The following is a 62,394-nucleotide window of genomic DNA, read 5'->3' as shown; positions in this document are numbered from 1 at the left end:
TTTGGAGGCGCCGTGGAGGCAGAGCTCTCCCCCCTCCTCTGAGTCTGACTTGCGCTGCTGCTCGGGTGGCTTGTGTGGGCTGGGCCGGCCATCGTGGGGAGTGGGCGGGGCTCTGGCTCAGGAATTGTGACCTCCAGTGCAGGGACAGAAAGAGAAGCTGACAGGCTCCCCGTCCCTGCACTGGCGACTCGAGAGGGGTGGGAGGGGAAGCCGGCTGGCATCGCTGCTTCCCCTCCCTCTGCCGGCTCAGAGGAGAAGGGGCAGCCCGCAGGGATAAGAAGGGGAGCAGGTGGACGGGCGCCTTTGCCACTTCCCTTCCCGCTTAGCCAGCAGCCCAGTGGCGTAACTAGGCAAACTGGAGCCCTGGGCAAAACCTGAGTTTGATGCCCCCCAGGCGCGTGCCCAATGCAACGCGCACCCCCCTTGTTGCTATGCCCAGTGGCGTATCTAGGCAAACTGGAGTTTGGCGCCCCCCATGGGCAGCCACCCTCCCCCCACTGTGACCAAGCAATGATTTTTTACACCAGGTTGTTTCAAAGTCACCATCACATTATAGAACATGCCCCAACTCACAAATCTGAACACAGCAATAAGCCATGCCACGCAGCAGAAATAATTTTTTGAAAACATTTTCAAAATGCTTTCAAAATGTTTTATTACTGCTATGAAAACATTTTATGGTGTTGTTGTATCCAGTACCCCCCCAATTGGGGAAACAGCATCACTTCTCAATGTTTCTCAAAGGAGAATCTGGGCTCCCCCCTATTTTAAACAAGTGATGCTGGAATCCACCCCCAAACAGCATCATTTCAATGGTGTTTAAACTAGGGGAGCCCGATTCTCCTTTTAAATCTACCTCAAAGGAGAATCTGGGGTTCACCACCTAAAACAATATTGGAAGTGATAAGTTTAAACTGGGGACCTCCTTGTGATTCTCCTCTTTAATCTCCAAGGTGTCAAAGGCATGGGATTTAAAAGGAAAATCTGGGGAAATTTGGGAGGTGCCTGCTGGCAGGGGTGCAATTGTTAAGCTAGCAGCACCAAACTTCTCAGTGTATCTTTAGGAGACTTCCCACGATAAATGATAACAAATTCACTCAGGTTTGGTGAAGTTTGGTTCAGGGGTCCAAAGTTAGGACCCTCAAAGGTGTAGCCCCCATCTTCTGTTAGCTCCCATTGGAAACAATGTATGATGGGGCACCCCCTTTGGGAGTCCATAGCTTTGGACCCCCTGGACCAAACTTCACAAAACCTGGGTAGTATCAGTAAAAGAGTCTCCTGATGATACCTCCCAGGTTTGGTGAAGTTTGGTTCAGGGGGTCCAAAGTTATGGACCCTCAAAGGTGTAGCCTCATCTCCTATTAGCTCCCATTGGAAACAATGGGGGATGGGGTCCATAACTTTGGACTCCCTGTCCATAACTTTGGCCAATGGGTGGGACGCTCCCTGAACCCAATGGGTGGGACCATAACTTTGGACTCCCTGAACCAAACCATAACTTTGGACTCCCTGAACCAAACCTCACCAAACCTGGATGACAGCATCAGGAGAGTATCCCAAAACATCCCTGAAATTTTGGTGCTTCTAGCCAGGGGTAGGGAACCTGCGGCTCTCCAGATGTTCAGGAACTACAATTCCCATCAGCCCCTTTCAGCATGGCCAATTGGCCATGCTGGCAGGGGCTGATGGGAATTGTAGTTCCTGAACATCTGGAGAGCCGCAGGTTCCCTACCCCTGTGCTAGCCTAAAAACTGCACCCTCTGCAGGCCAAAAATGGAAAAACACTGAAAATACAAAAAATCCCACAAACAAACCAACTGCCCACTTTGCCCAATGGGAGGAACGCCTCTGCAGCAGCCCGCTGGGAGAAGAAGGGAAGTGGGTGGAAGGTTAGGGTTAATGTCCCCATTAGTGGTATGCCACTGGTTGGTCCAAGTGGAAGGTGTTGCAGGGATTTCTTTCGCCAGATCCGGCCTGTGTCGTTTGTAAATTATGCAGTAGTAGGTTGAAAATTACGCACATTCATCGGTTGGCTTTTGCACCTACGGTAACTGGTAAGTATCAGAAAAAGTTTGGACAAGATGCCAAGAGAGAATGAATCTCTTTTGGTGGCTTGGAGCTTCCCCGACTGTTTTGCCCATCGTTTTATGCACTTGCTGGGTAAACCGGACTGGGTAAAAGCCATGTCCAGATAATTTTAAATAGCTCCTCATGAATTCAAATGAAACAAAACCACCTTGATACTGTAGAATAGATCATGCCTTAGTCTATCTGCAGCAACATAAAAATCAGGTAAGGGATACAGTTGCTCAAAAACCTGGTTGCAGAGCATGGATCCTCAGGATGTTTGCAATGGGTCACCCCAAACTCACCATCAAATCATATATCGTACATGGACACAGGCTGTGTCATAAAAGTAATAGATAAATAATTTTGTGGCAACACCTTAGTTTAAAAACATCTTCTGAGCCATGGATCCTTGTAGGGGTGAGCCCGCGAACCCAGCAGAACCGTAGAAAGAGCGCTTGGAATGCCGGTGCCGGCTACGGCCTTCTGGGCGCATACGCTCCCCCAACCCCCGCTCCCCCGTGAGTCACGGGTCATGAACTGCCTGACTCGCGGTCACCAGGTGTCACCATAGCGGGACCAAAGGGCTCTTTGCCCCTCAGGTGAGGATTTTCAGACCCAGACGCTGGATGCTTCCTCCCAAGACGTAGGGGCAGCGCCCGGCTAGTGAGATCATGCATCACATGATGATCTCCTGTTCTCTCCGGGCCTTCCCGCCTGCCCGACCCCTTGGTACACTTCCCCAGTGAAAACTCCTAATAAAAGGTGCGAGGGGCGAAGCACACGGCAGAGTTGCTATAGATCACGGGATCCCGCTGGCTAGTTTGCTACTGGCTCTCTCCACCAGATGAAATCTCCAAAGGCCTCTCGCCTCTCTTCCTTGGGGCCTCGTGGGCAAGACTACAAGCTGCGTGCCGAACCGGAAATCCTCAACCTCCACCCTGCATACCGTCACGCTGGAAAAGGGCTTTCGGGTACCGACCGGGTCCGGCTGGATCGGGCGCATGGCCTCGGACTCCACGCTTCGGCACCGCACCGGGTCTGGCTGGATCGGGCGATCCCTCGACCTCAAGCATTCTAGGACACTCTCTTCATCTGATCTAACCACCGGTAAGTATGGGAGCTTGCAAAGCATGGCTTATGACAGAGCACGATAGTGAGCTGGAAGGCTTAAATCTAAAAGCCGCAGAGTCCCAGTAGCGAGAAGGGATCTGCGCGAATTGGTTGAGGAGATTGATAGGCAATGTCCATGGTACCCAGAGAGGGGGACATTCAATCTTAAGGACTGGGAAAACATCGGGCGCACTCTGCACAGAGAGACTCACGCTACTGGCAGGTCATGCTACCGAATGGAGACAATGCTATGTCGCCATCAGCCTGCAGGTCCATACTTTCTCTGCTATGGATCTCCCTCCCTTTAATTTCTTTCACACCTACAATTTCAAGTCTGAATTTTCTCTATCCACTAAAACAGGGATGCCTGTCCTCCTCCCTTTTCACTTGCTTCCCTCTCCCCTGTTCCCAAACCCTCCCACTCGTACTCTCGCTGCCCTGCCGTCAGCCTCCTTTCACTCCTGCCCACCTTCTGCCCTGCTTCCCCCTCCAAGCTTCCGAAGCCACCAACACCTCCGTCAATGCTACCACATGAAGTTTCAAAACTCCAGTAGAGCGTATTAACAACGATCTGCTGAGGAAGGGAAACCCTGACGGAAGACAATGTCGACCTCCCAGCTGTGTGCCCCGCCCACTTCAAGCACTCACCACGTGGGAGAGGATGGCGCCATCCATGAAGTTGTCGAGTATCGCCCCATAAGTTAGAACGCTTTCAATTGAGCTCCGCAAGGCCATACGGGGCATGGGAATCACCTGTTCCTATGTGAGAGGCCACGTTGGAGGCTAAGGGCGGAATCACGTAATGGTTCCGGAGGTGACTGGAAAACCACTTTTCCATTATTGCTCTTGAACCCCGCGCAGGAAGGTTGTCTGGGAGAGTTTCAGTACCGCCACCAATGCATAAGCCAGGGAGCAGCCTCTCATGGTGCTCTATCAAGCCAAGCAGTTTCATGGCTGCGAAGCTCTCTTCCCTTCCACAATGCGCAGATCGCCCTGCCGGAGGCCACCCTTAATTCCCATCTGGACTGTTTCTACAAGGTGTTCTTGAGAGAAACGCTTCTGACAGCTAACCCAGAGTTTTCTCCATAACGTCCTGCAGAAGCCTCAGTAGGTTTCATGCTGAAGCCACCCTGAACAGGCTCCAGGAGGCTCCTGCAGAGACAAGGTTTCATACAACGTGAGTGTAGCCCAGCACGAAGCTCCTCATGTGCTTTGTTGGTGAGAATCTCCACCGAGTGCTTTCCAGGGAAGGGTCACTGCTTTGTGAAGAACCCCGGCACTGGCCAACATGCTTAATGCTTGCCAGGATATCGGATCTTCCACCCATCAGGCTAGTGCCTCCTAGTCATGTGGCAGAGACCTTCAAATGCCTGGAGACAGCCCTGATGAGTGCTTCAAATGCGGCAAAGGCATACTTCCTGAGGGACTAGGTTGCCCTGTCTGAAGCTTACAACTCTGACTTGAGGATCCTCCCCCTGAAAGGGCGAAGACCCCTGAGAAAGCTCCCAGGACCAGATGCCCCCAGTGTCGGGAGGGTTTTCACTGAGGCAGCTGGGAAAGTGCCCGTCGGGAAACTCTTACCCGGGCCTCTTCCCAGCCCAGGACCAAGGAGGAGAATACTGAATTGATCCCAGGAACCGAGGCCTGCGCCCAAACCACCTCCTTCCCGTGGCATCTCTCTCACCTGCACCAAACCTCTCTCCCTCAAGTTCCCCCATGAGATCCTCGTTGCTCCAACCCAGTACAGCGATCCCATTCCCCCGGAAGCCGTCGGATTAGTCTTGCCCAAAGCCTCCGCCGCTGAGCAGGGGTTGTTTGTCGTTCCGGGGGTCATTGACTCCACACACCAGGTAGCCGTTCAGTATCAGGTGTGTTATCCCAGGGAATTAAGTTCCCAGCGGGACCAGCTGCGCATTGTTTATCCTCCTGCCTCACGCGCTGCCAAGCTTGGCCAATAAAGGTCACTGTGCCCTCTAGTAGTCATCGAGGCGCGTGAGAGACCACCGTGGCGGCCATGCAGATCATCGGTAGCTCCTTCCCGCCTGCACCTGGGAGAGTTTCACTACAGAAGCGTGTCCGTTCTATGGGACTTCCCAGGGACACTGGCGCCGACTTAACCATCAGGAGTATAAGCTCAGTGTCTCTAATCAGTGGCCAAACAGAGGCTTGTTCATGCATCTGGGGGGTGGGGGGAAAGCAGACCGCTACACGAAGCGTCCGCCCGCTCACGGTCCTAGAGTCTGGGACTCTGTTTCAGCTCATGAAACCTGTCCCATCGCCTTTGGGACAATCCTAATGCTAACTTGTGGGGAAGGGATTTGATGAGCCATTTGTTGCACCACCACCTTAGTCTGGGATGGATAGTCTAAATTCCCAACTGCTTCCCCCCCCATATGGATCACCAAGACCGCCGTTGGAATGTAGCCAACAACTAGCTGCCCAGAAGAAGAACAGATAGCAGCCAATCACGTGGAGATCTCCGCCTCCCAACCCCACACTAAAAGTTCCCGGCCCCAACCCCAAAAAACTCCTGCCTCAGAGGCTCCCTCCTCTCTTCTTCCTTCCCTTTCTTGGCTTTCCCAACCAACGTGCTGGAGGTGGGCTTCATCATTGGCTAATTGGCCCTCCCTGGATTAAAAAACTGGGCGCATCCTGGAAATGCTGGCACTGCTGACAGGTCTGTTAAAAAGGGGCTGCCACCATCATGTCTCTAGCCTCACAGTCCGGCTTGGGTTATGGCAGCCTAGCGCCTGGCAATCATTATCAATTCACTGTTTGTGTTAGGCGCTTAGGCTAAATGTCCCTATAAGGAGTGGTTTCAAGGGGCGGCATTTCCTGAAGATACTGTGGGAGCGAATCCCAATTTCTAGGCGCCATGTTTGTTTTTTAACCCTTGTGGTCAATGGGGTAAATACATTCACCCCAAAATGGAACTTCCCCCAGCTTTTTGTCCCAAAGAGCATACCCCCAAGTGTGTGGTTGTCCTGCTTTCCCATGGATCCTCTTCTTGTTTAGCGCACCTCCTGCGTCCTTTTTTCCTTCCACTTAAGTATGCACAACCCACAATTCCTTCACGGCCCACTTCAGTCAGGCCAATCAGCTTTGACGTGATTTTGATGACGTCAAGCAGCCAACTCCCCATAGGAGTTGTTCTGCCCTTTCAGGCTCCTGTATCCAAGTTTCTCCAAATAAATACCAGTAAGGTGAATAGGTGGCCCCCTTGGGGTGGCTCCCCCCTTTTGGGTCAGATCTCATCCAGCTGGGACTACATCAACAGCACCCGCTTAAACTTAAACCTGTTCTCCATGTAGAGGCACTTCTTGGGCAACCAGAGCCTCTCCCACACGCTTCAGGTCCACTACACACTCAGCCAGCTTAAGACTAAGCTATGGGCCCTGCCCCCCCTATAACTCCCAGGGAAGGGGGTATGCTTCAATCCTTCTCCCAAGTAGTCCCCTGTGGATTCCCAGTCTCGCCATGTCCTGCCAACCCATGGAATGGCAACACCAGAAGGAAACCAACCCAACTGCAGATGGAGCGGATCTCCCTGGAAGACCTTAACTCACTTGCCTTCAATGGAACTAATCACAGCTAGAACGGTCCGAGGATCCGGATGACCTGGGGGGACGTCAAAGCAAATCTAATTCAGTCGAAGCTCGGGAGTTAAGCTGCAACAGGCTAGGCTGCCCTGAGACACTCGAGTGATCTCTGTAAAGGCTATCTTTATGACATCACTGCCAACTCCCTAGTCACCACCATCTGCCTTGCTTTACCAAGCCTCCTGCCGGTGCACACTCTGTCACCCCCCTCTTGGAGCTCAATCAAGCCAACATCTGGGAGTGCCTCATGTCAGCCAAGCCAACTTCTCTGTATCCTTCTGCCTGGGCCAGTATTTGGGGGTGGGAAGTTTGCATGGGCTCCTGCCTGCTTCCCATCTGCAAAGCCCCTAAAATTCCTGGAGGAATCGGGCCTGAGCCCCTTCAAGGAATGCCTCTGCCTATCAGGTACTCCATGAGCACCAACTGGGGATCCATGTTCAAACCCTCTGCGCAAGCGCTCTCTCTCTCATCACCCAAACTGTCAGCTTAACCATCAGTCCAACACTTGCTCCCGTATTGTTGAATGTATGGGACATGAAGCAGTTTTTCCTGCCCAGTCACCTGCTCAGCCAAATAAATGTCCTGAAATCATGTAGAGGACATCCCCCCATATACAGGGAACATCCTTCTCCCTAAAGGTTCTGGACTTCATGGGAGAGAAACCCCAATCCACAACCCCAGCCTCTCCACCGGGACTCCCTGCTGTTCTAGTCAGCTCACCATCAGTTCTGCCTCAGGTCTCCTCCTCGGGAGCCTGGGAACGCTGTAGTCAGCTCCACTCTTTCCCCCCCTGATCTTCCTATTTATGCGGTTGTTTCTCTCCAAAGCTTCTAGTATAGTCCCTCGCAACCTCCCTGGTGGGAGTCCCAGGACTCCGCCACCTACAAATGCTAAGACTAGTTGGGTCGCTCGCCTGCTCCCTTGCAAGTCCATTAATTCCACCTCCACTGCTCTGGATGTTCTGGCCTCCGAGCAACTGGGCAGAACTTGGCCAAGCTACCAGATAATCGTGTGTCAATTGAGCACATGCACACTGCATCACCACCACAGGTTGTGAAAATGTACATATTATGTGCTGTTTTAATCCCCCTGATAACTCCCATTTGATTCATAAGGAAAGTGCGTGAGTTGCAAGATGTTGTATCTAATCTGAAATACATGTGCTGCCTCATTAGTGGTCAACCCTTTGGAGTTGGCTGCCAGGGGGATGGTTTAAGCTTGTTGTACAATTTTTTTATTGGTTTAACTATATGCTCTGCTGTTTTCGGATTTTGCCCTTTGTTCACGTGTGTATCTGCCTTTGCCTGTAATGCTTGTAAGAAACCCTTTGACTTTTCCCCTCTAATGTCAAGAACCAGGTCCCTATATTGCAGAAACAGCTCAGCCAGCTTGAGTTGAGTTCCTTGGGAGGCAATCATCCCCCTAAATTGCCCCAACTGACTCCGGGCTTCCTTCCTAAACAAGTAGAAACTGGGAGATGTAGGGGTGAGTCTACGAACCCAGTGTGAATCTGTAGAAAGAGCGCTTATATGCCGGTGCCGGCCACTGCCTTCTGGGCGCACACGCTCCCTCAACCCCCGCTCCCCCCTGAGTCATGGGTCATGAACCTGCCTGACTCGCGGTCACCAGGTGTCCCATACAAAGGGACAAAAGGGCTCTTGCCCTCAGGTGAGGATTAGACCCAGACGCGGATGCTTCCTCCCGCACGTAGCAGCCCAATGAGATCATGCATCACATGATGATCTCCCATTCTCCCGCTCTCCTGACCTCCCGCTCTCCCGCCTGCCCGACCCCTTTACACGCTCTCAGTGGGAGTTCCTAACAAAAGGTGCGAAAGCACACTCCAGTAGAGCTGCCAGAATTAATGGGATCTGGTGATCCTGCTACTGGCTCTCTCCACCAGATGAAATCTCCGCGTCTCGTCTCTTCCTTGGGGCCTCGTGGGCAAGACTACAGATCCTCATGGACTCCAGATTTTTGCATTGGGTCAGCCAAAACTCACAATTGAATCACATATGTACTACCAAAATCTCAGATTCACAATTTTATGGCAACACCAAGGTGCATGTCATGACCCCACAGAGCCTTTGTTTATTTCCCCTTTAGTTTCCCCACAGTTAGTATGGGTTTAGCTATGTTTTGTACAGTATTCAGTGGGAGGGAACCGAATTTAGTTCTGTCCCTTTAAGAAGCCCTAGGGCTGGTGTTCTACGGCAGTTATTACCCAGCAACCTGTCTGATTTGGCAGTTAGGGGCCAACGGAAGTTGGGTGACTGCACCGGGTAAATGCCAGTTAACGGAAGTTTGGTGACATGTTAAAGTTAGACAGTCCAAGATGTTATAGGCTCACAGTATTTAAGTTAAACAGTCAAAGATGTTATAGATTCACAGTATTTAAGTTAAACAGTTATAGATGTTATAGTCTCACAGTATTTACAATAAATTCCAGACTCCAGAAAGTTTCTGCAACAAAGTAACCTTTATTTAGTTAGACCCGGGAGGGGAGTCAGGGTCTGTCACCATTGTTAAGCAATTAAAGCCGGCACAACTCACACCTGAGCTAAAGCAGCCCTACATTTTGCTTTGGCACGGGTGCAGGGCACCTAGCTAACCACCTGGGGAGCAGAACAGCCCAACTTTGAATGTTTCCAGTTTCCAAAAGGCCGAATTGAAAGTTTCAGTCGGTGAGAAGCAAGGCAGGGAGCCTTTGCATTTAAAGCAAACAAAGAAAGTCTGCCTCAAGAACAGTAAGAGATTGGTTCCTATAAGCCTCCCAAAGAAGCTGGGTATAGGAAAGTTGAAGTCTTCTTTGCTAGGAGCAACTAGCAGAAGAGAGAGAGATTGGTTCTTATAAGCCCCAAAGTGCTGGGCATAGGAAAGTTGGTAAAGTCTTCTTTGCTAGGAGCACTGGCAGAAGAGAGAGATTGCCCCATAAGTTCCAAAGAAGTTGGGCATAGGAAAGCCAAAGTCTTCTTGGTTAGAAGCACCGGCAACGTAAGTAAAAGAGAAGAAACTCACTCAGAGCCAACAAGCTCTATTTCACAAAGCAATGCTAGAAATAAAAAGCCCACTACCAAATAAAGTTAGCATCTTTGCAACATCAGGGTGAATGTATTGTGTTCTAAAAATGCTCTAAGCATGCAGCAAGACCTCCCAGCAAGTTATCCACCTGGAAAATGCCTTGTACAATAAGAGGTACATAAGAAGTTGTTGTATGAGACCTTACAACAACGGTAACCTTTATGGAAAGCACAGCTCAGAGATAATGCATTTCCCTCCTAGAGCTGAAGAATACATCAGAAGCTCCTTGGAATATCAAGACAAAGATGGAGTATAATCGTGAGAGAAAAGGCAAACTTTTTTAACAACATTATGTGTGGTTTATCCAGCAAGTTTCAGGGATTGCAAGCAAGTCAACAATCAGAGATCCAGCACGCCAAAGAAGAAATAATCCACCAAACCAACTGTAGACACTGCATCCCCACGTAGAGGAATAGGAAGAGGAATGTCACCTCACATTCCTGCAAGAAAGGTTGTTACACCTGAAGCGCTAAGCAAGTGTGGTAAAAAAATCTGCACCTAAAACCCCTGTCTCTCCACACATCCCACAGAACAAGAAGCACTAAGTCAGCCTCAAATTATAGCAGTGCCTCTTGTCAAGCCCCAAGAGTGGTCATGGAAATGAAGATCCCAGTTAAAACTGATGCAGCGGGCGGGTTGCAAAACAAGTGGTAGATTTCTTAAAATGAAAAGAAGAAATCCTCGAAGAACAAAGCTCACTCTGAGAGCCCAGGAAGCTGCCTGCCAGGTACAGTTAAAAGCCCAGGAAGTAAGTAGAAGCAGCCTTGACAACACTAAAACAAAGAGCAAAGGTAGAAAAGCTTACAACGAGAGCTCAAGTTTTGGAGCAAGGCCCTTTAAAGAGAGTTTATTTACCTTCCGCCTTGAGGAAATCAGAGGAAGAAGAATTTATGATGAAGGTATCTTCCTATTTAATCCAACAGTCATCCAACTTTGGAGAAGTGACTGCTGATTCGGAAGAATTCAGGAGTGACAGAACATCTGGCAGCTGCAGAATCAGCAGGCAGAACCACGTCCCAGATGTCCAGAGAGCAGCAATCCATGGTCCAGTGCCACCTCACAGCATAGCATGGGACAGGCACCAGTAGTGGTGAGTCAGCAGACAGTACCACAAAAGGAGCTGCCCCAAGCAAATCGCTAGCAAAGTCAGTTAGCAAATGAACAGAAATGTCGAGGGGAGGAAAACCTTTACAAAACCCAGCTGGGATGCCCAATTTCGACTCTACAGTTTTTAGACAGGAGCAGAAGTCTCCTGAAGACACAGTTGTACCTGGAGTTTCAGCTTCACAGTTATACTCTACCCCGTGATCATCAGGCAAGCAACAACTCCATTATGCAACCTGACATCCCAAATTTGTCAGATGTTTTGAAAGTTACCCTTTCCAGAAATCCTAGAAGAGATTTAGCTGACAGAGGCATTCAGAAGTTTTCTGATAAGCCAGAAGACTACTTACTTTGGAAAATTACATCTCAAAGAGCTTCCAAAGACCTGAAACTAGATGCGTCGAGGAAGAGCTGACCTTGCTTATAGCTTGCTAGGGAACAACATCGACAGCTTAAATAAGAAGAGTCTATGCAGCACATGTAAGAAACCCTCACATGGTTTTAGAACGAAAGCATGGAGTAGATTAGACGAAAGATATGGAGCATCTTCAGAAATAGAAGCTTCACTTTCACAAAGGCTTAAAACTTTTCCCAAACTTGCAATGAAAGATTGCAAGAAACTGTGGGATTTGACAGATCTGCTTTCAGAGATGGAGTCTGCAAAAGAAAACCCTCGAGCTGCCAGGACTTGTGCATGTTTGGACCGGCATTTGACTCAAAGAAGAGAAGTTATCGTATTAAGTTGCCCTTCCCCCTGAAAGAGCAATAGTAAAGAAGTTTTTAATTACAAAGAGAACCATCAGCAAAGGTATCCACCATATTCATATCTTGTAAGATTTATATCAAGAATGGCTAAAGAAAGAAATGATCCTCAAACAGGATTCCCTTCTTTGTACCAAGGTGTTAGAGAAGAGAAGAAGTCGCGTTCCAAGAGCTTCTAAAGTTAAAACTCAAGTTATGGTTAGGAAGACAGAGACAAATACAAACTCAGTTAAACCCTCAAGCAAGCCATTGGAAACAATGTGTCCAATTCATAAAAAATGCACAACCTCAATGACTGCAAAGAGTTCAGAGAAATGCCTTAAGAAGAGCTCCTGTCCCACATAAAGCAACAGAAACTAGGTTTAAATGTTGCTCTTTCAAGAACCGCCATATGGCCAACGAATGCAAAAGAAAGGTAAAGTGCCAAGAATGCGCCAGTGAACAGCATTGTTCAGCATTACATCGCACAAACCAATTTCAGTTACCACAAAGAAAGAGAATCAAAGAGTGCGTGTAACATCCCTGAGAAACCATATCACAACCAAAGGAGGACAGAACGGCAACAGCTTATTACGTGCACCACCATGTGCTACATGGAACAAAGATAATGCATACAAGCCATCCGACATTTGTCTCGCAGATATTTACTCAAAAGCTTCACCGCATCAAGCCTAACGCATGTATGTGGTATTAGACGCACAAAGCTGCATACCTTCATTAGCCACTCCAGAGTTTTTTGAGATGTTTAACATACACTCAGAAGAGATAGAATATGTCATGACCACATGTAGTGGAAATGACATAATGACAGGAAGAACAGCAATCAGGATTTGTTCTAGAATCTAAACTGCTGGGACATATAATTTAAACTACCTACTCTCCTTGAGCCGTCAAATATATTCCTAAAGACCTAAAGACAAATCCCAACAAGAAGCATCGCCACGCATCACAAGCACCTGGAGTCCATAGCAGACAAGATACCAGGAGCTTGACCCAATGCTAAGATTCTCCTGCCGCCAAGCTATCGCACACAGATTGTCCAGAGGTGTTCGTAGTCACATGCTGTTAAAGGTCCCCCAGGAATGCTATCATTTGCTCAGAGGTTAGGGCTGGGGTGGACCGTCTTGTTCAGTTTGTTTGAACCACAAAAGAATACCTGAATCGATGCACACAACCTTCTGCATGGGGCTTTATGCCAAAGGGATCTAATTCAATGCAGATGTTAACTGCCCAAATCACATCACAGATCCAGAAGATGAGCTCATAGTAAACAGTTGGCACTTCGAGAGGTGTTCCAGACATGTCACAGAATCGAATGTTGTTCTGGACAAGTTCGAGAAAATAACAGGTCAACACAAACAGGAAGTAAAAATGAAAATATCCTCTCTCAGAAACACACAAGAATTTCTAAAGCAGGAAGACTGTAAATGGTTTTTTTCAATCCACCACATGCGTCCGCTATGGGAGGAGCATGGTAGAGAAATGTGATAGGGATATTAAAGCGACTCCTGGCTGCTATAGCTTTTAAATGTTAAAGGCAACTTCACACACATGAAGTCTGAAGGCTACATTGATGGCAGAAGTAGTCTTTATAGTCAATAGTCGGTCCCTAACACCAATTTCATCGGACCCAGAAAATCCAAGCACCTAACACCAGCAAATCCAACTTTTAAAACTCTAGAGTGGACCTATTATAACTATAGCCTCAGATTTAAAAGGAGGCTGACTACAAACAATGGCAACAGGTGCAGTCTTTGGCTAATGCATTCTGGAAGAGATGGAAGAGAAAAATATTTGCCACAAGTTACAAAAAAGAAGCAAAATGGAAGAACCCCAAACCAGATCTTCAAGTAGGAGACGTATCTTGATGAAGAAAAAAGAACCTCCAATGGAGGTTCTAAGCCATTAGACATTGTGGTAGAAGTAGTTCCAGGAGGGGACCCACAAAGTGTGTAAGGTTAAAATAAAAGACAACCAAAGCAACAGGTGAAGAAGAGACTTTGCTGAAAACTGATAAGCCACAGTTCAGCTTTCCAGGAGCAAGGCAGAGTTGGCTGCCTTCCTTTACATGATGCGGCAGCTCAACTCAACAAACATACTCTAGAAATAACTCTGAATGCTTCAGACCCCACAGTGTGGCAACAGACAAACATGAAAGGAGAGACTCCTCTCTTTGTAAAGGTGGATAAATGTCTTGTGGAAAACATCCATTTTCTGCTACTTAATGACTTTAACCCCTGATTTTAAGAATGAAGATGGTAGATTCTTCTTTATTCAGAGTTCCTGAACGTTGAACTTCAGTGAACCACAAGCAGTTTGAATTCTGCAATCAAGATTGTTAGTTTATAGTTAGTATAGAAGTTTATAGTTATAGCGTGGTTAGAAGTTTACAGAAGTTAGTGTTATTAGTTGATATTATGCTAGGGATAGATAGTTATTAAGAGTAGTACAGTAAGAATAGTTAAGTATAGTTAATGGAAGTTGATAAAGGTAAAACTTCCAGAGGAAGTTTTAGGCGGGAGTGTCATGCCCCCACAGAGCCTTTGTTTATTTCCCCTTTAGTTTCCCCCCAGTTAGTATGGGTTTAGCTATGTTTTGTACATAGTATTCAGTGGGAGTGGGAACCGAATTTAGTTCTGTCCCTTTAAGCAGTTCTTAGGCTGGTGTTCTACGTAAAGTTATTACCCAGCAACCTGTCTGATTTGGCAGTTAGGGGCCAACGGAAGCTGGGTGACTGCAACAGTTAGGTGCCAACGGAAGCTGGGTGACAGCAACAAGTTAGACAGTCCAAGATGTTATAGGCTCACAGTATTTAAGTTAAACAGTCAAAGATGTTATAGATTCACAGTATTTAAGTTAAACAGTTATAGATGTTATAGTCTCACAGTATTTACAATAAATTCCAGACTCCAGAAAGTTTCTGCAACAAAGTAACCTTTATTTAGTTAGACCCGGGAGGAGTCAGGGTCTGTCAACATTGTTACAATTAAAGCTTTAAGTATTGAACTGTTAACTGAGTCAGTGAGTCTTACATTCTGCTTTGGCCGGGTGCAGGGCACCTAGATAACCACCTGGGGAGAAGAACAGTGCAAAAACATGGTTCCAAACAATGCATCCTCATAGAACCTCAGGATTTTTGTGTTAGGTCACCCCCAAACACACCATAAATCATATCAAGTCTGTGGGCACAGCTTGTACTACAAAAATCACAGATCCACAATTTGGTGGCAACATAGCACAAAAACATGATTCCAAACTATGGATCCTTGGGGTTTTTGCACTGGTCCACCCCAAACATATAACCAAATTACGTATCATGACTATGGCCACAGCTTGTACCACAACATTCATACATGGATTCTTAGGCTTCTTAAGTTTGGTCACCCTGAAATCACCATCAATTCACACATCATGAACGAACCACAAAAAACCATAGTGCAGTGCCAACGTACAAACACTGCATTAATTATTTTGATCCTTTTGGGTCCTCATAATGGTTAAATGGACTCCCATCAAAATACGTTATAAGATCACACCAGTGTCCATGGAATGATTAAAAAAAATGCCCTATCTGAAATGGTTCTGCATTAGTATGAACAGTGTGTTTAAATGAGAAATCACAGTCATGTCCACATTTTCCATTGAAAAGAATTGTTTCTGAGATTTCTCAGGCTGCCAACCTGTAAAAATATCCAAGGCAGAGAGTGTGATAGTCTTATCTGTGAATATCAACTCACTAGATGAAGACCACCAAATTAATTATCCAGGTAGCCTTAATTCAGCCAAAAACAACTTCGGGGAAAAAGTTGGTTGCTTTTGGTTCTTTGGTAAGTATGTATGAAAGTTTAGCTGCAAGTTTTCATGCCAACAGAATTTGTCAATTCAAACTTCTAAGTCAGAGATCTCCAATATGGTGTCCATGGGTGCCATGGTGCCTGCTGATACCTTTCCAGGTGCCTGCTAAGTGTTTTTAGAAAGTGGGCAGGATCAGATGGCAAATTATTCCCAGAATGGCTTCTGATTGATCGTTGTACATTTGACTGGTTGTACAGATTTTTTAAAAAGACATTCCTTTGGTACCAGCTGCAACCAACAGTACAAGGATCTTCACTGGATGCCTGTAGCTAAGATATGGAACCAGTTTTCTTGTTGGCTTCACTTTCCTCAGCAGCCATTCAGTGGCAGCCATTCTGTGGTTGTACCTACCATGCAGTGTCAGAATTGCAAAGGTGCCCACAGGCTCAGAACGGTGGAAGATGCCTGTTCTAGATTCTGTGTTCTTGGAAATCTAGTGTGGTGTAGTGCTTGGAGTGTTGAATTAGGATCTAAGAGACTCAGCTTCGAATCCCCACTCTGCAATGGAAGCTCTCTGAGTGACCTTGGGCCACTCACACACACTCAGCCAAATCCTATCCTACTTGGCAGGGTTGTTGTGAGCATAAAATAGAGAATAAGAGAATGATGTTATTCCCCTTTGCTTACATTGGAAATGAGATGGCATGCAAATGCAGTGAATAAACAAAGTTAGTTTTGGGTACTGGTGAAACCTGATCCAGAAGGCAAATCCATTCACATCCTCCCATTTACATGTAGAATTTGGAGTCTGGGCCTTTCCCCCCATCAAACTGGAGAACATATAATTGATGATCACAGTGTTGCTTCACTGCATGTATGTAATGTGTAGCTTGATGAGATACTTTGAGAGGAAACAATTGCTGTCGAAAAGGGTTAGGTTAACTGTTCCCTGCACATTGCTTCTCTGCTAAAATTACAATTTCTTGAGTCTTTTCGTTTTAAAAAAAAGTAGTTTCATATAATTTGCAGTTTTTCCATTAAAAAGTAAGCCGTCTACCCTGCCTTCCATGCGTGAGGGCAAACAAGCTTAATAGATAGGTTTGTGAAATGAGACCTGGAATTGTACAGTCAGTTCTGTTGGGAGAGACCCTGGTGAATCCTTCTCTCCCGCATTGGCTCAGCCAGACCGGGATGGTTTCAGTGAATGACAAAACTTTTCCTTACAGATATCCAGACTGGACTATTGTGACCTGCTCTTTGATTTGTTATTTTTAGAAAGTGTTATCACAGTGTGGCAAAGCCAAGAATTAGCAGAGTCATGATTTCTGTGCTGTAACCTTTTGGTATTGAGATAAGTGATTAATGATGAGTGTAACAGGAACCAACACTAACATTCTAAGCATCCATGCTTTGACTATGAATTTGCACCGATAGTAACACCACAAATCAGTGAATCCATGATTGTTGCACTAATATCTATGGCTACAGACATGATAAATAACTTCAGGAGATCTAGTGGATCTTGTCTGATATAGCAACCAACCAGTCATTCTGGAAGGGAAGGTAACATTTTTACCCTGGGCTGACAATATGCTCCTAACATTATAGTTTGTAAAATAGAAAGCCAGTTACACTCACCATTAATCACATTAATCACTGGAACATCTTACAGTGGCTAAACAGGTCCAGAACGTTAGACCAATAGTAGGCGGCTACTATCCCATTTGTAATAATAGGGGTACTAATTTGGTGTGTTAGTCATTACAGCACAGTCTTGAAGTTATTGGCAAGAAAGGCAGTGAAGTTCTTGCCATATATTAAATCATATAATAAAGGGAGATTTTCTTCTCTGTTCTGTGCAGGCATCAGAATGGCTGGTCATGGAAAATGGACATGGAAAAAAGCCAGCCAAGCCTGTAACTGCTTCCCAGAAAACCAAGACTGCCAGAGCTTGTTTGCAATTTCCAGTAAGCCGCATTGAGTGATTCCAGAGATGGGTCTATATGCTGTGGGCCCAATTCAGAGGAGCCAAGTTGTTTCCACAGCCAAGTAAGTATCTGACCACTTCAAAATACAGACTCTCAGGAGACGCTGCTTTTGAAAACAAGAAACAGTGAATTGGGCCACTACACAACCTGCTGGCTGTGAAGAATGATAATGAATTTTGCAGTTTGCAGGCATGACCATTTTCGGGGAAGAGAGAACTTCTCTTCCAGGTGGACCTGATACATGATTGTTCTTAAGAGAACTGCTCTTCCAGGTGGACATGATACATGTTATGTGTGACTCTTTGTTTTCAAAATGGCTGAAATCCTTTACTTGCATTTGTAACTTGACATGAGTAATTTCGGGGGGGGGGGGGTTGTACTAATAAAACTTCTGGTATACACAACTTGGTTGTAGTCTCTTTGCACTCAAACAGCTGAATAAATTTGCCTTATTGAAATCAGGGCCTTGAGGCATAGTAAATTTGTGATTCATGCCTAACACTTATGCTACAATAGGTGAAGATGTATGGTTTTCCGTAATGTTGTTCCCATCTACTATACCTATAGTGACTAATGCTGAGAAGAAAGTCCTGGGGAGTTGGATAGACTAAAGAGATAATTTTGGTAGTGGGATGCACATACAGCTTGTGGTTTCACTGCTATTGATATGTTTGAAACTAGAGAAGGAACTGTGTGTAAGCTTGCCACTGAATCCTGTATTGTTGGAGAAGCAGGGCTGGGTAGCCCAGGCAGGTGGTCACACTTCAGCAAGAAAAGCCTGCAAGAGTGGAAAATCTCATGTGACTTGTTTAACCAAAACAAAGATGGGGTGTGTGTGTGTGTGTGTGTGTATAGATTGGGAACTGTATTGCTCATATTTAATTGCCACAGTCAAATGTGATATGTTCAACTGTGTGTTTTCTGAAAAATCTTTGGCAATCCTAGGACCGTGTAACATGACTGGAATTCAGATCCTAATCTGCAGTTTGCATATAATTGGGCAAATGTGCATAATATAATGATGAACTCCAAAAGTGGTGGGGTCTTGGTTAAAACAATCCCCAATTAAAAAAAACCCCTACACAATCAAACAGCTAAAGATTAACTAAGGACAGTTGTGATTGTGAATCAGAAAATCAAATGCAGGTCAATGCTTGATCTACTTAGACTGGATATTGATAATTCATATACACACACAAAAGGAGGGGGCTGCCAGGGAAGATAAATCCCACCTACACCAACCCTCTGCCCCTTTTCTGCCCTGAGGAGTTTCTACCTCCCAAATTCCAACTGCTGTTTTCTTGTTATTGAGCAGCCCTCTTGTCTACTCTAATAATAAAGTAGAAGCGTGTATATGGTGATTTTTTTCTCAGATTTTTCACCTTGTGTTCTCTCACCTTTAAAATAGAAATAAGGATAAAAATGTTCTTCCTCTGCTCAGCCAATCACAAGCAGTCCTCACTTACCTCCTTGTGTGCTGCATTCTTACTGAAGAAAATATGGCCAAGTATTGGAATTCATCACAGTAGGCCATGCTCCCTCCCACTTTGTTCAGCTTCCCTCCCTTACCCATACACGTAATAGTCTGTTTCCTTCTTCCTCCACTTCCCTTTTTGCTTGTTTTCCTTTCCCTTTTCAGTTGATTTCCTCCACCTCAATCCTTTCCTTTTGGCCTTTTTTGCATAAGACCCAGCTACTATTACGGAGGGTTCAACTCCCTTCCCATTTCCTAGCATTTTTATTTTTTGTTTAAATCTTAGGTTTGCAGAATGAATACTTTAGTACCTGCTAACAATGGATGAAACCTCTTTCCCCCCTCTACAAAAAAGTGTATGAAAGATTTGCCAGTCCTCTCTCCACCACAGATACCTTGTGAGGTAGGTGGGACTGAGAGAGTTCTGAAGAAAGATGGCTGTGAATCACCACGGGCTGAAGTTGCTGCTCGAGGTGGACAGGGCAAGAGCTGATTCCAGCCTCAGCAAGGGCGGAAGCAGGCAAGCAGCCATGCCAAGTGAGGGCAAGCAACAGCGCAGCGGTTGGCCATGTCAGAGAGGGGAGGGTTAGACTGCGCTTTTAAAGGAACAAGCTATCCTTTGTGCCGGCCATGTGCTTGGGCCAGCTAGCGATTTGCCCACCCACCTCTCCCTATTTTCAGAAACTGATAATGCATGTTACCCTGTCGGCGGTTTTGGCACATGGGTATTGATCTGGAAGGGCCAGGGGAAGGGAGCTAGGGAGCTGCCCCCTCCCTTCGGGAATGACAGACAGCGGCAAGAGGCAACCATCCTGCCGAACAGGGTGTCTGGGGAGCACCTCTTGCCAGGAGTGTCTGCCCAGCAGAGCCCCACAGCGAAGTGAAGCACCTGTACGGGACATCTGCCTGCGGGAGCTTCGCTATGATGTTTTAGCTGTCCAGATCAAGTCCCCTGCTTGGCCTCACACTTCTGCATAGTTAATAAAGAATGGCTATGGCCAATTGATTTACCCCAGCCAGGAGTGTGGTGTGATCATTGGTTAAAAGAGTTGCCCAGGGAGTTCCACCCTCGGACAGCAACTGTGACTAGCCTTTTCCTTCCTCTCTTCTTTGTGTCTTGTTCACTAGGAAGCAAGTTGCCTTGAATCCACCTGACCTCCATGGCATATGTATGTTCTTGATCTTAGCCTTTTTGCAAACTCCTGATGCATGGCACATGATGTGCAGGCATGGAGTTTGATTCATCAGAAGGTGCTGGTGTTCGTGGATTTTTGCCATGTTTTCCTCCCCCAGCAGTACCTAAGTTCTGACCCAGCAGAGTTGCATCCTGGGGTTGTATGACCTAATCGCTGAGTCCTTCCTGGCCACCAGCTGAGAGATTAAAGGCCACCCAAATCAAGGAGGGGATATTATGAAGAGGAGGAAGGGAATCAAGTTGTCTTTGTTCCCTTTAACATCAACTGCACTTCCATAATGTAAAGGAGGGAGCAGTTTTGATCTCTCTCTCTACTTGGGCCAAACTAAATGTGACAGCAGTCCTGTAAAAATACGGTGAGGGCCCAATCCTAATCAGGTGAGTAGGACAGCGGGCATGAGGAACTCTTGTTCTCCCATTATGCCTTTTCAAGTCCAAGTTGGTCACACACCTCTTGCACAGCTGTTTCAACATTTGAAGAGCCTTTGCAGGGAGGAAAAGTGCCTCAGCCTGTTACCCTGCAGGGTGAATTAGGATCATGCCCTTGGTAAAAATAGGAATAATGTGGCCAACTTCTGGTTACTTCAGTTTTCATACCAGTGAAGGTATGATATGCATAACCCGTGGGTCTCAGACCTCCAATCAAAACCCTCTTTGGCACAGCAGTATATTTAAAGCAGGATGCAAGTATAGTCAGGATCAGGGTGTCATTAGAGTTTTCCTTTTGATCCTGCTTGGTAACAACTTACCTTCTAGTTCTTACTGTTTACATCTGATTTAGTATAGTGACATAAAGGTAAATTGAAAAGCAACAGAAACAGATTGGGGTATGTTTTCTTTCAGAAATGTGAGATTTAGCAAACAGTAGTCAGCTAACTTGTTATAGTTTATCTGTCTCCACAACTGCTGCACAGAGTTTGTGATTGTGACTGAAGTTTCCCAGTTGATTTCAGCTGGAAGGAAAGCTCTAATGAGCTTGCTACAGCTGGGAAGCTCAAAAGACAAAGTGGGCTGTAATATTCTTGAGATACGATTTTGAAGGCAAGGCTGTTTCATTTATGCACAGCAGTTTGTTTTCCCCACAGAAAAGTTATCTGCTGTTGGTACAGCCAGGAGCAGAAAGGAGAAATAAAAAAGACTAGGTGAGACAAAGAAGGGTTTGGAATACAGAATGAAAAAACTTTTCTAGAAGTAGTCTAGTAAATAAAAAGTAAGCTTGTGGTGAATTCTTGTGGTGAAATGGTGGCTTTCTGCTTTGTTGTAACAATGATCTGGGATTACAAAAATTAACCCAAACCATGCTAATATTCCTGTGTATTTCTTCCTTTCAAAAAGAAAACTCAGGTAACTTTCTGTTAACTTGATCCTGCCAGATGTTAGGCTGTTTATGCTTGAGGTGGTTGCTCTCTGTGTGTATTTGTGTGCGAATTGAAAATAACCTTGGTATTGGGACTATCATTAGAACCAAGTTTGGGCTGCCAGATTTCCCCTGGCCACCAGTGGGAGTGAGGGTGGGGGCTAGACTTGCCAGCTCCAGGTTGGGGAACTTCTAGAGATTTGGGGTGGAATCTGGGGAGGCCGGGGGCCTCAGTGAGGTACAGTGCTGTAGCGTCTGCTCTCCAAAGTATGCATTTTCTCAAGGAGAACTGATTTTTGTAGTCTAGAGATGAGTTCTAATTCTGGGGGATCCCAGGTCCCCACTCAAGGCTGGCATCCCTAAACCAAGCCTGCAAATTCTCTAGAAAAAAATTGTAACTTTGCTTTTTAGAGACAAAATTGAGCTGCTTGAGTACTTTAGGGTGGCATTTTGAATATATGAAGGTTAGTGCTGTTTGGCCTACTAGAAAATCCCAAAACAACAATCAAATAACATTTAGGCCAAATGGAACAAAACAGAGAGTTCTCCAGATCATTTCACCAAGCTGCATGTCCACCAGAACAACAAAAGGGAGAAGGGAGGAAACATTATAGGTGTCACTTTTAGTCTGTGATGAGAGACTTTAAAATGTGTAGAGTGGCCTGGACTTTATACATACTGTATATGCAAAATAGGTTTCAATTTCTCTCTAGGATTAAATGGGCTGAGCAGGTCCCATGTAAAGCAGAAAGAAGGAGAAAAGTGGCAACCCTCATATAAAAAAGCTGGGTATTAATTTTAAGGAATGTACATTATCTGCTTGGAGGAATACAAACGTTCCCCAAAAGTCCAGACCCATTGCATCCTTATCTGAAGGAGTAGGGTTGTAATGGGAAAAAAAATCTACCTACTGAAAATCATGATATTTTAGAACCTATTGTTAAATGGCACTATGGCACTTTTTTCCTGTCCTTTGCAGAAACTGGAATGTCTGGACACAGAAAAAAGCCAGCTAAGTCTACAAATGGAGCAGCAGAGCATGCCACTTGTTCACAGAAGACCAAGTCAGCCAAAGCTGGTTTGCAGTTCCCAGTGGGCCGTATTCATCGGCTCTTGAGGCAGGGTCAGTATGCTGAGCGAATAGCCGTGGGAGCTGCAGTCTATCTGTCTGGTGTGTTAGAGTATGTAACTGCTGAGGTATTGGAGCTCTCAGGAGATGCAGCTTCAAGCAACAAAAAGCAGCGAATTGGGCCAAGACACATCCAGCTGGCAGTGCGGAATGATACTGAACTCAACCAGTTGTTTGCAAATGTGACCATTGCTGAGGGAGGGGTTCCTCCCAATATACTGCCCCAACTGCTTCCACAGAAATCTGAATTGCCTAAGGAAGTAGTAAAAGATGTTTAGCCACAAGAATTCTAAAACCTGCTGTTGCTGTGTTATACAAATAGACTCTGTTGAAAAAAGTAGCCGCTGTAAGAACCCTTGTTTTCAGTGAAGGATACTGCACCAGCTTGTGCGTAAATTGTCTAGTCGTCCAATTCCCAGTATAATTTTTAAAACTGAAATAAAGTTAAATATTGTTATAAAACCATTAAATACTATCACATTGTAACAAATTCAAACGAACTCATCTTTTGTTTATTTCATTTGTCATCCACCTTTCTCATTGAGACTCAAGGAGGATTACAGAGTTATAAGAGGCAATGCGACAAAGATAGTATAACATTTACCATGAACAATGCAATAAAACTGGATCACACAAATAAAGAACAATGGACTAGGACAGTGTGCTGAATTGCATAAACTGGGTCTCACAACTGGAAGATTTTGAACTACAGGCAATCCAATATATCTTGTAAGCAAAGCAGTATTTTAGGGTGTGGGGGGGTATGATTTCATAGGTAATTGTGACATTATTACCTATACAGAAAGAGCCCTTCCTCCAAAATTCCATGTTGCCACATCCCTATGCCTTTCATTTGACCCATTCTGCAAAACCATAGAAGTACAGAAACCTGTCTTGCCTTGCCACTTTCTCCTACTATAGCTTAACCCAGGGTTGTCAAATTCATTTGTTATGAGGGCCAGATATGAGATATGACATTAATGTGACTTGGCTGGGCCCAGGGAGGTGGGTAACTGCCTTGACTGGTGAGCCCCCAGCAGGCTGACTGTCCCAGTTCAGCCCTGAGAGGGGAAGTGGCTGCCTCAGCTGTTAAGCCCAGAATGCCACTGGGGGAGGTGATTGGCACTGGGTGGGGAGTAGCTGTTGATCCCACAGTGGGTTCACTAGCCCAGATTGCACTGGGGAGGGGAAGTAGCTTGCTAGGACAGATTGGGAACAGTGTGGGGTGTGTGCCTGGACTGGCGACCCTGCAGCGGGATGGCAGGGGTCTTGCCAGGCCAGATGTAGAGCAAGATGGGTGGGTGCCTGAACTGGTGAGCCTGAACCCACAGCAGCCTTTCCTGGCCAGATAAGGAGTGAGGAGGTGGGTTGCCACAGCTGGCTTGCAGGCTAGATAAACCCTGTTAAGGGGCTGGACCCAGTCCCCAGCCACATGTTTGCCACCCCTACCTATAGCCAACTTTTCTATGCTTGTTAGGATGCTATATTCTCCATACCTTGCTCTGGGGTCACAACTATACATTGCCACAGAAACTGACCTCTTTAGATGATCACATGTCCTGTAACTTAGCTAGCAGTAGGGATGTATTGCCCATGGAACACATACACTCAGGTGTGTGCAAAAGTAATCTTTCTCATTGACACTGCAAGGAAGCCAGCTGCACACACACATGCAGGACTGGGGAAACTACTGCAGCAGAAGAAGAAGCTTGCCAGTCTTACCCAGGGTCCATGCAGCTGCCTTAATTGCTTAGCAGCTGCAAGGACTACCCCTTGCTTGGGCCAGGGTGGCCCTGACAGGGAACGGATGGCCCACTGGGAATTTCCCCATGTGACCTTGACGGCCAATCCATTCCTCTGGGTAGATCAGATCTTACAACTGCTCAAATGAAAGTTTCATGTCCCTTGTTCAACTTTGAGAATTTACTGTGCATTTTCCTTAGCCATATTTCCACTGAAGTCAGAATGAAGGCATTCCTTTGGGAGGCAAATGACAGAGACACAGAAGACAAAAGCCTCTTTAACGGCAACCTACGAGGAAATACCTCAGAGCTAGGCTGATTATGCACACTGCTGCACTGCAGGGGCCAATGTCCATTGCAGCAAGATTTCTTGTGCAGATGTATCGCCTCAAGATGTACTTTCAATTTTCATCCTGTCTGTGGCAAACACCACTTCCAGAGTGACTTTCATTTCCTTTTCTGCCAGAGCAAGACAGCTTTGCCAGTGAGCCCTCTATGCCCTTTATGTTGGCCTTCTTGGGTAATTAGAATTATAGAATCATAGGATCATAGAGTTGGAAGAGACCCCAAGGGCCATCAAGTCCAACCCCCTGCAATACAGGAACACATAATCAAAGCACTCCTGACAGATGGCCATCCAGCATCTGTTTTAAAACCTCCAGGGAAGGCGACTCCACCACACTCCAAGGCAGTTCATTCCACTGTCATATAGGCCTCACTGTCAGGAATTTTTTCCTGACGTTTAGGTGGAATCTCTTTTCCTTCACCTTGAACCCATTACTCCTGGTCCTAGTCTGTGGAGCAGCAGAAAACAAGCTTGCTCCCTCCCTCATCCCTTGTTGGCCACACTGAGAAAGAGGATGATGCACGAAATGACCAACTAGCCTGACCCAGCAGGGATACTTTTTCCTCTCTGCAGTGCAGAACTTAGGCATTGTTCAATTTCTATTTTCCACTTTTTCTTTTGTAAGCTAGCTGCATTCTCTTCACTGAGATACAAATTTCTTATATACAAGCAGGACATTTCTTGAAAAAAACTTCAAGATGTATATAACAATAAGCAGAGACATCTTTTGAAACTCCTGTTGGATTTTAATGGACTTGACTAACTGTCTGCTTTGTGCAGAGGTGTAGGTAGTAACTGACAGTGTTACACATGAATGATGATCACTGGCAGTCTCATTCCTGACATCTGGGGACTGCTTCACCCATGTCATTTTTATGTGTATCTATATAAAAATGTAATTCATACATTCTGCGTATACCACTGAGCTGGCTGCAGCTCCCTGCTCCCAAAGTATTATATACATTTGCAGATGCAATGAAAGAATGATGTTTCCCTGGTGCTGGAGTTAGATAGCAAACTTGTACAAAGCCCACTGCCATGATAATCATCTTGGGGAGAGATTAATCTCCTTGTGAACTCAGGTTGCCACCACAAGTGTTCCAAAAATAAATACAAGAATGCATAAAACAATGTAGGGTTCATTTCAGAACATAATTAGGACTTCATTTAGAAATACATGTACATATTCCTTTTTTAAAAAGTAAAAATAATCTCTCTTCTTTCACACTGTGTAAACGGGGTGTAATGCCGTAGAGTCCACCTTCCGATGCAGCTATTTTCTCCAGGGGAAGTGATCTCTGTAGTATAGAGGCCTGTTGTAATCCATGAAATCTCCGGGTCTCACCTGGAGGTTAGCAACCCTATGCAATGACTGTGTAGTTCTGAAGCAAGGAACAGTTTCTTAAACTAATGCTCAGGTTCCAAGACTGATGTGATCGTATCCAGCAAGAGCTAGATATCGCTGTTGGAGATCAGTTATCATCCATGAGGGATTTGTTCAATAGGGTGCAGTCTTATCCCCTATGCTACTCAATCTTCAAATACAAATACACCTGTTGTATTTCAGCCCAAACTCTTCGCGTGGTTAGGAGCAGGAGGTATAGTATCCCGGTCGCCTGTTAGTTAGTTGTCCATTGCTCAGTTATTGTGTAGTTTAGTGTAATTTTAGGTTTGTTGTGTGTATGTATGTAATTTATGATGTTTGGATTTGTTGTGAGCCTGTTATGTACCCCTTCCACCCCACATCTTAAAACATGCATCCAAGCCGGGATATTTATAAATACAACGTATATGTGAGATATATTTCTGAGTTATATTAAAACTAACAAATATATATGGTGCAGCGCAGGATAAAATGGGCTAGCAGCAAGCCTAAAGAATAGCAAACAGTCAGTAGAAAATAAATCTACTTTTGCTCCTTGATGTCCACACCCAAGCCAGAGCTACAGTCAGTAGAATTGTAAATTTGAACTATCCCTTGAATTGAGATGCTGCAACCTTCCTTCCCTTCAGCTGTTCCTAAAATCTCCCAAGTGCTCCCATCCATGATTTAATCTCGCTGCCTCAGCTAAATTACAATAGCCAGAGACTCGCTCTTCCAACCACCTATTCAAGGTGTTGCTAATGTAATCAAGGAAACAATTGGCTACCAACCCCTGGGTTTAGGACAATAGATAGAGCTGCTGATTAGCTGAGCCCCTGCAACCCAGCACAGCTGTAAGAAACAAAACCTAATGCAAAGGGTCTCATTTCCCGCCAAACTAGCGATCCACCCTATAAAAACCCTGCTCACCTTAAGTTCATTGCTCATTTCTGACCTGAACCTCCCTTGGTCAAGTTGGTGGGAGACACGATATCGTCTTTCTCCGGGATCTCTGTGCTGGCATAGAGTCCCTGCCTTCTACTTCGTCTGCTGCATTGGAACCATTAGGTAACGCATTACCTTGCTGCCTTCCCAATTCCCTCTCTATCATCCAAACCTATTTTTCTCACGTTTTTATATCTCTAGGAACTTGTGTGTATGTGCCTCCATATCTTCCTGTATGTGTGCTTGAAACCAAATTTATATAAACGTTTTAAACTTGATTTGGACTCCTTGTGTTACTCTGCAGAACGCTCCATGCTATATTTCCCCGTATATAGCTCCATGCTATATTTCCCCGTAGTCTAAAAGATCCCCTCCCAGTCTGCCTCTCGCATTGCTAAGTGAGCTATTTCCCCAAAGCATTGCCAAGCCGAGTTATTTTCCCCATCGCCATTTTAAAGATGTTCGTGTGCTGTTACACTCTTAGCAGCTGGTGGAGATTCCTTAGAAATACGTTCATAACCTGTTAAGCTGGGTAACAAGCCGCTCTGAGCCCATGTGGGAGAGCAGCATACAAATTTTAAATAATAAATAAATAAATCTCAATGTAAAATCCTTATGAGGAAATCATTTATCAGTTTTGCAATTGGATATCTTCAATATGCAGATGACATTCAGCTCTTTATCTCTCCACACAGATCTCCTGGCGTTGCACTTGAGGTCTTGAGTCCCGGCCTCACTGCTGTGGTTAAATGGCTGGGAGCAAACAAACTGACACTGAGCCCTGACAAGACAGAGGTCGAGCTGGGAAGGCTGAGATGTTGAGACATCCCCATTTGGAGAATAACTGTACCTAAGTGGACAGTCAATTTTACTTCCTTTCAGTAAAAAAAGCCCCTTTCAAATGAGAACACAACAAATCTGAATATATTGCAACATGTGCATGTAAAGGCTTGAACCCACAAAGAAATTGTACAAACATAACTAACGGCTGCATGTTTATTATATGGAACTTTAAATGCTTGAGAAGTATGTCTTTCTTTAAAAGCATATAACTGGTCATCCAGCTTTTCTGTTCTTCATATAAACTGATAGAGCAAGTCAGTGAATTCCATCTTCCATTGCATTCTGAAAGAGAATACGTTTAAAACTGGTTTTCACCTTGGAAGATATTCAACCCACAGTTGGTCTCTTGCTCGGTTCCCCCCACTCATGTGCTCAAAACTAAACAAAATTATGGCCCACTATATTCAGCAACATTCTTTGCATGAGGACTGTCTGGACTTGCTGGCAAAAATCAGAAAAATACTGGATCCTATCCTTTTTTTAAAAAAATTATCTGTTCATTAAACTAAACATTGTCCTGAAGCCTAAAGAACCTCCCTACAACTTCAGTGGCAGAAGGGTGTCTGAAATTGGAGGAAGGTTCCTTAGGCTGGAGTAACTTCTTCCAGCCAAACGTAGGATACCTTTCCATGCTTCTCTGTAAAAAAACAGGCACAAATCTTCTTCTAAAATGGTGTCTAGTTAAGAAAAAAAGACAGCCTGGTGAAAACATGAGCAAATATGGTAAAAGTTTTTGTGGACAGGTGCTCATGATCAAATACATGGCATAATTACTTCCAAGTACAGAGAAAAGGGAGTGTGTTGTTTTTATTAGAAAAGGCCAAGAAAGTGTAAGGCACAGCTGTACCAATTGCATCGCTATGAAGAAGAAGCATTTGTATTTATACCCCATCTTTCTCTCCTGTAAGGAGTCTCAAAGCAGTTTACAAACTCCTTTCCCTTTCTCTTCGCACAACAGATAACTTGTAGGATAGTGGTTCTCAACCTGGGGGTCGGGACCCCTTTGGGGGTCGAACAACCCTTTCACAGGGGTCACCTAAGAGTCTCTGCATCAGTGTTCTCCATCTGTAAAAATGGATAAATGTTAGGGTTGGGGGTCACCACCTTGAGGAACTGCATTAAAGGGTCGCAGCATTAGGAAGCTTGAGAATCACTGTTGTAGGAGGTAGGTGGGGCTGAGAGAGTTCTGAGAAAACTGTGACTAGACCAGCAGGCTTTGTTTGTAGCAGCTGGGAAACAAATCTGATTCATCAGATAAGAGTCTGCTGCTCATGTGAAGGAATGGGGAATCTAACCCATTTCTCCAGATTACAGTCCACCGCTCTTAACTATTACACTACGCTCTCTATGTAGAACACAAATAGCATAGAATATGATGAATGGCTTATAAATTAAACTGCTGATCAGAAGTTTTCTGTTCTCTAGAGCTCTTTCTATCCTCATGTATCTGCTTCAAGTCAGGTGATAATCCCAATAATATTGTGAGAACCCCTCTGGAGTTTCTATTTAGATTTACTGGAACTTGTTTCAGCATCATAAAAACAACTTAATGTCAAAAGCTATTATTGTATGCTCACATCCTTTCTTTTTTGATCCAGCCATCTGGGTGCAAAAAGTTATTTTGTATTTATAGAAAACTGAGTTGATTTGATATAGATTGTACTCGATTATGAGCTGATCTGGATTAGATTATGAAATATGCACAAACGGCAGGACTGGGCCTGTATGCAGAGTTCATTTGCTGGATAGAGAAGTTCCCATTAGTTGATCAGCATTGAGAACTTGGATGCAGCTGATGCAGGAACATGAGGTAGAAACAGGAGATAAAAGACTTAACCCAGCCCTTTTTTCCTGTAAATATGTTTTCAGTGTTTAAGGCTGCTGGAACAGAGCATCTGACTGGGAGCTGCTGTGTGTAACTATATACAGGCCATATCACTGATGCATATACCCCCTTACTTGCAAAATCTGTACCCACATAATATCCATTAACTTCAGGGAGGAGGCTACTTGCCACTGATAAATTAGAAAGCAGACCAATATAGTCATTGTAAAAAAAAATCACCTGTCAAATGGCATACTCTCCTCCACCGTCCACCGTCCTTCCATTTCGAGGCTGTACAGATAATATGCCAATAAAATCACAAAAATGAGAAATAGCTATAGCTTGGTGTCAGCTACACTGCAAAAATTATTATTAGAATTATATATTAGATTTTGCCCTTGCCAGGATCAGCAGATACTTTTTCCTGTGCATCCTATCCTAATTGAAATTAATGGAAATAGAGAGCAGCATTTGCTCCACAACTAGGACAACTACTGAGCAGCCTGACTGGTGCGAGTCTGTTTTACCTTTGGTTCAGTAAGCAATGTGGGTGCGAGCTCGGCTGTGAGCTTATCATGTCCCCTCGAAGGGGTGATTTATGCTAAATGCTTTGTTCCTAATAAGTTACCCTGCCCAACCCAGAACTCAGATCCCTTGTCAAGAGCAAAAGGAGACAGACAATTGTGTGGGGTGAAATGCTGGGGAGGCCAAATTGAGGGATAAAGACAAAGGTACATGGGAAAAAATGGATTTGAATAAACATTAGCCAGTGTATATATGTGACTGGCCAATGGAACCATAAACAGTGGGTTAGATCCAACTATCTTTTCCACTCAATCATATTTGATTCCTCTCCTCTCCGTAGTTCCCCATCCCACAATCTCTGGTGTAGCCTGTCTGGTGGTCCAAAGAGGGTCCTCTTTCTTCAGCCAGAAGAATAGCTGATGGGATTCAACCCATTTTCATTTGTTTTATATCAATAGGCAAGATTATGCAAGATTTAACTGTAGGCTATATGATTTTCTTCTTTAAAGGAAAAGAAAAACCAGATACCCTGAAAAGAAAAAAGGGTCGTCCCAAGGCGTCCAACTCATGCTGTAAAATGAAAGAAGCAAAGCAGAGTTAACATAACATATCTGAAGATATGCTGTACTTTGATACAGATCAGCACCTCTCCTGTTAAGCAACTGGGGGAGAAATGTTTTTGTAGGATGTGCAAAATTCCAGAGAGGAAGAGGATTCAGCAGCTGCACAGGAATCTGGAGGCCCTTCCCTTGTAGCTGACAGGGTTAGTGCTACAGCCACCAAAACAACTAGTATATAACTTCCAGAGGGGCAGGGAATATAGGGAGTTTTCCTGAATGGCTGATTTAGGCATGGAGCCTAAGGTGCTCTGCTATTTTCTAAGGAAGACTGTGCCCCAGTCCTAAAGTTTGTTAAACACGCAGCAGTGGGCTCCATAATACATGCAACTGTGTGCAAGGATTCTGCGGGCCTGGGTGGGAAGCACCAAGCGTAAAATACATTTAGAAGAAAATTTCATATCAAGAGAGCAGGTGGTTTCTTTCCAGAGATATTTCAAGTACTGTAATCCTTCTAGAAATCACGGGTTTCATTCTATTGCTTACAAATATTTAGATACTGTGATGCTTGGGATTTCAGATAAAATGGTGATCAAAAAAAGGCAGTAGCCCCATTCCAAGGCTGGTATAAGAAACATGCACAAACAGTAAGTAAGAGTACAATAAAACAAATGACAGATAATGAATACCAGAATCTGTTGATTTGCTCCAGTTGACTGGTTTACTTGCTTACTTCATTAAGTGGCCCTTTAAAGATTTATGTATTCTGTTTCAGTCAAGTGATTCTCAAAGGCCGTTTCCGCACGGGTCGGCGCATTTCTGCATGGACGGTCCCAGAAAGAGCAGGGATGACGGCACCGCAGAGCGCCGTCGCCCGGCCGACCCGGCATGTCCCCGGGCCTCCGGCACGTCGCCGAGGCCTGAAGTCACGCCCCCCCCCCGGCCCTGCGCGCCTGCTCCAGCGTTGCAGGGCAGGGGGGCGTGTCCCCAGGCCTCGGCAACGCGCCGGAGGCCCGGGGACAAGGTAAGTGCAGGGAGGGAATGGGGGGGGAGGCGCCTTGAAGCCACTGCCGTTCACACGGCAGCGGCTTCAAGCCGGCGTTCCCGAATTAGTGAGAGAGCTGGCTGATGGCTGCAATGCAGCTGCGCCTAATGTGCGAATAGCTGACCTGAGGACGGCGTTTTTGCCATCCCCAGGCCGCCATATTCCGCTTCGATCTTGAAGCTTGACAAGAAGAATCCAGCATACTCCCAGCCAAAAAAATAGTTTGCTTTTCTAGCTCTAGCTCCCTTAAAATAGGAACACTTTACAAACTCACTGGAATAACAGAAAGAAGGGGGCTGGGGGAGAAACTCTGTTCTTGAGACTTATGTGAAATTCTAATAGACAGTCAAGAACCCAGGGGAAAAAACCCCAGTAGGATAGTAAGCATGGGAGAAAGATGTGAAAATACAGCTGGAGTAGCCTACACAAAACAGAGTCCTATCAGCCAGAGGGAAAAGAAAGACCCTAATACTGGACTAGTGTGAAAAAAAAGAAAACCGTTGAAGTTCTCAAATACATGAAAGGAAGGACACTCTACTGCCAGCCAGGTTCTTACTATGTAGGGCTTTTTAAAAACTGTAACCAGTTGTTCACAAACCTCTTTGAGAATCACTTGACTGAAATGGGATACAAAAAACTTTAAAGGACCACTAAATTGTTCATCTGAGGGGTTTCAGGAGCTCTTTACAGAACAGCAAAGTAGATGGTCTTGAAGACACCAAGGGGCACCTATGCTGGTGGAGAGAGCAAATATGCTGGCCAGCAAGTGTCACACAGTTCTACGGTACCCAAATCTAGAACTGCCTACCACTCCAAAGCTATGCCGGCATAGGAGAGAAACCAGTGCAGGGCTGGGCGGGCTGGGGGTGCTCCCAGGGTTAGAGCCAAGTTGAGTTGGCTTCCATCAGGGTTTCAGCCCAGGAATACCCCTTCCTGGCTGCAGACTTTTTACCACCAGAAAATGTAGTGTAAGGTTTTTTTTATCCAATGTTTGTTTTTTTGGACTTCCCACATTGCCTGAAACCCCTCTGGAGGCAGCACAGTGGCATGGAAGCAGTGCTGTCCCTGGTCACCGGGCACTCTGAACTGAGATGCAAGTGTGGGTGTTTAACACACTTCCAATTACCCACACTGCTCTAACAGCTCATGAACTTGCTTTTGAAACAATATGAGAAAAAGACATCTTGTGATGAGAAAGAATGATGTCAGAATGTTTAGATTACCTTCTTGGTGAACTCTGCCGCAGCCATTTCTGATTCCTGCAAGACGATAGAGCTTGTTAATTGCATCACACCCCAGTATCCTAAGTGGCAATTTTTCAAAGAGGCCAGAGGATTATTTCAAGCCATTGCATTAGACAAAAACATTTGAAACACCAAATCACAGGCAGCATTAGAAATCAAATTATAAGCATCTTGAATTTATACTTGGGTATTTCTGTGAGCAAACCACATATTTATTGCATGCTTCAGTCTCTTCAGTTGAAATGACACAACCATGCTCTTGAACACAACACCAAGCTCAAATGGAAAAGAACATCCCATTTCTAGTATTGCTTTTAAGAGGAATTGTTCTTTCAACTGGGACTCACTGCCACTCTCTTTGTTCAATTGTAATCTAGTCATAAGCCAAAGGTGCTAATTAATATGACTGTAGTGAGCAAGGTTTCTTCCCCAGGACAGTGTTTACTATCTATGGTAGAATGGGATTCTAGCTGAATTTTATGGAAATTATAGATCCCATACATTGTAAAATAGTTTGCTCCTTCATGGGTGTGTTATGTGCTCTCAAGTGCTCTCAAGTTGCTTTTGACTTATGGCAACTTTATAAACTAATGCTTTCTTCCTTTTTTTCCACTGTCAATCACATCTGACTTATGGGACCCCAGGTGTCAATACAAGAGACATTCAGAGATGGTTTACCATTGCCTTCCTCTGTTTCACAAAATCCTGATATTCCTTGGAGGTCTCCCATCCAAGTATTTGCAAAGGTAGGCCCTGCTTAGCTTCTGATATCTCATGAGATCAGGCTAGCCTAGAGCTATCCAGGTCAAGACAATTCTTTTGCATAGGTGGAGCCATTATAAAGTTGGTTGAAAGCTCAATGTTTATGTCTAGAACAGAAATGGCATAACCGCTTTCTGGGTAAGGATCATTCCAGCCTTCAGTCCTGTACAGTTACCAATGTAGGGCTGACACCAAAAATGCTAACTAGTAGTGGCCATGCAGCTCTTCTTAGCAAAGACTTGCAGTATCATCATTTTTTATTCTGACTTAGTTTGAACAAGCTTTAGAAATGAGGTGTGAGAAAAAGACAACCATGGAAGTATGACAAAGGGTAGGATGTACAAAAATAAATAAAAGGAGAGAAGAAGGAAAGAGGGTGGGTAATGAATATGTTCTTATTAAAAGTGCACATTTTAATCACTGGCACAATGGTGTTTTGAGTGATTTGGGTTTTTTTTAACAGTTACAATGATACTTTAGTGCCACCACAGAATATTATGGAAGAAATGAGTGCATACTGGATTAAGGAATCTTTTCATTCTTCTCTCTGAGAGCTTTGGAGCAAGGCGCATTAAAGGATGCAGAGGGAAAGACTATAACAAAAAGATAGTGTGAATACTAGTATATACTAAGACAAACATCAGACAAAGAACATTCTAAAGCCTAGACATTGGTTTTGATGTTCCTAACATGCTAACTAAACAACTTTTTTTTCAGTACAAACAAGTTCACCAGTGTTGGATTATTCAATATAAGAAATTACTAACAAAAGTTATTTGAGCTTCAAATACAATCCCAAAGCCCTTGTCAGCAATAAGGTTTTTGCTAGGGGCCTCAACTTACCCAGCATTGTCACAGAAACAAGAATTTACCCTAAAATGTTGTATGTCAAACCATTATACCAGTGGTGGAGAACCCATGGCACTCCAGATGTTCATGGACTACAACTCCCAAGAGCTGATGGGAATTGTAGTCCATGAACATCTGGAGTGCCATAGGTTCGCCACCATTGCATTATACCGATGCAACACAGACTGGCCCTGAGGTTGTGCTAGCAAAGCAGTGAGAACTGTTAGAAGCAGATTGCTCATGCTGCAATGCTAAGCAGTTTTATTTGGGAAGGAGTCCCACTGAACTACGAAGGGCTTACTTCAAGTGTGCATGCACAGGCATATGCTGTAAAATATTTCAGAACATTTCTTGTCACTGTTTTAAACTGAATCACCATTACAAAAAGAGAATATATGTTTGGTAAAAAGGTCAATCATGATGGAAATCTATTGCCTAAATTGCTTAAACATGTTTATGGAGGGTTCGGGGCCAGACTATAAATATTTTAATAAATATCAGAAATTAGCTAGCCAGCATGCCAATAATTATGACCTTTTGTTTTGAGTATAATTCTGAGCAGTGATCCAAAAAGCTGCTTAGAATCACACCAAGCATTTAATTTTTAAAACAGTTTGATTCTCTGGCAGCTAACCCTTTCCCCCTATGCCACATCACAAAAGGTTTTTGATACAGAGAAAAGGGCAACTTGCTCTTAGCCCTGGGATGGCTGCTGCAGGAGCACAAGTCTGAGAGCCCCATTCAAAGTGGGGGGGGGGCATCCACTCATGGGAGCAGTGTGTGGCCACTCCAGCAGATCTACCTCCCTGGGGCACTTGCCCCAGTGAAAGGTTGATTCTACTGCTGTGCGGCCATAGGGGCCCCCTGGTGCTGGCATGTAACATGGATGCACTGCCAGTGTCCCAGGCCTCCTCCCACTACCAGTGTAGTGGGGACGTGGCATGGCCAGAGGAGGAGTCAACATTAGTTGGCTCCCTCTCAGTCTTTGCCGATTTTACGCCAATGGGCCACTTCAGGCTTAAGCCACCCAAAAGATGGCCTAAGTCTATTGTGGCCCATAGAGGCTTCTTGGTGGTGGGGAGGCTTTTTTTGCTTTGTGAGCCTTCCCATGTCACTGGGAAGTATCTAATGGGAGTGGAAAGGGGGCACCACATCAGCTCTGTGGCCCAATGCCTCTGATTTGGATGGGGCTGTAAACCCCATTGGCAGCACAATCCTAAGCACAATCTTACCTTTCAAAGGTATTGTCTTCAGTGGATTTAGAAGAATGTAACTGTGTTTAGGATTGTCCACTCTTACTAACTTAATTTAATTTTATTTGGATACTGAACAATCAATATACAATACACGTTAGGCAGGCTGTTGTTGCTAGTGGAAATTAACGCTTTATTTGATTTACCTGCTTTAACACTCATTGTGTTTTTTGTGGACATATTTTAAAAAACTTATGAAAGACTTTCATTATTTACTATTCTGCATTATGTTGAAAGGTATACTGTATAAAACAATGTTGTATTGAAATACTAACCCCAGCTTTAAGAGGATACGTTGGATCTTGAGCTCTGGAGTAATGAAATAAAAACTGCATAGAAAGAGCTATTTTAGAATGTTTCATAATTTCATCAAAAAAAGTCTTACGCAAGTAAAAGTCTAAAATAGGTAAATACTTACTCTCTTATCTATTTCTTGCATATTTTCCTAGTGAGGATAATGATGATACAAGTTTATACAGTACTTAGCTACAAAAATATTGTGAATTTGTATTTGGAAAATACAACAATCCACTCTTACCTCATCTATTTGCATGCTATTAAACATGGAGTTACAGAGATCCATGACAGAACTGGAGATCTAAGAGACAAATGCACATTAAAAAATGATTTTAGAGGCAAGAAATTGAATCTGCATCACTTAAAATTAAATACAAGAGCTATTTGTACAGAAGTTAATTTATAAATTCAAATTTAAGTGAAATCGCTAAGATGTCATTGCTTTCAGAGATAAAACCTTCAGAGTCCTTCTTCCAATATATAGTCACTCTTTTCATGCCTGATTAGATGTCAATCTTTGGCAATGCTGTCCACTTACCTCTTCCCAGCATGCTTTGAATGCTAGCCAGAAAGTGGCAATGCAAATCATAATTAGATAGGGAAAGGTTTTTAAAATACATTTGGGAGACACTGTCTCATGGGACAGCTTAAGTTCTGAAACAGAAACATTCATCTCTGTCCCTCAGGACGATATTTAAGCACACCCAGGTGACCCTTCTTGGAAGTTCAATATGAAATTATGTTGGAATGGAAGGATAACAGAAGTTAACAGAACCACTGGATCTATAAGCAGTTGTCAAAATTAGTGCTCTAAGCTATCTCTAACATTCATCATTTGTTAGTTGTACTCCAAATCAGGCACTAAAGGTCAAAGATGTAATGGTTTTTACACCATCAGTGCAAGTTCATGTGTAAAATTGTCAAAATAATCTTGTTTTAGTCCATCTTACTTGTTAAGGGTAGGGAGCTCAAGAATGGCAGCAGAAACAAATCTTTTTGAATCTTGCATGCACGCTTTACCGTTGTGACTGCCACCCTATTAAACAGAAAGTATGCTGTCTCAAATCAGTGTTTAAGAAGGCAGAGTTCGTAAGCAACAAACCATTTAGCTTAGATTATTTTGTGTTAAACCAAAATGTTGCAGTTTGCTAATACATGGTTCTAGCTGCCCACAAATGTTTGCATCAATAATCCTTAAAAGTTGGTCACAATGTCTCTTGAAGTCAGGTTACTTTGAAGGATATGTGCTATTCAAAACAGATTATAGCATCTTTACCTGGGGCTGATCAGACTGTTCTATCCATTGACTGAAACACAGTGCCAGTCTCTAGAGTAGAAGTAAAACAAAAATTAGGCAGAGCTCTAGGAGCTGTTAGTTAATTATGTGTAAACTGAACTTTATTAATCTTGATTCAATGTGAGCAATGGGGATGTGCACCAATTTTTTTGATATTTTTCATGTTCAGGTTTAATATACATGATTTTTTTTGGAAATTTTCAAATTTCCCTGCCAAGATGGGGTTTTACTTTTCCTCCATTTGAATGAATGGAGAATAGATGTGGAACCCTCTTAGGGGGCTATGCAATTTGACCAGTTCCAATCTTTACAATTTATGGAGGTTCTCCTAAGGAGAGCTGTCTGAAGCTGCTCTTAAAAATTTGGTGCCCCTACCTCAAGCACAGTCTTTCCAGAGTCCTGTAAATATTCCCCTAGGGTAAAATGGAACTGAAAAATGTGGGGGGAAATCCAGGGAATAAACTGGCTTTTTTCAGATTTGCCTTTTTGGCTCCACTGAAATTGTGCCTTTTTTTTCAGCTGAAAAAAATCTGGGAAAAGCTTCCCTTCCATAACAGCCACCATGCTTACACTGTCACACATGCAGGATCATACATTTCTTGCAGATACATGGATTACAATTAAAAAGTTGTATACCTCATTTTTAGGAATGTCTGATTCACTTAGATAACCAGCAAAAGGTTGAGGAAATCCTGTTAAAATAAAATAAGCAACCTTACAAATACAATGGCAAGTTCTATATACAAAAGGTACAAACAAGAACCCTACTTATAAGAGATGTACTGGCCAGACTATAAACCTAAATATGTGTGGGTGATTTTAAAGAAGAAATAACTATTAAATCAGTGATGATCACCTCTTCATAAAAGATAACCTCTCCACAAGCATAATAAAACCAATCATACTTCTAGCATCTCTTTGTGAGATGTGTGTACTCACCAGTGGAGTTTCCGCCCTTTCTTAAAAAACAACAGCAACAGAAATCGTGGCATTATTCTGACGGGTCCCAATTCCCCAGGCTATGCGGCCACTAAATGCAACACTCTGTGTAACCTGCGGAGACTATTCTCTTTTCAGGACCGTGGATAGCACTAGGGTTGACTGCTGGTCCCATCTTGACCATGTAAACACATAAAATGCTTTCCCATCCTGTCGATTCCCCTCTGAAGACTGAGAATATGCATGTTTTCTCAACAGTTGGCTGTCCCTCCGTTTTCAGTTTTTGTCTCCTTTAAAGGTTCACCTCCCATGGAGAAGTCAGAGCACCTCTAGTGCCCAATCTATATTCCTTATTGGAAGACTACCATATCCAAGACTACTGTACCCAAGCCATCTTTCCAACATGAGTGAGTACCTCCACTCTAGACAAGAAGTAGTGCATTGAGGTGGGGTGGGGAATCTTATCTGTTAACCCTTCTTTAACTACTCTGGCTAAAGGGCTGCTTGAACAATTTTGATTTTGAGTACGCGCCCCTGCATTTCAAGGAAGGTACACTTCATCTATTACTAAACTTTTGGATAGCAACAGTGATTTTGGGCTCTGAACAAAAGAGGAGGCAGCAAAGTGGAAAAGGTCTCTGACTCTGTCAGAGTATTAGATCGTACGTTGGCTTAGATTTCTAGATGCACAAAAAGCTTCTTTTTTCTCTCATTGAAGGGACCTGGATCTTACCTGAGGTAAACTGTGCGGTGCAAAGGCAGTAGATCACAAGCATCAGCGGGAAGGGAGGACGGTGCTGTTTCATTTTCACAGGCGAAACCAAAGTTTGCTCCTCCAACAAAGCTTCCACATCTCCCCAAGTTGAGGATTAGACAGCCAGGTCACTACCCAGCCGTTTTCTGACTGGCCTGGCCTAAGTCATTTGTAACAAAGTGCAACCTATTGTATGAGGAACCAATCAGCACTTCACAGGAACCTTGTTTCCTCATTAAGCTTCAAGCTGCGTCTTTATTTAGGAAGCAATTTCAACCCTCAGCGCAAAGCCACTTGAGCAATTAGTCAAGTCTGCAAGAAGAAGAGGGCAGCAGGTTGAAAAATACGGGGGGGGGGGGAGGTGTCTCCTAAAGAAATCAGGATGTTGTGAATCCCCCGTTCTGCTGAACATTCTGTGACTTAACACAGAGTTCTTCTAATGCAGGGTGTCCAGGCAAGCAGCCCAGTCAGTGCGGCAGGTTAGACTTTTACAATGTCTTGGATGTGAATGAAATACTTGGGGTTTGTTTTCCTTTCCCTTAAAAAAGAGCACTACTGCAAATCAAGCTGCAGTCTTTTTCAACCAAATATTCCGGGGGTAAGGCAACATCAGTGAATAATTAAGCTTGAGAGATCATATGAGGTGTCTGGAAATGGACATAAAATTTCTGCTGAGTATCTGTAATAGAAAAAAGGCATCACTTCGAAAACGTTATGGTTTCAAGAACATAACTTTGTCAATACTTGCAGTCATATTACTGTACGAAAAATATAGGCTAAGGAATTGAAGAAGGAAAGGAGAGGAGAGGGGTTCCGTTCACAAAAACACTTCTTCCACTTAAAGCAATAGTAAGAGTAACTCATATGCAGTTCATGTCTACGCCTGTTTTTTCCAAAAACAAGTGCATTATGAATTCAGTGAGACTCACTCCCTAGTAAGTGTATTTGGAACTTCAGCTTTGTATTGACATTTTCCATGTCATTATTACTTGTCTTTATCTGACAGCAACCCAAGAGAACATAGGTCGATTCCAGATGGTACAAATATCCAGGGTTGGCAAAGGGAAATATCCCGATTTGGGCAAGAACTTCACATGGGTCTTATTCCTAAAGTGGGATTATCCCGCGATATTTTCCTCATCCTGGGTTTTTCAAAATCGCTAAAATATTGATCTTTTTCAAAAAAATCTCACTTTGAACCTGCTTCTGTGGGAACACCAAGGGGCTGCCAACTGCCTTATTTTTCTCGCACTGCAGCCTGATCTCCCTGCCTGATGTCATGTTGTAGTCGTGCACGCGGAGTCACCGTAAGAACGAGACGAGACGCGGGGATATCATCTGGTGGAGAGAGCCAGCAGCGGGAGCGCGGGGGTCCGTGATCCTGGCAACTCCGCCGCGTGCTAGTTCCTGACACCTTTTATTAGGGTTTCTCTGGGGGCAGGCAAAGGGGTGGATCGGCGGGAGGCCGGGAGAGCGGGAGAACGGGAGACCGTCAGGTGATGCATGATCTCATCGGGCTGGTACGTGCAGGAAGAAGCGTCCGTGTCTGGGCCTAATCCACACCTGGGGGCAAGGGCCCATTATCCCTTTGTCTGGGACACCTGGTGGCTGTGAGCCAGGTAGTTCATGACCTGTGACTCACCGGGGGGGTGGGGGATGGGGGAGCGGGTGCGACCAGAAGGCCGTAGTTGGGCCGGCATGCCAAGCGCTCTGCCTACGGTTCTGCTGGGTCAGCGGCTCATCCCTACATCTCCTCCTTTTTTACGTTTTTGGAAGGAAGCCGAATTGGTTGGGATGAGACAAGGGGACGCTCACCTCCCCAGCATTCTGCCCAAGCTGGTCGAGCTGCTTACGCAACATGAGAACTTGGTTGCGACGTAAGGGGAAATCAAAGGGTTTCTCACACACATTACAGGCAATACTAGAAATACACTGAATAAGGCAAGATCCGACGATAAGGCACACAATCAAACCAATGCAGAACTGTACGATAATACTTAACCATCCCCTGGCAGCCAACTCCAGAGGGCTGACCACCTGTGGGGCAATACATCATATTTCAGATTAGACACAATGTCTTGCAACTCATGCACGTTCATATGAATTAAATGGGAATTATCAGAGAGATTAAAACAACACATATTCTTTACATTTTCACAACCTTGGTGATGCAGTAACAACAAATAATCAATAGCAGCACGATTATCTAAAGTCGCTTGGCGAAGTTCCTGTTGCTTTCGGAGGCCAGGGCATCCAGAGCGGTGGAGGTGGAATTAATGGACTTCGCGAAGGGCACAGGCCAGCCGGCCAATAGTCTTAAGCGTTATAAGAAGCAAGTCAGGACTCCCACTAGGGAGGCCGCGAGGAGCGAACTCTGCCTCGGAGAGGGCGACCGCATCGCTCCGGCAAGAGGGTCGAGAGAGAGAGTGGAGCGGCAGCGGCGCCTGGGCTCCTGGGGTGGAGCCTGAGGCAGGACAATGGTGAGGCTGGCTGAGGCAGCAAAGGGTTCCGGCAGAGAGTCGAGCAGGGATGTAGTTGAAGGTTCTTTCCCCGCAAGTCCAGAACCAGCCTTTGGGGAGCAGGACGTTCCCGTACACGGGGGGAATGTCCGCCACATGTGTGCAGTTCCAGCCAGCCGAGCCGGTGAATGGGCTCGGGCCGACCTCTCGTCCCGCCACGCCGGCAATGTGGGCACAGGTGTTGGACTTGTGGTTGGCGACTGTCTTGGTGAGGAGGGAGAGAGCGCCGACCGGGAGGGTTTGGACGATGGGTCCCCAGTCAGCGCTCATGGAGTACTTGATGGACGAGGTGTTCATAAAGGAGCTCAGGCCAGATTCCTCTAGGAAATCTCCGGGGGCTTTGCAAACGGGGAGCAGGCAGGAGCTTAGCAAACTTCCTACTCCTAGGTACTGGCCCAGGCAGAAGGTTGAGACGTTGGCAGCGGCAGCGAATCATTCCCAGATGTTGGTCTGACCAAGGCTCGTCAAGGGGTGGCCGATTGCCACCGGCAGAAGGCAGCAGAATAGGCAAAGGATGGTGACCGCAGAGTTGGCAGTGATGATGGCGAAGATGGCAGCACAGAGGTCCTCGGGTGTCTCCGGGTAGCCTCGCTGTTGCAGCAACTCTCGAGCTTGGTTGGTGGTCGCCTTGACATCCCCCCAGGTCATCCGGGTCTTTGGACCGTCTGGGCGCTGGCGGCGGTTCCGTCGAGGCCGTAGGACAGGATCCTCCAGAGAGATCCGCTCCATCTCCGGGATGGGATTGGTTTCTTCCTGGCGCCATTCCATGGGCTGGCCGGACATGGCGAGTCGAAATCCACAAGAGACCTGTAGGAAGAGGGACTGAAGCACACCCCTTCCCGGGTTATGGGAGGGGCCGGGTCCTGCCAGGCTAGGTCTTGGAGCTGGCGGCGAGGGGCCTGAGCATGTGGGTGAGGTCTCGACCGCTTGATGGGCTGCCAAGTTCGGTTTCGATTGATCAGATTTGAGTGATTGTTAATATCAAGTTTGCTCCAGTTTGCTCAAGTTTGCCGCCCTGCATGAATGTGAATGGCGCAGGGCCACCCACTCCTCTTTCTTTAAAATTTTTTTTTTGACAGGAAGGGCAAGGGGTAGGAAGTGATCCTGATGGGAGGGTCGGCTTCAAAGGCGTCATCCAGAGGGCTAGCGTCAAAAGGTGAAAGAGTCCGGAAGGCCCCGGAGGAGGGCGAAAGTGGACCGATTAGGGAATTGTGGGGTATGCATACTTAATTTGCAGTACAAAAGGACTTTGAGAGCGCTTTTGGAGTACGAATGCATCAGGGGAATGAAAGCGATCAGGCTCTTAGGAGTAAAATTTCAACCTCTACAAAGCGGAGGGGATTTCCCTTGCAAGGGGGAATGCACTTACCGTGACAGCAGTGGTTGGCTCCACAAGAAGGAGCTGTAAGGGTGCTGAGAAGTTGTGATTATTCTTCATCTTGGGGAAATGCCATGCCGCCTCCGAAACCACCACTCCTTAAGGGGCTGTTTAGAAGCTAAGCGCCTGGCCGCTAACATGTAATATTGGAGTAGAAGCTGCCAGGCGCCCAGGTAAGACGCCAAGCACCAAGCAGTCACAACCCAGGCAGGCTTGTGAGAATATAAGTGCAGATGGCGGACTTCCTCTTTAACCTGGGGCCTGTCACACTGGCAGTGCTCTACGGTACCGGGACAGGGCCCAGATTTTACCCCAATCCAGGGAGGAGCCTGTCCAGCCAATTGGCCCCTCCCGCCTTTGCTGGTTGGAAAAAATAGAAGGAGGAGAAAGGGGGGAGAGAGGAAAGACAGCTCCTGAGCAGGAGTCAGGAGGCGGAGTCAGGAAACACAGTCGGGATCAATGATCTCTATGCAGTGGGGAAGGAGTGGCCGAGGGGTGGATTTATCCATCCCAGACCAAGAGATGTCTTGACCTGGCTCATGAGGTCTCTCTTCCCCAAAGGTTAACATGGATGTCCCAAGGCAGATGGGGCGGACTGTGAGCTGTCACTTTCGAAGTCCCGGGCTGCTGGACCTGCGATGGCTGGGCGGACGCTCCGTCTGCGCGAGCCTGTTGTCCTCCCACCCCCCCAGATGCTTGCTTGGACAGGCCTCCATTAGTAGGCCACTGATAGACGGCGTTACATCGGGCCACTTTCGGGTCAGCCCTGATGACAGTTACATCGGGCGCCAGTGTCTACACTAGCCCCTTGAGCCGGAGTGCCCCTCCAATGGTAGAAGCTCCAGGTAATGCAGGCGTGGAAACTCCCAATGGGCGTCTCCACTGCTGCAATGGTGGCATGCTTAGCCCAGCCTAGAAGGGCTGCTTGGGCTCATGGCAACTTTATTGAATCCAATGGCCCGGAGCAGTGCATGGGGCAGGAAGTATTAGCTTCCAATGTCGCGCAGCTGGTTCCGCTCGGCAGTTCCTGCGGGATGTTCGTCCATACCTGGATGTGGATGGGTCTCCCTTGGTGCGTGGAGTCGATGACCCCGGAGGATGATGAACAATCCCTGCCCGGCAGCAGATGCTTTTGGCAAAACCAGCCCAATGGTCCCCGTGGGGCTGGGGGTCGCTGTACTGGGTAGGGGCAACCTTGAGAATCTCGTGGGGAACTTTAGAAAGAAATAGGTTGGAAGGTGCAGGTGAGCCCGAGATGCCAATGCCTGTGAGAGGGAGAGAAGTGGTTTTGGGGGTTTGAGGCTGCTCTGAATAGTCTCCTCCTTGGTCCTGGGCTGAGAGGGAGATGCCCGGGCCGCAGAAGAAGAAGTTCTCCTCGGGGCAGGGAATTCGGCTCACTCCAGTGGAAGCCTCTCTGGCACCGGGGGGGCATCTGGTCTTAGGAGCTGCCTTTGGGGCCTTCGCCTCCCTGAGGGAAGAACCCCCCCCCTCTCTTGCGATCGTGGTGCGTAGGCCCCCCCTCCGGGCAGCCTACATTCCCGCTTCGGAGAGTGTCCCCGGGCTTGCCGCAGTTGAAACACTCATCCTGGGGCTGCCCCTAGTGGTGGAGAGAGGGGCTGCGGCTAAGAGACTGGCTTGGTGGTGCGCTTGAGAGATCCGGATGTCCTGGCAAGTTTTTGCAAAGCATATGCGGACCCAGTTCGGGATTCTTCCCTAGGCCTGTATTGATCGCCCTCGAAGAAGGCACTCCAGTGGGAAGGCGTTCTCCTTGGCAGAGGCGTAAAAGGAGCTTCGTTTTGGGCCTCCCTCACTATCTACTTGCCTCTTAGCAGGGCCTCCTGGAGCCTGTTCACAAATTCAGCATAGAGGGCTCTTGGGGCTTTGCCGGATCTGCTAGGAAAGCTTTGGGGTCCGGTTGTCCGGCGTTGGGGACTTTTCTTATGTACGCCTTTATATGCGCACTCCAGAAGGCTGCATCGTAAGGGCGGTGGCCTCCGACCCAGGGACTCAATCTGAAACATTGGGGTTAGGACGAAAGCCTCACCGCCGTGAAAGCTGTCTTGGCCGGTGATTATGCGCCATACCGAGAGAGCTGCTCCTCCTCTTGCGCTGAGGTTTAAAAGCATCACCGAAAGGTGGTTTTCCAATCCTCCCGGAACCATTATTAGAGTGGTTCCTGGCGCACTGCCTCCTGCGCATTGCACCTCTTACACCTAGGGGCTTAGAGTGATTCCTTTACGTCCCGCATTGCCTTGCAGAGCTTCAGCAGTGAGGGATGTTGTAGCTTAAGGGACGGTACTCAACAAAGTTAGCTGAATCCATCGCCATCCTCTCCTTCCTGGTCAGTGTAATGGACGGGGCACATGGCGCAGAATGCTGGCATGCGTCTTCCATCAGGGTTTCCTTCTTTTGCAGATCGCGTGGCTACCACGTTCTGCTAGGGTTTCTGAAACTTCAGCTACGCCATTACGATGGCGTTGACGGAGGTGCGGTGGCCTTCCAGAAAATGAAAGAAGCCGAGGGCGAAGGGAGGAGGCGGCCGAACGGGATTTAAGAAAGAGGCAAGGGAGCAAAGAGGGAGGTAGAAGGAGGACAGGCGTCCACCCTTTGGTAGAGTAGAGAAAGTTCCGGGGGGGGTGAAACCCTGAAGGCTGAAGAAGGAGTCAAAAGGAGGGCGAAAGTCTACGCGCAAAGAGGGGCCATAGACCTGCAGGCTGATGGCGACATAACATTGCCTCCACGTCAGTAGCAGTGAAATCGGCGCGCGAGGCTCTCTATGCCGCGTGCTAGTTCCTGACACCTTTTATTAGAAGGGTTTTCTACTCTGGGGGGCGGGGGCAAAGGGGTGCTGGATGTCGGCGGGAGGCCGGGAGAAGCGGGAGAAGCGGGGAGACCGGGAGGATCGGTCCAGGGTGATGCATGATCTCATCGGGCTGGTACGTGCAGGAAGAAGCGTCCGTGTCTGGGCCTAATCCACACCTGGGGGCAAGGGCCCATTATCCCTTTGTCTGGGACACCTGGTGGCTGTGAGCCAGGTAGTTCATGACCTGTGACTCACCGGGGGGGGGTGGGGGATGGGGGAGCAGGTGCGACCAGAAGGCCGTAGTTGGGCCGGCATGCCAAGCGCTCTGCCTATGGTTCTGCTGGGTCAGCGGCTCATCCCTACACATGTCATTTTCGTTTCTGCTGAGCCACTGACCGGAGTGGTAGCTCACCTTTTCTGAAACATTCCTCAAGCATCTTTTCTGCCCATGGCAGCAACTGAGTGCCATCTCACCCATGTGTGCAAGGGAATGGATTCGCAACAATGGCCCTGTTTCCCTCTTTTTACATGTTCTGGCTGCTCGGATCATGCAGCTAGGCAGTTGCACACCTTTGGTCAAATGTTATTTGGTATATCATGGGGGGGGGAGTGTCTCGTGCTGTGGTTTCTTGCACACATTTGAATGTGGATGGGACATAGTGCTCTGCCCAATATTGGTCAACACAACATGCTTGCCGTGTTGCTCACTGCACTGGCTCCTTTCCAAAGTAAGAGAGAAAAGGGGTGGTGGTATCCTGTTTGGTTTTCTCGCAGTTGCTGTGAATTCACCAATCAGAAGTGTGGCCTTTGGGGCGGGGGGGACCAGCCAATCAGAATGCAGCACACCAGGGATGCATGGCTGTGTCTGCATTGGGAAAAAAAAGCCAGGCTCATGCAAAAGAAATTGGAGTATTTCCTCCTGGTCTGAACTCGATTCCTTCACAGAAATGGACATGCAAAGGGAATGCAAAGGATTCTAAAATACCAAATGTAACCCGCTATTATTATGCTGTGCAGAATTGACCATAGTTCCTATTTCTTCATAGGAACAGGCAGAATAGTTTTAAGGCTAAGGGAGATGAATGGTTGAAAGCAGATGTTCCATAAAAGTAGATTTATAAGAGCGCGGCTGAGTTTTGTTCCTGTGTAGCACTTCTACTGGCCTTAAATAAGGACAAATAACTAAATTACTCTAACTAAATTACTATATAATGGCTATAACTAAATTACTATCACCTCAATGGTATTAATTTAAGTCTTTGTTTTCCTATTTTATAATCTAGGCAGAAAGCATATGGGAAAAGTGTAGATTGAGACAGGAGAAAGCAACAGACAGAAAAATTGTCCCAAAAGAACCTGCTTTGGAAGAGACTGTTTTTAATTCCAGCCTAGCAGCAAGGCACTGAGCAGAAGCAGGAACTAGTTATTATTTGCAACAGTAGGAAACAGATGGATGTACCGTTCAAAATGGTGAGAAGCTGGCAATAGGATATTAAACTGCTTGACTGAGAATCCAGCAGAAAATGATTCAGAACTTATGATTTCCAAGGGAATTTGGTTAATTTTCATACTGCCTTTGTGTTTGAAACTGGAAAGTTTTAGAGGTTATATTTTTTTTAATTTTCTTTTACTTGGCAATCTAAACAGTTCTTAATTTGAACATTGCTATGGTGTGAATAGGTAAATGAATCTTAAACAATCCATTCATTGATACTCATACCCTGTTGACTTCAAAGGTTTTTGAAGGGTATAACTCTGCTTGGTATGGCAGTGTATGTATGGAAACATTTCAGCAGGCTCCTACTTTTAACAGTAACTTGATATGCAACAAATATGGGGTGATGACATTTATTGTCATGCCTTTCAAACCTTGACCAGCTAATTTTTGCCTCTCAAACCACCAATAAAGGCATAACAATAGAGTAGTGGTTGAAAGATGACATTCCACCTCAGATCTTCCTTCAGTCTTCCACCAGCACATCACAATCAAAAGTGAAATGTGGCAGGTGGGTTGAAGGCAAATAACATCCCCCAGAGTAGTCTGGGGTCAGAAAAATGGTGTGTGAGGAAAGCAGTTCCCTGGCGCCAACCAGAATCAGGGCCACTTTAAAGGAGTCCCCATGACAGTGCATCCCCAAGTCAGTTCACAAACTCCCATCTCATCTACCCTGTTTCCCCGAAAATAAGACATCCCCTGAAAATAAGACGTAGTAGAGGTTTTGCTGAAGTGCTAAATATAAAGCATCCCCCAAAAGTAAGACGTAGCAAAGTTTTTGTTTGAAAGCATGCCCGTGGACCAGAGCATGCAGCTGTGGAGCAGAAAAATAAGACATCCCCTGAAAATAAGACATAGTGTATCTTTGGGAGCAAAAATTAATATAAGACACTGTCTTATTTTTGGGGAAACACGGTAGTTAGGCCCTTAGCTTTAGTGAGTGGGAGCTAGATGTAGGGCAGCTGACCAGGTGTTTCTTAGTATGTGAACTACAGTGGAGACTACAATCAAGCTTTGTAATTAATCCTAAACCTCTGTGACATCAATGAGACTGACTTTTAAGTATATACCTCAGGACTGCACTGAAATTGGTTGATATATTTAATTAATAATCCTTCATTACATTTTGCAAGGAAGCACTTTAATAACAAGGCAAGTGAAAAATACATATCTTTACTAACAGTGCCCACAAACCAAATGGATATTGAATAAGCTGTCATGTTTTTCTTTAATTTTCTTTTTGTGACAGATGATTTCAGTCTTTCCTTCAGGGTTGTTTCCTCCTGGAGTGCCACAGAGGTCATATTTATTCTGCATCATCAAAAAAAAAAATCATGTGTAATTTGTGCTTGTTGCTGCAAATTTTGATGGTTGCATTCAAGTACCATTCAGTGTGATTTGTTAAGAGCCTCCAAGACAGAAAGAAATTATATTATGTTATTGTGAGGGGGAAGCAAGCTAACTTTATTAGCATCACAAGCTGATGTAAGTCCACTGGGGGGATTCTATCATAAGAAAAGGCTTAGTATAAAAGTCCAAACTTAAGAAAAGGGAAATTAAAGAGTTTGGCATTTAAAAGTAGGTCATGTTACACCTTTTTATGTGTTTTTGAAAAACTATTACCATACATTTCTTCCTTCATTCTGACAATAATAGCTGTTGGAAGTTCAAACCTGAATTCTGTAATAATAGGCAAATATACCTACTAGTCTGCTTTATTACAATGAAATGGCCTAGCTACTGTGAAACCTCTCTCTCCTTTGCAACCAGCATTCTGACTAGCTCTCTGCCTTTTTCATAAGCATGTGATTAGAATGCAAACATAATTTGTTGAATATTCCACTACCTATGATTACTTAATAAGGGAGCAACCTAAAGCAGCTCTCCTTCAAAGCATAAGTCCCATTTTATTCAACAGGGATTTCTGCCAAAAAAAGTCTTCTTAAGACTGCAACCCATATGGTGGATGCTTGGAAAGCAATGGAGAAGTCTCAAGGTGGGGGGAGTCTGAGGTTCAACAAATATTCTCCCAGACCCCTTGACAGTGGACAGTACGCAGAGCCGTGCCTGACTGATCTGCCTTGTGTGAGTTTCCAGGAGGAAGTGGAGCGCAGACAGACTGGCTGTTTGGTGGCATGAGTGGGAGGTGATGGAGAAAATCCCGGGCTTCATTAGACTGGATTTTTGCAGGCATTGTGAAGCTGAGAGTGGTATCTGCCAGAGTCTACAATGACACTGAGACAGGAATCTACGAGAGTTCACAACGGCAGGTATACGTGATACCCATCATCGAGTATACATAGCACTCAGTGATTCTGGAGCTGCGGACATCCAACATCTAGCTCAGCGGTCCGCAACCTGCGGCTCTGGAGCCGCATGCGGCTCTTTCAGCCTTATACTGTGGCTCCGCATGGCCTGGAGGTCAGAGGGTAGCGTGGGCGTGTCCCTCCAGCCCTCCCCAGCAGCAGTGGAAGGAAAGGTGAGTGGAGGGGCCGAACCGGAGGCGACCCTGCTCTCCGGCTCAGTAGATCTTCGGGGCCATGGAAAACGGGTCCAAATGGCTCTTTGGGTGGTAAAGGTTGCCAACCCCTGATTTAGCCATATAGCAGCAGCTGCAGTAATACATGAAGAGGGGAAATTTTTTGTTGTTGGCTCGCATCTGTTAAAATTTTCTCTACTTTTCTTTCAATGAATTTAACATTTGATGGATTTCTATTATTAATTGCCCTAATCTGTCCTCATAGGGATTTTCCTTATAATTAGTAGTAACAGAATGAAATATAGATATTTAGTAAAGTTATTTATTGATGGAATTTAGGATAAAAATATCGAACTAATAGAGTCATATATTGTCTTTTTGACTATATAATAGTACATATCTTTTATTGTGAGATTACATAATTAGATTGATGCCTGCTAATTGATTGATTTATTGATATTTAGCTAACAAGTGGAGTTGTTACACCAACACTAGTATACTCAGTTGTGTAGTGCATGGATTAATCTAAAGGAAAATATATATTCACTGAACTTGTTATACTATTTATAACACTTCATTCTTGTTGAGTTTTTACATAATGTTATTTACTAATTGTACTTAAGTAGAAACATTTAGAAGGTATATTACTATTTGTTACCTATTCATATCATATTAGCTGTATACTCTGTAAGCACATTTATACTTAACAACCACAGCTTGCTGAGTTTTCATCACACTGTCATAACAATTAATATGGCAAGTAATAAGAAGTCAAACAAGAGGCAGGTGTAACGGACTTGCCCCACCCTGAAGGGCTGGTGTGAAGCAGGCCTGCTTAAAGAGGCCTGGTGACAATAACAGTAAGGCAGCAGGCCCTAATTTAAATAAAAGCAAGGAGATTGGTCGATGGAAGGCACTGTTGCCCCTGGCCAATGTAAGGGGGCGCTAAAACGCTGCTAGATAAACAGAAAGACAGAGAGAGCCTGTCGGACAGTTCTTAGTTGGGAGTTCTGAAGAGAACAGCTCATGTTCAGTTGAGAGCAGAGTCTGTGGAGTGAAGTCTCCCCGCTCTGTCTCTGGTGTAAAGGAATTCTGGTCCAGCTCAGATAGCTGGCAAGATTCTAGTGACTCTCCTCAAGCGAAGGAAGCTTGTGAAAGGAAGGCACTGGCTTTTTGGTGCAGAGTGAAGCGCCGGCCAGAGGCTTGTCAGTAGACACTGACCAGACCTAGGAGTCTGTCCAGCCCCTGTACCATACCAGTCTGGGAAGCCCCCAAACCTCTAGGTAGAGAGGGTTTGGTGTGTGTGAGTGAAGGAGGCTGTGTAATGCCTGAAACTCTCTTCCTATCTGCGCTTTGACTGTACTCTTGATTTGTATTTCAAAAATGTCTGGCAATGCTCTAGAACCTATTTTTAAATGCCAAATAAAGATGGTTGTTGTTGTTGTTGTTGTTGTTGCCTGAAACTCACAGGGCCAAGACTGAGGGTGTGTGAAACAGTGGGTAGTGGAAGAAATAAGGTCAAGGGTGTGTCTGTGAGGAAAAGTAAAGTATATTAAATCCAAGTAGTTTCTGAGAGACCAGGGACATAGGTATAGATTTTTTAGGGGGGGTTGGGGGGCCACACCCCCACCTGCCCCTAGGGCATGGCCACGCCTCCCCAAGCCCTGCCCCTGACCTAGCGCTTATAAAAGCAGCTCTCCGAGGTCGGGGATGGCAGACTCCCCTGCCCTGCCCTCCCCTCTGGGCTGAGGCATAGAGGGAAAATGGAGCCTGGTGCAAAATCTGAGCTTTGCACACACACCCCCCCCCCCGGGGCAGCCGCTGTGATACAGGAATCCACCCCCAAACAGCATCACTTTCAATGGTGTTTAAACTAGATCCACCTTAAAGGGAGAATCTGGGGTCCCTAGTTAAACAACATTGAAAGTGATGCTGTTTTGGGGTGGATTATCCCCCACCCTGAAACAGCATCACTTCTCTAATGGGCTGGCTGTAGTGGGTAAAAGCAGGTGCATTCTAAAATCTGGAGGAACCGGGTTTGATTCCCTGCTCTGCCGCTTGAGCTGTGGAGGCTTATCTGGGGAATTCAGATTAGCCTGTGCACTCCCACATATGCCAGCTGGGTGACCTTGGGCTAGTCACAGCTTTTCGGAGCTCTCTCAGCCCCACCCAGCTCACAGGGTGTGAGGGGGGAAGGGCAAGGAGATTGTAAGCCCCTTTGAGTCTCCTGCAGGAGAGAAAGGGGGCATATAAATCCAAACCTCCTCTTCTTCTAAATCTGAGGATCTCAGATTCTCCCTTTAAATCCATGCCAAAGGGGTGGATTTGGGTAAAGAAGGAGGAATCTGGGGAAATTTGGGGGGTGCCTGCTGCTGTCAGGGGGTGTGCAATTGTTAAGCCAGGGAAGCACACGCAAACTTTCGGGGTATCTTTTAGGAGTCTCTCTAATGATACCACTCCAGGTTTGGTGAAGTTTGGATTCAGGGGGTCCAAAGTTATGGACCCTCAAAGGTGTAGCCCCCATCTCCTATTAGCTCCCATTGGAAACAATGGGGATGGGGGCACCCCTTTTGGGAGTCCATAACTTTGGACTCCCTGGATCAAACTTCACAAAACCTGGGTGGTACCAATAAGAGACTCTCCTAATAGTACATCCCAGGTTTGGTGAAGTTTGGTTCAGGATGTCCAAAGTTATGGACCCTCAAAGGTGTAGCCCCATCTTCTATTAGCTCCCATTGGAAACAATGGAGGATGGGGTACCCCCTTTGGGAGTCAATAACTTTGGACCCCCTGGACCAAACCTCACCAAACCTGGCAGGTATCATCAGGAGAGTCCCGCAAACAATCTCTGAAAGTTTGGTGCTGCTAGCCCAAACAATGCGCCCCCTGCAGGCAAAAAACCGAAAAAAGCACTAAAATGTTTTAAAAACCCACAAACGGAGGGGCGGAGCTTCGGACATGAATGGGGGGGTTCAAACCCGAGAACCCCCCCTTACCTACGTGCATGTGAGAGACACCTGCATGTGTCTGAGTGTGTGTTAAGTCTGAGAAACCTAAGTAATATCTGAAGCTCTGTAACTTTTAAGTGAAAAAAACCTCTCTGAAACCATCAAGCATTAGTACCTCTCTGAGCCAGTTTAAGAAGCCTTTCTTTTGCTTTTGAAATAAATTTAATTCGTTGTGTTCAAGTTACCCTTGTGCCAGCCTGCGTTTGTGTGTGAGAGGGTGAAGAGTGCCTGTCTGTGAGACTAGAATCCCAACCAATTTTGAGTTCCCTCCATTTTTGTACATGGGACTCTGAAGACATTCCCCTCAGACCAAGAGCAAATGTGAGGTGGGATCCTTTATATATTTGGCAGCCAGCAGAAGTTTTGGGATTCCTAGTTCCTTCTCTTTTATGGTGGCAGCAGAGTAAAAAGAAGATCCCTGAACACTAGCCTGGGATATTTTGGGTGGCTAAAGGCAGGATAATATCTCTCCCTCGCCTGGAATATTAAACGACCCCGTTACAAGTGGTGGCTAGCAGTGGGATAATATCTCTCCCTAGCCCGGGATATAAGGGTCCCCGTCACAGCAGTCACAACCGGAGAGGACTGAGGAAAATGAGGAGACTTTAGGGAAATTTATAGATCTTAATACAAAAATTGACAATTTACTGGACATGTTAGCGAACTTTCAGAGCAGCACAAATAAACAGCGGGACGCTATAGAATGAAACACAACAGAAAATTTTAATAGATTGGAACAAGAGATGTTGAGCATTAAAAGAGAGTTAGGGAAAGTTCACCACATGGAAGAAACAGTAAAACAGCTAGAAGATGTGGTGAAAAGTAATGAGGAACAAATAAACAGTGTAAAACAGAATATAGACACACTGGATACTTATTTCCAACACAATGATGAAACATTAGCGATGATAGAAAAAAAACAATGTTAAGACTAAGGGGTGTACCAGAAGTTAAAAATGAGAATCTATTCCAATGCATGTTGCCTATACTTGCTAAAAATTTGGGGAATTGAAGAAAAGGAAGCAACAAAAGAAATAGACGAATTGTATCGAGTAAACTTGAACATAGAAAAAAAAGACATTTTGCCACGTGATATATTGCTCAACTGCACAAGGAGAAGTTTTAGGAACAAAATATTACGCAGCCACTCCTCCAAAAAATTGAATATTGAAGGAATAGATGTGATTGTACTCAAAGAAATACCATGGGTGTTATTGCAGAAAAGAAAAAATACATGGAATTAGTAGATTTACTACAGAGAACTAATACAATTTATAGATGGATCTTCCCAGAAGGCCTATCCTTTCAATACAACTCTAAATACTACTATATTGTGAATAAAGAGAGAACAGATAATTTTATAACAAATTATAGATTTAATATACAAGCTTCACATAACTGATAAAATTTTAATATATTTATAGGCGGAAGGAGCCGAAAGGAACAAAAGGTAACAAAACAAAGCTAAGCAGAAGAAAAGAAAGCAAATGAAACACAGAACAAGAAAGGCAAAAGAGGGGTGAGGAGGGGAAAGGGGGAGGATTGGGAGGGGAAGGGGGAGGAAAAGTGAGGGGAAATTAAAGAAAAAAGGCGATAATAACAATCTTGTATGCAATCTTGTAGCAAACAACAGATATTACTCAAAATTGGACTATGAATTGCAAAATTAGTTTGTGGAATGTGAATGGCATGAACAGCATTATGAAGAGGAAAAAGATATTCAACAAATTATGAAAAGAATCTGCATCAATAATATGCTTGCAGGAAACACATATTAAAAAATGGAGAAGAGAATTACATTGCAAACAATAAAATCGGTACACTTTTCCATTCCGGACACAGAGATAAGAAAAGGGGAGTAGCATTGTATGCTAAATGCTAAATACCTAAATGCTAAATACCTAAATCCAAAAGAAATATATAATGATAAAGAAAGACGATCATTACTGGTGGAGATAAATTGGGATGGTTTAAACATTATGCTGGTGGGAATTTACACACCAAACGATAATAAAAAGAATGTTTTAATTTAAAAAAGAAGAAAAAATGTGAGTTAGAATTAGAATTCATGAAAGAACAATTTGGCTCAGATCTACTCTCAACTGGGTTTAAGTTTTAGAATGAAGTATGGATATTGATTTTTAAATGATATTGTATTAGTTTATTTTATTCTTGTTCTTTTATTCTTGATCTTCTCTATGATACAAATTAGATATGCATATGATATATATTAGATAATGAGACAGAGCATGAGATAGTTGTTTCTCAGATGGATGTGAAGATGGCAGTCGGCATATCTGTACGATATTGATATTATTAAGATATTGATTAAGTGTATTTCTTCTGTTTTTCCCTCTTTCTTCTTCGTCTGTATTCTTTTTGAAGAATTTAATAAAGACTTAAAAGTTTTAGAAAAAGGAAAAAAGACTGCAACCTAAAATTCTAATTGTCATTAGGAATAATCATGAAATATGACAATGCTTTTGGGATAAGTTTTGTGTGTCTCCAGATTCCACCCAATACAGAATTTGATGATAGTCTTGACTGTTTGCATGTTTGCAGAATTTCAAGGAACAGAAGGATGTGCTGTAAGTCTCACAGTGGATCCTTTTGGTTTAAGAACTCCTTTTCACAGTTGCAGACAAGGTTTTTGCCTCTTGGACACCCAGGCCAAAGAACGCATTCATAATTTGGGGTTGGTGTGAATTATTTTTGGGTTTAGGTTTAAGCTGAAATGCAGATGACACCCTGTTCTATCTCATTCTTTCAGCAGATCCCAGGATCCCAGCAGATCCTAGGCTGTCAAAACAGGTTCCCTGAGACAGTTTTGGGATGGATGAGGGTTAACAAACTGAAACATAATCCCAACAGAAGTGCTGGATGGGGAGATCTGGTCCTGGAAGTGGGATGTCTCCTGTTGTGAATGGCATTGCACTTTCCCTAAAGGAGCAGGTTGGTAGCTTGGGGATGCTGCCAGACCACAGACTCCTGTTGGACCAGACTCCTGTTGGACACCTTTCACCACCTTTAGCTGGTAAGCCTGCTGTGGTCATTCCTGGGCAGGAAAAATCCTGCCACTGTGGCCCATGCCCTGATAACATCTAGATCAGATTACTGCAATGCACTCTACATGGGGCTGCTCTGGAACACTATCTGGAAGCTACATTTAGTACAAAATGCTACAGCCAGAATGCAAGCCAAAGTGGGTTGTAGGGACCAGTCTTATTCCGTATATTCTGACTCCCAACTTGTTTCTGGGCCAAATTCAAGGAGTGTATATTGACCTTTAAATCCCTAAACAGCTTCAGACCAGTATACCCCATATGAACCTGACCACTTCAGCCAAAATGAGAGGCCCTGCTGTAGTCTAGATGGTGCACAAAGGGCCTTTTTGGTTGCAACGCCAAAACTATGGAACTCCCTCCACAGGGAGATTTGTTTGTCTTCCCCTACTGTTGTACTCCACCAAGGGGTGACATTCTCTCACTAACCAGTGTGTTAGTTGGTGATATTTGGCATTCTCTCACTAACTCTTATTAATTCTCCTCTATTCGCTTGTGTGCAATTTTTTTGTTTATATTATGTTTTATTTAATTGCCCTAATTTTCTAAGTTGTATTTCAAACGCTATTTAAGGTCTGAAATGTTCTAATGTTCATGGCCCCTTCAAGACCATGAATTGGGTAAAAAGGTGGTGCAAAAAACTTTCAAAGAATAAATTTAACAAATTCTCAATAATGTTTATGTAATTCCATAACAGAATTGTGTTAGGGTTTTAAAAATATCTGGAGATAACTAAAATCTATTACTTTTGAAATGCCCATGAATTTCTTGTCTTTCAATTTTTAGAATACTTGGGCAGTCACAGATGATGATGGACAAGTGATAAGTTTGAACAATCTAACAGCAACTAAAATGCTAATTTCAAATTTTAGAAAAATAAATGCTATTCAACCAAGAATGGTTAGAAAAATTTGAAATCTAATGATTATGTGCAAACTTGTAAACATTATCAAACTGAGCTTATATCTGAAAATGGTTAGTTTTTGAACAGTGCAGAATTCCTCCATGCTAACCCATTAAAATCAAGATAAGTAGGCTCCAGTAACTTTGTAAAGGATTATACCTCTACTTAGTTCGAAATAAAGTCACAGAACTTTGACTTCATTATGAAAAATGATTGGATTTCAAGAAACTTGTCTACTGGTGAACGAAAGACAGATAGAGTATTAAAAACTTGCATGAGATCTGCAATGACAAAAACCATGTGAGAAGGGGGCTATAATAAGGAGAACAGTTCAGTTACATTAAATGAAAAAAGCTGGCTGGATCTACCCAGAATCTTGTCTTCATTTCTGACAACACTTTCTCCCAGTCTGACAGATTCATGTATATTAAGGAATGCTGCTGTCAAGAGAACTTATTGTCATGAAAAGAGACATTATTTGAGGTATGTGGAGAAAAACCCTAAAGGAGTGCTGAGAATAGTACAGAACCATATATTTCATCCCAGATTTTAATGTATTGTTTTGTTCTGGAGATGGAGAACCAGAAAGAGCAGCTGAGATTTACCTGGGCCACCTTTGCTGCCTGGGAGTGGGGCAGGGAGAGGGGCAGGCTCAGCGTTGTCACCAGCCCAGCATGGGGCTGGGCTGCCCAGCTGCTGGCGCAAGCGAGTGGCGCATCTGGAGGAGATGGGGCCGCAGCCTCATATGTGCAGGGCAGGCCATCCTGTGTCTCTTCTCGCCTGAGCACCAACGACTTCTCTCTTCTCTCTCCCTCGTGTCACCTAGCAGCTGTTTATCAGGCTATGTGGAGCAGTGGGAAAATGGCTTTTTAGCTTAGTCCTCTAGGCTATGGAAGGAGGCCTGAATTGAACAAGACAGCAGCAGCAGACATACAGCAGTGAGCGACTGGGAATTGGTGGTTTGCACCTGGTGGATCACACCCCCTGGGAGCAAGCAGAGTTAATCCAGAGGCCAGCACCCAGATGGCTCCCACTATCTTGCTGCTCCGGGCGTTAGTATTTTCTCCCATGCATCGGGATGGGGGAAAGATATTACAGGGGACAGCAGACGTGCTGCCCAGTACCAGATCCATCCCCTATGCTGCGTCTCTGCTTCCTTTTGCCAGCACTCCAATAAAACGGCTGTGGTCAAATTTTACCCACACAGTGGGATTTACTGTGTCTCCTTCTCCACCCTTGGATCATTTCCTCTCCTCCTTGGGCGGCAACAGAATTTGAAGGAATGTGGGCAATGTGTTTCTCATAGCAGTAGACAAATTTCAGCAGCTCATATTTCTGTAACAAATTTAAATATTAAGGCTCCAATGCTATGCTCGTTTACATGGAAGAAAGTCCCACTGAAAGTAGAAACACTTGTGAATGAGCATGTGTAGGACCGAACATTAAATAGTTCAAGACATTGTAAACTAAGCAGAGCTATAATTAAGACTGAACCCTCACGTTATTAGATATTGCATTACTTTAATCTGGACAGAAAAATCCAGGTGGTAAGTGATTGCAATATTGCTGTATTTTATGAAACATAGCACCTACAATAATGGCATAATCCATTTCATAGGCCAGAACGCAATTCTTACATATGTTGTATCATGTGCTGTGGTTCTGGAAAGGCTGTAGCAGAAATCTGAGCTAGCAGTGGCTGAATCGGTTTAACTCAATGATACCAGTTTTAATTTGTGTCTTTATTTGATCTTTCAGTGAATAATCAATGTTGAAGATTTATTTATTGTATGACTATAGAATCAACAAAGTTATAGTTGGTGTCTCTGAAAGTACACAAAAAGTTTAAGTAACTCTGTTGATCCATTAGACTAAAAAAAGCCTTTGGTGAAACAAACATTGCTTGGTGCCCACCATTATCCATTTTAACTCATCTGTCTAATGCAGAGGTCTGCAACCTGCGGCTCTCCAGATGTTCACGGACTACAAATCCCATCAGCCCCTGCCAGCATGGCCAATTGGCCATGCTGGCAGGGGCTGATGGGAATTGTAGTCCTTGAACATCTGGAGAGCCGCAGGTTGCAGACCCCAGGTCTAATGACATCTGTAACATCTCCTTCAGTGCCCTCTTAAAATGTACAAATTACAAACTTTTTGGAGCTTGGAAACATTTTTTTTCTCTCGTGTTTCCACCACCCATCTAATTTGAAAAAGAGTTCTGCTGAACTGAAAAGCTCGCTTACAACTTTGTAGTGCTTTAGTTAGTGTCAATACAAGGTATGATGCTGCTGCACAAACTATACATTTGAATATTGTTTCCTGAATATTGTCCCTGGCTGAATACATGGGGAACAATAAGAACAAAGTTACAGAGTAACAAAAAGATAACATACATTATGGTTAGAGATACCATGGAACCTGTGTTCAGCACTAAAGGGTAAAAATAGCTCTTCAGCTTACTCAAAGTTGATTTTAGGTAATGGTAAAATCTTTAAACTGGGACCATTCAAAGAGGCCTCTTTATCTTCCAGTTGACTGGATAGAGAAAGCTAAAATAATGTTTGTATACACAAGGGGAATTGAATGCAATTGCACATATGCTGGCATATTTAAAAAAACCCTCATTCTGCTGAAAAATTACAAAATGAAAAATTGTATAATGGTGATTTTTAAAAATTTAACTGCGTTTGGGATGAAACAGCATAAAAAGAGGCATTAAAGGATGGAAAGTCTATTTTCAGATAATACCATGACTCACACAATTTAATAGCTGAAAGTTCAAAGCTTTCACTTTGATTATTTCCGTTCTTCTTAAACTGACATGCCAAGTTTCAATCATGCAGTCAGACTTGAGCAAAAGACTAGGTTATGTGAACAATACCCCCCAAGGTAAGTTGCATTAAGTTGAATCGCATGCAGTTTGGGTTCCTGTTTCTGGAGAGATGAAGGCTAAATATAAATTTGTTGTAGCATTTTTTTCCTACTCAGGTAACTTTTTTCTCATTTCCCTTTGGTGGTGACCAGGAGCAGAATCCCAAATCTGGAACACCCTCTCTGTGGATAACCCCCGGTACAGAACTTTGTTGACTTTCACTTAGAGTAATTATTAACTTAGAAGCCCCTTGCTTTTCCTGTGTTTCAAATTTTAACAGGAACATATATATTATTATCATTCTTACCTAGCTGTACCTCAAATTCAGCCTTAAGAGTCTTCAAAGCCATGAGATGTTTTAAATGTTTTAAATCTTTCTAATAATTGTGCATAGAAAAGCCAATGACAGGTATTCCATTCTGCTACTAAATATTCTCTTGATTTAATTTTGCAATCCCCTTGAAAAAAGTGTAGTATGTCACAATACCTTAACCACCGATTTTAAACTATCATTTCTTATCTTTGAGAGCCACAATGGTGTTTTCTGACACAACTTAGGCTTATATTTCCCCCATATTCTCAGCATGGCATGTCTAATACAATGGTTTTCAAAATCCTTATTGACTTTCAACTTGTTGACTTTCCATTGCCAGTGGAAAACCAATTTATTATCCCTGGATATTAGATAATGGTTTATCTCTTTTCCAGTCTGACAGAGAACAACATTTTAGCAGTTTGTTGGTTTGTCACCATATTATGTTAACTCAGAGAATGGACCACTATGGTTTGATGTTTAACGATGCAAATGCTGATGGTATTGTAATCTTGCTTTAAAACTTATCATATCTTTTAACGTTATAAGCAGTTCTGAGAACCAAAATGCTACACAACAATCTTTAATTTTTTAATGAACTCTCAATAGAAATTTGAGGCAATTTACAAAACTAAAACAGAACACGGAATACAGTAAAACCAATCACAAAAGAGCAGAAACGCAAGACAGTAGCAATGTAATAAACAGTAAACAGCAATTAACGTTCTGTCCTGTGTGAATCTGTCTACTTCCCTTTTTTAGCCTTCCAAGATGGCATCTGTCACCACATTCTGTGGCAGTGAGTTCCATAATTTAATTATGAGCTGAGTGAAGACGTACATTTTTTTACTTGTCCTGAATCTCCCACCCTTCAATTTCAGTGGATGATTTCATTCTGAAATTAAGAGAAAAAGCTTTTTTCTGGTACACTTCCCATCCCCCCCAATCATGCATAATTTTATAGATCTCTATGATGTCTCCCCATACTCAACTTTTTCCTAAGATAAACAAGCCTAAGCATTTTAACTGATTCTCACAGGGTAATTAGCCCATTCATCACACTGGTAGCTCTTTTCTTTACTTTTTCAGGATCTACAATACCGTTTTTCTAATGCGGTGACCAGAATTGTACACAGTATTCTGAATCTTCCCACAGATTTGTATAAGGACAGTGTGACAGCAGCAGTTCCTTATTCCTGTTCTAATTACGGCCAGCATGGAATTTGACTTTTTCACAGCAGTTGCACACTGGGTTGACATTTTCATCGCTGCCACCCCAAGGTCTCTTTCTTGGTCTGTTGCTGCCAGCTCAGACCCATCAGTATGTGAAATTGGGATTTTTTGCTCCAATATGCATCATTTTACACTTGCTCACACTTAATCTCATTTGCCATTTTAATGTCCTTTGCTCCAGTTTGGATAGATCATTTTGTAGCTCTTTGCAATCCATTTTTGCCTCAACTATCTTAAATGATACATTCTATTTAATTTAAAATTTATTAATTATAACAGTTGTTACATCAAAGAAGAGCAATTAAAGACATCAATAGCTACTCTACTTGTTTGACAACAAAATTCCAAGGAAGCTTGTCAGTAGTTAGACAAGCTTCTATTACCAATCCCAAGTTGGGGAGATAAATCAACCTGGAGAGCCAGCATGGCCCCCCACCAGGGCACTTAACCCAGAAGAAGGGCAAACATGCTGGCAGGCGAATGCTGCATCAGCACCCTGCACCACCACTGGCCCCATCATGCAGCAGGGCATGCCCAAGTCATTCCCAGGGGTGGAGCTGACATTTGTCTGCTTCCAGCCCAGTTGTGTGGCTAGTTATGCTGCAGCTCAGGGCTTGGACTAATGGTTTGGGGTGACATAAATCCATTAAGCCATATGGAGGACTTTCTGATGGTGGGGGAGTGTTTTGGTTTTTCTGCCTTGCGGAGCCAACGAAAAGCTCTATGCGAGGGATGTGTGTGTAATGTGGCGGCAGCACTGCCCACCCCCAGTTTTCTGGGACAGTCGATTGGACTGTCCAGCATACCAAATTATTAACCTTGATAATTTAACTAAATAAGCATATCAGGATTTTTCCACATTTTAATGATTAATTATTTTGTAACTACTACTAAATCATACACTACAGATACTTCATCAACTATAATTCCCAGCAAAATACTCTTTAGAGTAAAGGATAGTCAGAGTGAGGTCATACATTTTACTTCACTAGAAGTGATCTAATTAAAATTGCAACTGTTAGACAGGTTAATACAGGAACCCTTTAAATTTCCTGAGTCTGGGCATTTAAGGCCTTAT

General features: G+C 44.5%; 2 protein-coding genes and 1 long non-coding RNA gene across 5 annotated transcripts; 2 read left to right on the top strand and 1 right to left on the bottom strand.

The window, feature by feature from the left end:
- The first annotated feature begins 12,018 nt into the window (after positions 1-12,018).
- Positions 12,019-17,907, top strand: LOC125431507. Its single transcript, XR_007244308.1, has 3 exons — positions 12,019-12,030; positions 14,080-14,086; positions 17,599-17,907. It is a non-coding gene; the product is annotated as an uncharacterized LOC125431507 (long non-coding RNA).
- A 4,615-nt stretch (positions 17,908-22,522) lies between these two features.
- On the top strand, positions 22,523-23,244 carry LOC125431482 (histone H2A-beta, sperm-like). The gene has a single exon (XM_048494314.1). It carries the CDS (start codon positions 22,523-22,525, stop codon positions 22,940-22,942), a length of 420 nt encoding a protein of 139 aa, XP_048350271.1. The 3' UTR covers positions 22,943-23,244.
- Positions 23,245-28,042: 4,798 nt separating this feature from the next.
- Positions 28,043-39,409, bottom strand: NMS (neuromedin S). 3 transcript variants are annotated; one of them, XM_048493462.1, is made up of 10 exons: positions 39,230-39,409; positions 38,194-38,249; positions 37,537-37,587; positions 36,502-36,561; positions 36,382-36,408; positions 36,239-36,292; positions 33,079-33,114; positions 30,782-30,823; positions 29,969-30,019; positions 28,043-28,185 (listed from the first exon to the last, which is right to left on the bottom strand). In XM_048493462.1, the coding sequence occupies exons 1-9, from the start codon at positions 39,300-39,302 to the stop codon at positions 29,972-29,974; spliced, it is 447 nt and encodes a 148-aa protein (XP_048349419.1). In that variant the 5' UTR covers positions 39,303-39,409; the 3' UTR covers positions 28,043-28,185; positions 29,969-29,971. The 3 variants fall into 3 exon arrangements, with proteins under 3 accessions (XP_048349419.1, XP_048349420.1, XP_048349421.1); XM_048493463.1 differs by lacking the exon at positions 30,782-30,823; XM_048493464.1 differs by lacking the exons at positions 36,239-36,292; positions 36,382-36,408.
- Positions 39,410-62,394: the final 22,985 nt, after the last annotated feature.

This window comes from Sphaerodactylus townsendi, linkage group LG04 (assembly GCF_021028975.2).
Source record: "Sphaerodactylus townsendi isolate TG3544 linkage group LG04, MPM_Stown_v2.3, whole genome shotgun sequence".
NCBI classification, from domain to species: Eukaryota; Metazoa; Chordata; class Lepidosauria; order Squamata; family Sphaerodactylidae; genus Sphaerodactylus; species Sphaerodactylus townsendi.
This window is presented reverse-complemented; position numbering and strand designations above follow the sequence as displayed.

What these genes read in the sequence shown, in the direction of transcription:
- LOC125431482 (XM_048494314.1), top strand. Translation starts at nt 22,523, where the DNA reads ATGTCTGGACACAGAAAAAAGCCAGCTAAGTCTACAAATGGAGCAGCA.
- NMS (XM_048493462.1), bottom strand. Translation starts at nt 39,302, where the DNA reads ATGAAACAGCACCGTCCTCCCTTCCCGCTGATGCTTGTGATCTACTGC. An exon ending in CAGACATTCCTAAAAATGAG is followed by an intron (nt 37,588 to 38,193) that starts GTATACAACTTT and finishes CTTCTACTCTAG; the next exon opens with AGACTGGCACTGTGTTTCAG. An exon ending in CGGCAGAGTTCACCAAGAAG is followed by an intron (nt 30,824 to 33,078) that starts GTAATCTAAACA and finishes TTCATTTTACAG; the next exon opens with CATGAGTTGGACGCCTTGGG.